This window comes from Zingiber officinale, chromosome 1B, assembly GCF_018446385.1.
Source record: "Zingiber officinale cultivar Zhangliang chromosome 1B, Zo_v1.1, whole genome shotgun sequence".
In the NCBI taxonomy this organism is placed as follows: Eukaryota; Viridiplantae; Streptophyta; class Magnoliopsida; order Zingiberales; family Zingiberaceae; genus Zingiber; species Zingiber officinale.
In genome coordinates, this window is record NC_055986.1 from 34,720,141 (window position 1) to 34,782,913 (window position 62,773).

The following is a 62,773-nucleotide window of genomic DNA, read 5'->3' on the forward strand; positions in this document are numbered from 1 at the left end:
GCACGAGTGCGATCTGGTGAAGGGCTGATCGGTCTGGGGACCGATCAGGGTGTGCCGAATTTCTGATTTTTCAGCTGTTGTCTGAAATTTCAGTTATGAAAGTGGTGTTTTTGGATTTCTAAAGGTTTGGAACTCTCAAAGACATTATTGGTGCAATGGTCAAGGGGGAGTTGACCTCTAGGGGGAGTTTTACCTAATTGTCAAGAGGAGTTGACTTTTAGGGGGAGTTTTGTACTCCTTAAGACTCTTGAGGATTAGTGATATGGGATTATCACTAAGTTGATTGTTGAGTTTAGTATCAAGGGGGGAAATTAAGAGTTTCAAATGAAAGGTATGGGACTTTCATTAGGAAGAAACTCTTGACCTTGATACCCTCCTTGTTCTTTTTGATGTGTGTCAAAAAGGGGAGAGTGTTCATTGGAGAATTATTGGAGAACCCAAGTTAGGTTATCGGGTTAACCTAAGCTAGGGAAAGAATGTCAAGGAATGTTCAAGGAAGAACATTGGAATTCTTTTTGATGTATGTCAAAAGGGGAGAAATTGGAGAACCCAAGTTAGATTATCGGTTAACCTAAGGGAGAATGTCGAGAATGTTCAAGGAAAGAACATGGACATCGAAAGATTGAAAACCCAAGTTAGGTTATCGTTAACCTAACTTGATTATGGTTTTGTCAAACATCAAAAGGGGAGATTGTTAGTGCAACTTGCACTAACGGTCGAATTCAGACCGAGTTGACCTGACTCGAGTTGTATTTGATGTTTGACGGGAAGATTAGTTGGCAACCTTAGGTCAAGGTTGACCTAGCTGTGTTGCATGTTGATGTTTGACACTCGTGAGAGAGTTCTATTCTTGATGTGGGACAAGAATAGATGTTTGGGAGATTATTGATGCAACCATAGGTCAAGGTTGACCGGTTGACCTGATTCGGGAAAAGTCCAAGTATGAAGACTTGGCACGGAAAAGTCCAAGCAGGGAGCTTGACACGCGAAAAGTCCAAGTATGGAGACTTGCAGCGAAAAGTCCAAGTATGGAGACTTGGCACGGGAAAGTCCAAACAGGGAGTTTGCACGGGGAAAAATCCTAGTGAGTGAAGCTAGGTGAAGGTGGAAGTCCCGTGAGTGAAGCCAGCATTCTGGAAAATCCCGTGAGTGAAGCGTGTGAAAATCCTAGTGAGTGAAGCTAGGTGAATGAGAAAGTCCTAACTGGATGTTAGGCGGTGTGGAAAGTCCCGGTGGGTGAAGCCAAAGGGAAAGTCCCGTGAGTGAAGCTGCAAGGAGAAAGTCCTAATCGATGTTAGGCGGTGGAAATCGTGAGTGAAGCTGTGAAAGTCCCGTGAGTGAAGCCGGGCAAGGGAAATCCAGATGGATGGGATGACCGGACTTGTGGTGAAAGTCCAAGTAGGTCAAAGGGATTGACCGGACACTTGGCGGGAGTTCTAGCATGTCAAGGGAGTGACCGGATGTTTGGGATGAAGTACCAACAGGTCAAGGTTGACCGGATATTGGTTTGGAAGTCTTGGAACTTGGTTTGGGCAAAATTGCTCGATCGGTCACCGCACCGATCCAGGATACTTTGTTTCTGATCGGCCCGGTGACCGATCGACATCGGTAAACTCTTTGCATCGATCGGCCCGGTGACCGATCGCCAGTTAACAGAGGCGAAAGAAGGCAGCCGATCGGTCCACGCATCGATCAGATGTCCTCGACGGTCCTGGGACCATCAGAGACGATGTCGCGGAAGTACGCCAGAGTTGGGATCGGCCTGTGGACCGATCCAACAGAGCCCGATCGGTCCACACACCGATCGTAGTACGCATGTATGTTTCGCACTAACCGACGGCCGGGGACCGATCAAGATAGGCCCGATCGGTCCGTAGACCGATCAGGGTTCTAGCCGTTGCGACGCAACGGCTAGTTTCTTCGCTGTCTTCTTCGCAGGTATAAAGGGGTCGAGGGCTGCTGCTGCGCGACAACTTCTTCCTCTTCTCTTCTGCTACAGAGCTGCTGTTCTGGTGCTTGAGCTTTGTTGAGCTCTTCTTCGCAAGCTTCTCGACTGGGATATCCTGCTGTTGTAGGTGTTCTGAGGAGCTGCTGCTTCAACGAATCCAGTCGGCAAGGAGGCAAGAAAACCTGTGTTTTTACATTCATTGTTCTTGTCTTCTTGTATCTCTTGTTGTATTCCTTTCTTGCTGTTGCAAGAATATTGTGGCGAGGTTTCTCCACCCACAAGGAGTATATTGTATTAGCCGATTTTCCGGGGACTCATCCACCGACGGATTGAGAGGCTTCGTCCACCTTACGGACACGCCGAGGAGTAGGAGTATCATCTCCGAACCTCGTTACATCGACGCGTTGAGGTTTGATCTTCTTGTTTTCGTTTCCTTGTTTGTTTTTCCGCTGCGCTGACAAATTGTAGGAAGAAACGCGAGAATTTGGGGTCGGCTATTCACACCCCCCCTCTCTAGCCGTACGAACGATCCTAACAACCTTGTCTTTAATCGTGACAGCGAGACGTCGCTCTCGATCCATCGACGATAGGCGAATGTTGGTTGTTCCATTAGGTGCATCGAGATTCGGAAACACGAGGATGGAGCCATCCGAAGCCAGACACGCGTCGAACACTTGGCGGGCCATAACAGATCGATGAGCCCATGGATTAGGACCAATGGGCTTTCTCAATGGCGGACCCCGCATATGTTGGATCAGCGAATGAGTGATAAGAGTAAGGAAAAAAATAAAAAGTAAATGAATTAAATACTTTAAAATTATTTAACATAAGTGCTAATGGATATTTTTTTATTTATCTAAAAAAATATACAATAAATAATATATATGATATTGAGATCGAAGTGTCTATAATATTTTCTACAAATATAAATTCAAAAACTTACATTAAGTATATAATTTGAGATGTTAAAATTTAATAAATAAATTTTTAATAATTCTTTATTAATATTTAATGGGATTAAAACTATAATAAATGTATAAAAAATCGAGGTTATTAAAATAATTTATATAAAAAATTTTATATACCTACTAGAGTCTATAATGTGGATGATGTCATTTTTATATTATATGTATTCATTTATAAATAATTCAATAATATATATATATATATATACTAAAATAATTTTTCCCGCTTTCTGATTTCTAACATTCCATGTGCTTTTTTGAGTGTGCGCAGAGCCAAAGTACCGTCGGTCTCGTTATCACTGTCCAAGAGTATCACATGGGGGCTCGTTTTTTCGGTGCAGATACGTTAGATGTGCTCAAGTCATCTCTCCGTCAACGACAACACTATCTCAGTCAACCTTCGTCTGACTCAGATTCCAGACAGGATCAATTTGGCGCCATCTGTAAGAGGCCCAACTCTGTAACTTGAGACTCCAAATCTCTTCGATGATCCATGAAGAGTATGTCTTTAGAGTTAAGCTCATTAGTCAAATGGTCCACCTCCTACTTGTGCGTGAGCTTGCATGTCTCCAGGGTCGCAGTCCGTTGAGCCAACTCGGGTAAGGCATTCTCCTTGAGGGTTAGCTCCTCTTGATACTTAGCATTAACTGATTGATGGAGGGCTTCTAACTTTTTCTTGTCATCCCTTAGCCGGTTGGCCTCTAGTAATGCCTCACTTAGGGTCTGTTCCTGGGAGGCATTCAACTTCCTTAAAGACTTCATCTCCACCTTTAGTTAGAGCAAGGCCGAAGAGGGGTCATAAAGATAAGACTCCAGGTCGGTAATATGATCATTTAAGATCTTATTTAGTTGATACAGGTACAGAGATGTCTGACTCAAGCACAATGCCTCAGCAAAAACCTAGTCATATAAATGAATAGCCAGAATCAGAAGAAAGGATCAATAAGAAAAGGCAAAGGCTTACCACGGTAGCATTTTCAGAGAACACATCCACCTAAGCGGGCAGTGTGAGGTTATCCATCTACTCTATAGACTCCGTCCAATCAGCTGCTAGTCACCCCCATAGCAGTACAGAGCCAGCCTAGAGAGAGTGGTCATAATGCAATCCCCACTCTAAAGGCATAATAGCGTGGAAATAGAAACACCAGGACCATGATGGTCCAGGAGCGTTACTACTAGGGGTCGGGTGAGTGGAAGTAGACGGTCAAGAAGAGGAAGGCCTGACCTGAGTAGCTGGTGTAGGTCGCCCCTCTGGATCAATCTCTTCCTTAATGACTGGGGTTTTCCCTCGGTCGGCCCCCGGACGGGCTTCTGGAGGAATAGTAGGGTCGCCCGGGGGTTGTGACTCTGGAACGGAGGATGGAGCTGGCATGGGTGTTTGGGTAGCACGGGAGGCCTCGACTATCGAGTATGACGCAACAGGTCTACGCCTCGGCTGGTGCGAGAGCGGCTACTCGTCTGAATCTGACCCCTCCTCTAAAGTCAAGGGGCGACGGGTAGGAGGAACAAGATGAGTTCGCCGAGCAGGCTCAAGAGCAGAACGGATAGGCGGCGCCGCTCGAGGGGCGGCGAGGCGAGAGGCAAGATCCGCGGTCGCCACAGGATCGCTCGGAATGGAATGCGAAAGGTCCTGTCGACCCAGGATTATGCGCCCTCGACGATTTATTTCCAAAGCGCTTAATGGGAGAGGCATGATCAAAGACGCTCGGGCAAGAGTGTTTGCTGCGGCAAAGTAAGGGTCAGAATAAGGAGGCAAAGGAGGTCGGGGCAAGGGTAATGCTTACCTAGAGAATGTCGTAGCTCTGAAGGGGCAAAGCTCAACCTAAATAGATATAACATATCTTCCGTCAGTAGCATGTGCAGATCGAAGTGCCAGCCATCTAGGTCTGCTAACACCTCCAGAAAAGTAGAATCTGAGTGATAGTTGTTGGAACCCCAAGGTTGTTTTGGTGTGATCAACAAGTTAAGTTAGGTCCTGTGTGTTTCTAACCTTACGTATAAGTGTGCAGGAGCTTAGGAGCACAGGTAGTCGAGCGGAAGGCGCAGCTAGCGAGAATGACAGCAGTCCGAGGGACGAGGTGCTGCGGAAGAGTACACCTGCGAACTAGAATGAAGCGTGCGGTGGTTCCGAGGGACGAAAGCCGGAGCGGAAGATTGCTCGGGGAGCAAGAGACGCAGCTAGCGAGAAGGACGGCGCGCGGTGCGTCCGAGGGACGAAGACTGCGGATGAGTACTCCAGCGGACGAGAAGAAAATACGCAGCGATTCCGAGGGACGAGAAGCCGGAGGGAAGCCCACTCGAGAAGACCGGAAGTTGAGTCGGGTGAGCCCTTTTCCGGATGGCAGAGATCACTCAAGCGAACGGATCCGGAGTTGAAGACCCGGACCGAGGCGAACTGAACCGGAGCAGTGGTCCCCGGATGAAAAAGTCAACATCAGTTGACTTTAGGCTCCGGGGCGCCTGGAGCAGCCCGGGGCGCCCAGAACCCTTCCGGGCGCCCGGACCAGGCTTGTTGACCAGATCGCGTCAACGCGATCTGAACGTTGGGGATAAAGTTTTATCCCCCCCAGGGCGCCCGGAACCCCTTCCAGGCGCCCCGACCAAGGCTATAAAGTATAAATATAGTCTTGGTCCAGAAGCTTTTCAACGAACTCCTGTAATTCATTTCTAACGCTTGTGCACTTTAGTTTAGAGTTAAACTTCTATTTTCTGCACTTCATTGCTGTACGAGGCTTCTTCGCCTGAAGGAGATTGATAGTGAGCTTTATCTTCCTTGGATTAACAACCACATCGGTTGTAACCAAGTAAATACTCGTGTCTCTTCCTTTAATGTTTTATTTATCCGTTTTGTTTATTTTACAAGTGTTAGCTTCAAGAGTTCGAGGAAGGGTTGTTTGCTTTTGATTTTGCAGGACTATCAATCAAACTCCCTTCCAGCCGACCGTAACGGTCCTACAATAGTCTCTGAGATAAGGCGTCGAAGGAAGGGATAATTGACGTTCAGCAGACCACTACATGGTAGAGGGTAAGGGAAGGAATCATGTGATCTGTAGATGAGGTAACTAGCGTCAGCCATAGGCATAGAAGCGAGGTTGGCCGTTTGATTATCTTGGAATATTGTGCGGAAGTGGTATTGTCAAAAAAAGATGGATCAAAGAACACGTGGTAAAAATGGAGTGGAAGTCTTTATGACATCGTAAACAGACAAGGCTACAGAAGGCCTCGCCTGGGCAAGCGGGATGACTTTGGAATCACTGTGCCCCGCGACCAGGCGGGTAGTTGGTATAGATACAAGGTAACCCTTCTTTCGACGATGCATGCCCGGGTGATAAATCGACCGGGCATACACGAAGGCGTCGAGCACTTAACTTATCACTTAGCCGTATAGGGGGAAATATCAAAGGGTCTTGAGCGAACCCAACAGACACTTAGGCACAACACTGCACGTGAGCAGCATGTTCATGAGCACAACATTTTTGATAACTACAAGTTCGAAGTTCAAAGGGAGGTTGGTGACATTGCATTGTTGTCCAAAATAAAGACAGTTACAAGACATCACAGACTAGTCAAAGGTAGGGAAGGCTTCGTCAGGGAGCTTGTTGAGGAGACAGGACCAGTCCAGGAAGTCTTCAGGAGGAGTTGACCGGAGCAAACCTTTCTCTTGCAGCTACAATAAAGCCCCTTCACCACCGTAACATAGCATCTAGTTGATGAGGTGGCCTACCTTAGCTCCAAAATCCTTGGAAGCTAAGAAGGAGGCCTTGTGTGCTGCAAGGCGAGAGCCCTCCTCCACTCGATAGTCCTTCAACTCTTCCCCGGCCTTGTACGCATCGTCCCATGCCTTAGTCAACTCCTGGCGAGCAGGCGCTGTCTCTGCCTTTGTTGCCAAGAGCTCTTCTTACCCAGACTTGAGAGTTACCTGAGCAGTATCCAGTTGCTCCTGAAGAGCGACCTCCCGATCAGTGCCGACAGAGCTACTGTTTTAGCTGCCAAGTTTGTCTACAAGGAGGCATGTTCCTTTTGGAGGTCCCGTAGTTGGGAGGAGAAGTTGGTAACCTCTATGTCCCTCGCCTCCTAGTCTGTCAGGATTTGAGCGTGCCTTAGGCCCTCAGACTTAAGCTTAGATGCATTGGTCTTCAGGGCGGTCTTCAGGGACTTCACTTTCTCAGACTCGGCGATTATACTAATTATCTGAGAAGTACAATGGAAAAAAGACAGATGATGAATTTACAGGAAGAAGATTCTTTTATCAAAATAAGAAAGATATCTGACACAGCAAAATTACCCATCAGAAGAACACAAGGAGCAACCGGGTATGATATTTTCTTAAATGAAGAAGTACATATTTTGCCACATCAGCAATGTTTAGCCAAAACAGGCATTAGCCTGGAATTCTCTCATGGGTATTATGCACGCATTACACCCAGATATGGTGCAGCTTACCGACTGAATTAATCAAAGCGGGTGTCATTGATTCCGACTTCCGGGGAGAGGTATGCTTGCTAATTTGCAACTTTTCTAATTTAACCCTCTCGTTGGAACATGGCAGTTGTGTGGCACAGGGATGACTTTGGAATCACTGTGCCCCGCGACCAGGCGGGTAGTTGGTATAGATACAAGGTAACCCTTCTTTCAACGATGCATGCCCGGGTGATAAACCGACCGAGCATACACGAAGGCGCCGAGCACTTAACTTATCACTTAGCCGTATAGGGGGAAATATCAATGGGTCTTGAGCGAACCCAACAGACACTTAGGCATAACACTGCACGTGAGTAGCATGTTCATGAGCACAACATTTTTGATAACTACAAGTTCGAAGTTCAAAGTTTAAAGGGAGGTTGGTGGCATTGCATTGTTGTCCAAAATAAAGACAATTACAAGACATCACAGACTAGTCAAAGGTAGGGAAGGCTTCGTCAGGGAGCTTGTTGAGGAGACAGGTCCAGTCCAGGAAGTCTTCAGGAGAAGTTAACCGAAGTAAACCTTTCTCTTGCAGCTACAATAAAGCCCCTTCACCATCGTAACATAGCATCTGGTTGATGAGGTGACCTACCTTAGCTCCAAAATCCTTGGAAGCTAAGAAGGAGGCCTTGTGTGCTGCAAGGCGAGAGCCCTCCTCCGCTCGATAGTCCTTTAACTCTTCCTCGGCCTTGTACGCATCGTCCCATGCCTTAGTCAACTCCTGGCGAGCAGCCGCTGTCTCTGCCTTTGCTATCAAGAGCTCCACTTGCCCAGACTTGAGAGTTACCTGAGCTGTATCCAGTTGCTCCTGAAGAGCGGCCTCCCGATCGGTGCTAACAGAGCTACTGTTTTAGCTGCCAGGTCTGTCTATAAGGAGACATGTTCCTTTTGGAGGTCCCGTAGTTGGGAGGAGAGGTTGGTAACCTCTGTGTCCCTCGCCTCCTAGTCTGACAGGATTTGAGCGTGCCTTAGGCCCTCAGACTTAAGCTTAGATGCACTGGTCTTCAGGGCGGCCTTCAGGGACTTCACTTTCTCAGACTCGGCATGGGCCAAGTCCCAGGCGATTTGAGTCTAGTCTTCCGCCGTCTATAAATGGGATTGAATCAGGCTCTCAATGGTTGTCAAATCAAAAGAACAACTCGCGGTCGTAGGAGACACCAATTCCTGAATTCAAGCCCTCAAAGACTCATTCTCCCGATGTAGACTGGCCACGTACTGGGACATGCTCAGTCCCATAACACAAGTCTGTAGAGCACAAGGTGAGTGAGGCCTAGAGGACATAGAAAGGAAGTAGATAAGACTTACTGATACTATTCTTTGGGAGAACTGGTCGACCAAGTCTAGTTGAGGATATTCCAAAATCTGGGCGGTGGTGCTCTTTCACAAATCAGCCAGGACACCATGAAGTTGCACCTAGCCGTAGTTGGGAGAAGTGTTGTAAGAGGGGATATTGGACCCAACACTTGAAGGGACGACAGTTGAAACAAAGAGATGAAAGCATATCATCCCTTAGATCACTCCTTGGGGCGAGAAGGGAGCGTAGGAGCCGAGGGTGATCTTTGGCTCGAAGGAGGAATAAGAGCTATGGAAGTCCCAGGTTGTCCTTCTACTTAGGAGAACATCTGCTCCTATATTGAGGTAGGGACAAGAGAGGAGGTCGCAGCTTCTGAAGAAACTAGAGTACTGTCCCGGGTGAGAGTTTTGGCCTTACCGGGCACCCGCGACAAATGCGGCCTCTAGGGGGAGGACCGGACCAAAGGAGTCACGCGTCACCTCTTGCGTTCAAGACGCAAGGGATGCTCGACCACTGGAGAAGCAATCCTCTCACCAGACGCAGTGCAAGCCGAAGGTTCTGCTATAGGACGAGATTCTTCTATAAGAATCTTGTGTCCTCCTGTTTGTTGGAAGAGGCTCCCGCTGAAGCGTTGGCCAGGGGAACTTCTTGGTCAGTCATAATCTCTCTCCCACGCTTCCTCAGGATGTCGCTGGGCATTGCGGAGGAGTCGAGGGAGAAAACTCTGAACATGATGACTTCTGCAGGTAAAAGAAAATACCTTAGTTAGTGAAGACACGCAAGGAGAGTAGCTTGATCTTACCAAAAGGTGCAGTCAAAAGCGTCTGGATAGGGCTCAACCCAAAGGTGTACATCACACTCTCCCGTAACAAGGAGGGGAGTCGAGATTGCACCCCGGCCAATTTCTCAGAAGTAATGAGGCAATCTGGTCGGTGTTGATGGTCACTTAACTCAAAAGGAGAGGGAAGACTGAGATGTCATTCAACAGGCCAGGTAACAGATTCGGGCAACTGTACATAAAAGAAACGAGACTTCCAACCTTTATTGGAATAAGGCATGCCCTCGAAAAATTTGTACCCGGTCCTAGATTGCACCATGAAGACACCTGACTCTGATCACTTGAGGGAATATAAGTGATAAAAAAGTTGGGGAGTTAACGGAATCTCATATAGATGACACAGAATTACCATTCCACACATGACACAGAAGGCATTAGGGGTGAGCTGTGATAAAGGGATATCAAAATACCAACTCAACATTGAAAATAAGGGAGGAATATGAAAGCGTAGATCGCCAAGAAGCTGGCCCTTGAAGAAGGTCACGAAGCCAACGGGGGGAGGACAAGGATGGTCGTCAGCCTAAGAAGGCAAAGCTTGTATGCTACAAAAAGCTGCAAGCTAGAGTGTACCGACTTAAGGTCACTCTTATCAAAATCAGAACGGAAATATGCATACCAAGGGACTACTGCTTCGCCGACCATTACCAAATTGAAAAGCGCAGGAAGCAAAAGATGATGAAAGAAAAGCACTTACAAAGGAGGTGCACGAGGGACAAGCAGAAACAATCAGAGAAAGAAAGGTCGAAGGAAGAGGAAGTGCCAATGAACAGTCACTTGAGGCCTTTAGGGTTTTTAAACCAAAACCCTAAGAGACATCGGGATTTGAGTTGGGCAATCGAAAGAGCATGATGCACAGTAGCCGTCAGATCAAGGGAAGAGAAGCACCATTAGGTCGCGTGCAGAAAGCGTGCATCAGGCTTCATGTCGAAGGGAGTAAGTGGGACACGCAGTTGTTTTCTATGAAAGGGCATTCATGATGGACAAGATAGGGAATCATAGTGTTGATATGGGAGCAATGGTACCATGCCTCGAGGATTAAAAATTCCATGAGATTATCACAGGAAAAGGAATAGAAGGAGGCGAGAGTCATTAATCAAAGTTTGGCGCCTTACCCCAACCTCGGAATTAGAGAAAGATTCAAATTTAGTCAAAGCTTAATGGTGAGATATTGAGATAGGAGTCATGATCACTGATTACTTCAAGGGCCGCAAAGGTTAGGTCCACAGGTTTATTTCCCTTGGTCACCAACGACCTCTCAGTCGACATTCTAGACTCTTGCTCCAGCGCGAGTTATAAGTGAGCCTGCTCTCACGACTAACGATCTGACTCTCGCCTCAACGCGAGTTATAAATGAGTATGCTCTCACGACCAGCGACCTCTTAGTCGGCGCTTTAGACTCTCATCCCAGCGCGAGTTATAAGTTAGCCTGCTCTCATGACCAACGACCTCTCGGTTAGCCCTCCATATTCTCACCCCAGTGCAAGTTATAAGTGAGTCTACTCTCACGACCAACGACCTCTCGGTGGGCGTTCCAAACTCTCACCCTAGCACGAGTTATAAGTGAGCATGCTCGTATGACCAACGATCTCTCAGTCGACATTCTAGACTCTTGTCCCAGCGCGAGTTATAAGTGAGTCTGCTCTCATGACCAGCAACCTCTCGGTCGACGTTCCAGATTCTCGCCCTAGCACAAGTTATAAGTGAGCCCGCTCTCACGACCAACAACCTCTCGGTCGGCATTCCAAACTCTCGCCCCAGCGTGAGTTATAAGTGAGCATGCTCTCACAACCAACGACCTCTCAGTCAGCATTCCAGACTCTCGCCCCAGCGCGTGTTATAAGTGAGTCTTCTCTCACGACCAACAATCTCTCGGTTGGCGTTCCAGACTCTCGCGCCCAGTGCGAGTTATAAGTGAGCATGTTCTCACGACCAACAACCTCTCGGTAGGCATTCCAGACTCTCACCCTTGCGCAAATTATAAGTGAGCATGCTCTCACGACCAACGACCTCTCGGTTGGCATTCCAGACTCTCGCCCCAGCGCGAATTATAAGTGAGCATGCTCTCACGACCAACGACCTTTCGATCAGCGTTCCAGACTCTCGCCTCAGTGCGAGTTATAATTGAGCATTCTCTCATGACCAGCGACCTCTCGGTCGACGTTCCAGACTCTCACCCCAGCGTGAGTTATAATTGAGCATGCGCTCATGACCAACAACCTCTCAGTCGGCGTTCCAGACTCTTATCACAGCGCGAGTTATAAGTAAGCATACTCTCACAACCAACGATCTCTTGGTCGACGTTCTATATTCTCACCCTAGTGAGGGTTATAAACGAGCAAGGCCTTCGCCAACTACCTCTCAGTCAGTATTTTAAACTCACCACAGCAGGAGTGATAAATGAGCAAGGTCCTTGCCATGGCTCAAAGGAGTAGTTTTTCTGGGGGCAATTAACGTCGCTACCGTCATGTAATTCGCGGATATTCAAAAAAGGCCTTTTTTTTTTGTTAAAGATGTCTACATGAAGGAAGGGAGTTCTAGTGGGAAAAAGGTAAAAAGACAGGAATAAAGACTGAAACTTGATCAGGTCTGCATTTAATTGATAAATTATAGGGGAGTGCCCCTTAAAATCTCATTCTTAAATCAGTAAGAACATAGAGGTCATATAAGTGCTTAGAATTCTCTTCCAGTGCCAACAGAGAGTTGGCACCCCGGGTAAAAGCATTATGCTTGACTTGCTTTGTCGAGATGGAGTCGAGCCTGTTCTAGCTCAGCTTGAGTCAACTGAAGAATGCGTAGTTGTTGAGCAATTGTTTCATCTTTAATCTTTGCTTCTTCCTACATTAGGGACATGGAAGAGCACTACAACAAAAATGACTTTCCTCAGCGCATCATCAATGACACGCGATTAAAGCACGCCGTTAATAATAGTTTTGACGGCGTGCCCAATTATGTGCAATGCGGATAGTATAATATTTATATAAACTATGGCTTGCCAAAATAAGTATGCTGTCAATAAATTTTTCTACGGCATATAATGTGTGCTGTTAAAATTTAATATTAACAGCGTGCAGAGCGTGCTGTTAATAGTTATTATACATATATAAATGACGACGTACAAAAAATGTATGCTGCGAATAAATATTATAAAAATTTAACCGTTAATAATCCTCCAAATTTTCTAAATATCAAGCCAAAAATTTTCACACGAAACCTCCCGCAATTATTAGCCAAACATCCTCACGCCCGCGAACTACTTCCAGGCGAAACATCCTCACGCCGAACCTCTCCTCACGACGTACAAAAACCAGCCGACAAAACCTAAAATCGCTACCTCTCCTCACGCGACCTCCTCCTCACGCGAACCCTAAACTCCTCTCCGCCAACAGCGAAGCCCTCTCTGTCGAAGCCCTCCTCCTCACGCGAACTCTCTTCGCTGAAGCCCTCTTCGCCGAAGCCCTCTCCGCCGAAGCCTCCTCACGTGAACTCCCTCCGCTGAAGCCTCCTCACGCAAACTCCCTCCGTCAAAACCTCACTGCCGCAACCCTAAACTCCCTTCGCTGAAGCCTCCTCATGCGAACTCCCTCCGTCGAAGCCTCTCTGCCGTAGCCCTAAACTCCTCTCTGTCGAACATCTCCGCCCATCCTATCTTAAACGAAGTGCTCTAAGGCGAAGCCCTCTCCGGTGAAGCTCTCTCCGCCGAAGCTCTTCTCAGGTTGAATTTTCTTTTGTTTTCTTTGTTTTTCTTGTATTATGTTTTCTTATCAAAAATCAAATGAAATAGAAGGATTTAAAGAATAGAGACACACTGATTGGTTACAAGCCAAGGTGTATGTCAGGTTTAAAGCACTAGATAGATCTGATAATTTCTGGCAGTTCAGTCTGGTTTCAAGAAGAACAAGAAGTTGGTGATGAGGACGAGGAGGTCATATTTAAGATTGGCGTTGCCGCCAATAGGTAAAATTTGATTATTTTTAGTCTTTTTTAGTCAACCTGTCTCATGGAGGCGCAAAAGGAAATTATTTCAGTAGCAATTTATTTTATTCAGAATCTAAACATGCAAAGATGATCAAAATTGTTGTTATCTCTCTACTGTTGTTGTGTTATAATAAACGTTCTATAGATACACAGAGTATCAAACTTCATCAAGTTTTGACTTCTGGTTTCTAATTGGATCTTGTTAGCCTAGTATTTAGGCCAGAGCTTTTCTCTTTTCATCTTTTATTTTTATCTATTAGGCTGATGCAATGCATTGAAAGAAAGACAAACTATTAAGTATAATTCTGTAGTTCAAATATGATACCGATGATGGATGCCATATTGGTTTTGTAACTTCCTTTTTTCTGTCTGGTTATTCAACTACGGATACGATTTGCTCTGTCTTGAAGGAATTGCTTGGGCTCTTAGAATTTTCATTGAAAAGGAAGCTAGCCCTTTGTATACAGTCACTAGTGTTTCACCCGAATCAATACTCAAAATGCATGTCAAACTTGAGGTGATTAAAATGATTGAGACAAGCTTCCTGGGTTTTCTTGTTTTATTTTTGTTCTTATATCTTTTTTCTTTATTTTTTGAGACAAGAACAAAGTTTGTAACATGATTCTCTTATTTAATAGACCTCATTGATTCGGCCTTTTGTTGTTTGTGTTGTTTTGAGGGGAATAGCCTTTGATGAAGCAAGATACAACAACTTCATTGACCTGCAAGATAAATTGCACCAAAATATATGTAGGTATGCTACATGTTTCAATTATTGCTGGTTTTCTCCATTGTTTTTGTTGGTGAATCAGTGTCAAAATTTATTCTTCTTGGAATACCAAGCGAAGAACCTTAGTTGCTATTGGGACACATGATTTGGATACAATACAGGGTCCTTTTTCCTATGAGGTAACCTATGTGCCTTGCTTTATGATAAGTAGTAATCCTTTGTGCTTTTGGACCTTATGTTACTGTTGTTAATAAGCTTGAAATCACACAGTACTATTATGGAGATAATGAACTGTGCATAACCAACACAAATCATCCAGAAGATATGGAATTCATTACTAATATAGTACATTATCGAAGTCTCTTCTTATATGATACTGTAGATGACACGATTCTGAATGCTATTATATTGAGATTCTAGGTAGTAGGTAGAAAATCCTTACATTGTTCAACATGCCATAGTTAGCAAAATGTCTATGCCTTTTTTACTCTTCACATGAAATAGCTAATGAAGCTTTTAGTGCCCCACCATTGTTCTTCTCTCATATGAGGATTTCCAATATTCTTACAATTTTTTCCTTTCCTTTTCACTTTTCAGGCTTTACCACCTCAAGAGATTAATTTTGTGCCTTTAAAGCAGGTACTTCAATATTTATGTACTGTCGTCTTTATACAGTTTGATGCTTTTAGCTACTTCACTTAATTCTAGCTACTTTTGCAAGATCCACATGTCATTCTTCATTTTTTCTATATGAAAATTTCTCCGATATGCTACATTTGAAAATTTGTTAGAAATTAATGAAGTTAAAGTACTGTTATAGATAACTTTATAGATTGGAGAGGTTTGCAATCAATAATTTAATGTCTCGTTTAGTAGTCTGTAGTCTTATTTCTAGTAAATTTTTTGTGTTAAATAATTGATCCATATAATTTTGGTTTAATTCTATTTTTCTTTGCTGCTTCGTAGGAGAAAATTTTCAGGGTTGATGAGCTGTTGGAATATTACAAAGTAAGTTTTTCTAGATTGTTTCTTCAATAAATTGATTGATTAATCACTGATGCAGAACTTCTTTCTTCTATTTAAAAGCACTTATTCTACGTTGATAGTGGATTAATGTAAATACTCCTATCTGTTTTGAAACACAGTACTTGCCTCTGTTGTCGACTTGTATATTAATAATTTATTTCTTTTGTATGCCCTGTTTTGTGAAAATACAAATTTCTAAAACCATGAAGACTATTGACTTATCACCATTCCTGTATATTGCAGTCAAATATGAAGCTTAAGAAGTTCTTGCACATAATTGAGAACTCTCCTGCGTACCCAGTGATCTATGACAGAAATAGGTAAAAATAATCATCTGGTACCCACATTATTTGGCTACAACCTGACAATCTCTTGGTTAATTTGTCAAATAATTAATTTTGATTATTCTCTAATGTACTTTATACTTATATGTTGCCCTTTAATGTACTTCTGGTATTGGGAATGATTTTGGTAGCAATAGCGATATCAATAGTGGTGGAAAAAAAAAAATGTTAGTTTTGGTCATGTTTTTAAGGTAATTATCATAAATTATGTATTTCTAAATCACAAAATTGTTATAAAAATATACATAATTGAATTAATAATTTTGTATTGTTTATTTATAATCAAATTTGAGAAATGTGAGTCATGGAGATATCTGTGCTAATACCAAATGTAAGCTACTTCATTGGTCCACCGATGAATTAGTTGTTGCAGAAGGTCGAATTGCATCCACAGATCCAAATACAAAAGTGCATCACATTATTCTTGGTGGATCATGTTGGAAAGTTTGGGTTGATAAGGTTTTGGTGGAAAAGGTGGACCTAATTCGATCAAATGATGAAATGCAGTTTCTCGATGATGTAATAGGAATCACGGTCACATGGTTATCTAAATTTATAGTATTGTGTGATTGATATATATTATACTAATTTGTGTGGATTGTAAGTTTAATTGTTGTTATGTAATTGCTAGTTTGTTAGAGATTTCATATCTTGTTTTAGATCTTTAGAGATTTCGATATAATGAAAAATTTTGGCTTTTATTAATTTTGTATAGATTTGATTTGAACTAAATTTGTTGTAAAATTTTGGTTTATTATTTTCATCAAATTATTTTTTTTAATATAGTTAAGATCATCAACAGCGTACGTTTGCACGCCGCGAAAAATATTATTTGCGCCGTGCTTTGCGTGCTGCGGAAAATATTATCTGCGGCGTGCTTTACACGCTGCTGAAAATATTATTCGCAGCGTGCAAAGCACGACACGGATAATATTTTCCGCGACGTGCTTTGCGCGCTACGGATAATATTTTCCGCAGCGTGCAAAGCACGTCGTGGATAATTTATGACTTTCAGCAACTTTTAATTGTGCAATGTGCGCTGCGAAAAGCGAATTTGTGCGCTGCGAAAAATCATTTTTGTTGTAGTGGAGGTAAGTTTTTCTTTCAAATAGATCATGAATTAAGCTTGACTCTATAGGTCTGAATAGACTTTCTGTTTCAGCGCTACCTCAGCACGTGCCCACGATTTAGCAACTAGCCAGACACTATAAGAAAACAAGGTTTCAGAGACGGATTTTTAAAATGGAATTGAAATCTGTTTTAGATTTTAGTAAATCAGAGACAGATTTGCAACAGAATTACTATTCCGTTTCACATAAATAAAATATAATATACAAATAAAAAATTGAGATACAATTCAAAATGAATTAGAAATAAATTTATAAATATAATTTTATAAACAAAAATAAAAATGAATTAAAAATCAAATCTGATACGAAATTATATTTGTCCAACAAATCTGTTTTTAAAAAATTTAAATGGATAAAATTCTATTTTTTATTTATATAAATTAGAAAGAATTTTATTAGATAATTATAAATTTATTTTATTTTAATAAATAAAAATCGTTTTCTCCTCAATCCCTAACCTTCTCTTCCTCGTTTGATACCCGCCACATCCACACGACCCTACAGCGTTACTTGTTCGTGGTCTTCCACCATAGACGATGACAGGGGTGTAGGGTGTGACCGCCTCCCTAAGATTTAACAAAAAAGGATACCACAACAATTCCTTCCATCGCGACTTTCATCAGGCGATCTTCTCTCCCGATCTCCGATCTACTCATGCGATTTTTTTCTTAGGTAGACAGGCCTCTCCCCCCCCCCCGCCCCAATCTGTCGGTAGGGCAGCTGAGGCGCGACCTCACCATGCTCGCCACTGCCTCGCAGGGAGGTCACGAGGTCGGGTGCGACCTCAACCACATGCTCTTAACCTCAACTACGTGCTCTCGACCAGGCCGCGATATTGATCTTTCAAGTTGCATTCCATTGAGTTAGGGTTTGAAGAATTTTATCAAGACAACTAGAGTTTTTTTGCTCAAAATGCAGAAATTTGATGGAGACTACTATCTTGAGGTATTGGACTTTATCCATTTTCATCATCTTTGTTATTCCTCTCTTCAATATTTTGCTTGTTAAAGTGCAGACTTTTCATGAGATGTTCATTGTCAATGTTGGTACTGGCTTTAGGCTCCTTTGGAACACCATTAAAGGTTTTCTTGACCCAAAAATAACTTCAAAGATACATGTAAGTTTTCTAATATTGAAAGTGTCTCATTTTCTGGTATTTATTGCAATACGTTTTGATTACTATATCACGAAGGTACTGGGAACAAAGTTCTAGAGTGCATTGCTTGAACTTATCAACTCTTGATAGGGTCATATCTTTCTCGTCGTGATGTTGCTAATATTTGTTCTTTTGATGGTTAAATTACATGCTCTTCAAATTTCAGCCGACTTCCAGATTTCTTGGGTGGCTTATGCACTTGCTCTAGTAAAGGTGGATGCTTGAAGTTTAACAAAGGACCATGGAATAATCCTAAAATTATGGAGGTACAATTATTCACATCTGTATCAATTCATTTCTAAGACCTTTCAGGAATATTTGTGCTTGAAAAATATATTGTTTACGGTGATACTACTCTACATGATTCATTATTTTATTCCATGTCATATTGTTTCTTTGGTGTTGAAGCAATCACTATTTTATCCTTAAAATAAGTAATGTATTTTTTTTTATTTTAGCTTGTACATAATGTTGAACCAACATTGTTAAGGCATACTAGATGAATGTTAGAAGGAGATGAAGCCTTTGTAGGGTCATATCTTTTGAAGATAAGTTTTTTTATCTAGATTTTTTTTTTCCTCATTTTTCTGGATACATTGTGTAATGTCCTTTATTGAAATTTCTTTTATCCTTCTTCATTTTTTTTGGATGAAATATCCTTTCTTCTTCATCATTAGGGAAGAAGTAGCGGTACATGGACAATTGATTATGGATCAAATATTGATGATCAAGTTCCTAAAACTATCGAGCATAGACATCTAGCTGCGGTGGGTATGCTTATTTCCCTAATAGCCCAAATCTCTCCTATTTATTTATTCCTCTTTTCTTTTGTGCTGCCTTTGCTTAACCCATTTCAAAAATTTTGTAGGAAATATGTTAGAGTGTATACTAAAAGCCTAGCTTTTTGTAAACATTTATTTTGAAATAAAGAATCATATTGGTCAAATGTATACATTTATATGCTAAGTGTAGTTGTTCAATTAATTTATATTGTAGATAACATGGTGTGTGGTGTCACACACAAAAGATCATGTTATCAGTTCCTTATAAGTTATAAATAGTAGCTCATGACTAAGATGGATAGGAACAAACCATTGGAATAGTCATAGTATAATCTGATATTAGTTTATCTTGACTATAAAATTACACTAGTATACTCTGAGTGTATTGAGCAGGACCATTTGAGGTAGTTTCTTTTTATACTGGCTATATAAAAGAACAATACCTCTGTTATTATGGAAGTGTGTACTCTTAATAATGATATAATAATAAGCACATATACTTAATACTTATTTCTTTAATTTATCAAAGGGTGTAATTTAGCTCGTTAAATCAATAGGCCCGATAAGTTGGGAAATTATATTATTTATATGGTGTATTGTTGATTATAGAATAAAACTGTGCCCTAGTAATCTAAGTTGATGATGTCCCCTTGAGGAGCTCATAAGGATTGTCATGTAAACCCTGCAGGTGGACTTAGCCTGACATGACGATAAGGTTGAGTGGTACTACTCTTGGAGCTAGATATTAATTAAGTGAGTTGTCAGTAACTCATGTAATTAGTGGGCATTCAATATCTTAAACATAGGGAGACTAACACACTCATGATAAGAAGGAGCTCATATAGTAATATGGGATTGGTACGGTAGTGCAATAATAACTCTTTAGTGGAATGAGATATTATTGATGAACTCGAGTTGGTGTTCGGGGTGAACACGAGAAGCTCAAGTTCGTCAAGAGACCTAAACCAATTCCTCCTCGCGGTCTCTGTTGTAGCCTCTTATTTATAAAGTTTTATACCCACCCAAACCCACCTTCTTACCTATCCTTAGGTGGCCGGCCAAGCCAAGCTTGGAGCCCAAGCAAGGGCCGGCCAAACCAAGCCTTGGATGGGTTAAGATGTGACCGACCTAGCTTGGAGCCCAAGCTTAGGTGGTCGGCCACATTAAAAATAAAAGGGAGTTTATTTTTAAAATCTTTCCTTATGTGGAAATCATGATTTTAAAAGAGAGTTTTAAAATTAAATATTTCCTTTTATAGTTTTTACAAAGGATTAAGAGAAAAGTTTGATATCTTTCCTTATTTATATATTGAAAGGAAGATTTTAAATTTAGAAAAAACTTTCCTTATTATAATCATCTACATGTTTTAATAGAGAGATTTTAATTTATAAAAGTTTCATTTTATAACCAACCATAAAGGGAATTTTTAAAAAAGAAATTTTTATTTTAAAAATTTTCGGAAACAAATTAGGAAGTTTTAATTTTGTGTTTAAAACTTTCCTTGTTTGGAGGAGTTGTAGGGGCCGACCACATTAAAGGGTTAAAAGGAAATTTTAATTAAATTTATTAGCCATTGGCAAGGAAAATAAGGAAGTTTTAATTATGTTTAAAATTTTCCATATTTGCCAAGACCAAGGAATATAAAAGAGAGGGTAGAGGTGTCTCACCTCACAACAACAACAACATACATCTATTATTCCTCTTCTCTCTTCCTTGGTGGTGGCCGACTCTCATCCTTCCTCTCCTCCTTTTCTTCTTCTTTGGTGGCTGGCGACATCAATCCATTGGAGCTTGGTTGGTGGCCGGATTTAGCTTGGAGAAGAAGTAGAGAAAGGAGACTTTATTTCTTAGCATCCCTTGGAGCTTGGTTGGTGGCCAAAGTTCTTCATCTCAAGAATATTGTTGGTGGTCGAAACTTGCAAGGAGAAGGAGGCTTGGGTGGATTCTCGTCTCGGTAGATCGTCGTCTACACGACGTCCGAGATAAGAAGAGGAATATGATAGAAGATCGTGAGGTCTATAAGCTACAAAGAAAGGTATAACTAGTTGTCTTGTTCCGCATCATACTAGTTTTCTTTGTACGGATTTTGAAATACTAAACACAAGAGGCTAACAATTCTAGGTTTCGAATTTGTGATTCGATTTTATGTTTCTTTTGTTTTTCGATCCTATAATTTGATTGTTCTTAATGGTTAAACCTAGGGTTACTATAAGGAGATTAAATATTGAATTTCGTTGAAAGGCTTTGTCTAGGAAGTGATGGATGATCTCATACCCAAGAAGACCTAGTGTCTCGCCATATTTAACCTGTAAGCCGATCTTTGAAATAAATATTTAATCAAATTTGTAACATGGGTGGATTTGGATTAATAATGTTAAGCATCGTTTGCGATCTAAGTCTAAACCTCTAAGAACAGATAAGTTGAATTTGGAATCAATAATGTTAAGTTCTGTTTGTGATTCCAAATTTAATTTCTAAAGAACATAATAGGTTGTTAGCAACCAACAAAATATTCATGTGCATCTTATTTATGACTCATTTTATATTAGTTTAGGTATTTAGATTTGATAAATTTTAGCATCAATTAGGATGTTTTCCTTAACAAAAATAAACAACTTGTTCATTTTATTCTTTGTGTTCCAAAACTTGATTAAACTTTTGTTACCCTTGTCATTTGTTTCATACATTACATAATGTCATGAGATATTATTTCCCATAGAAATACCAGGTTTCAATTTGATTGATTCAGTAATTTTTTTTATGTTGTTTCATGAAACATGTTGACAAAGTGTAGTGTATATGAGTAACAAGAGCATATGCAATTCTCAATCACCCAAATACGTTGACAACGTTGACACTAGTACCATATCCTATGATATTTGTTATGATTATTCCAATGTGTTTTATAGTGTGTTGATTAGACATGCTTTGTCATGCTTCAAAGTTCAAATTGAATTATAGTAATCTTTATTCTTTATCACCAATTCTTCCCTTTATTATCTTGCATTCAACTAATCCAATTATCATGATTGTTATTTTCATGTCCCCTTGGATGAGTCTAGTGGCTAGCGCATGAAGTGTTGCCACAATGAGGTCTGGGGTTCCAATCTCGACAAATCCGAGGTAAATACCTCCCTTATGTGTTAGTCATTATTCCAAAGGCTAGTAGCCGCCCGTGATTTACCTTCTCTGTGTTGACCTTGGGACGGGTTGACGGGGACGCTGGAGGTGAGCGTATTCGCCTTTTGCCACAATGATTATCATTTTCACAACTCATTCATTATGTAAAAGTTATCTTCCATTCATGTACTTGTTAAGTCATAGATTTTAACACTGATAACATCGACATGACACGAGAACTCATAATTTACATTTTCTTTTTTCAAAATTATTCAATTTACATGCATAGTCCAATTTGTATCTCAATTGTTTTATTTTATATTTACATATGTTATATATGATTGTAAAAAAAGATTTGGGACGAGAAGTTTTTGAATGAATGCATAAAAGAAAGCAAGGTACCCAATTTATTGACAACAAATTGATATTCGTAAAGAAAAACTTATCGAGGAAGGTAGGAAAATTGAAGAAAAACTCAAGAACATTGTTCGTAAGATGATTCAAGAGGTGGAATACATAATCATTCATATCCAGAAGGATCTAGTCCCCGTGAGCGTCGTGATAAATGAAATACATATTAAATTATTGTACTTGGATTTAAAAATTTATCAGTATCTTACAATTTGATTATGGTGAAATTTATTTAGATGATGTGAATATTTATTATCTCAATATTAATTGTATTATACTTTTAGATTAGAAATTAGTTATTTTAAATATTTTTAATTTATTTAAAATGTGTGAGTGTTTCTTGTAAAGGTAATATGTAAATAAGAATATATATATATATAAAAAAAATATAATATAATATAATAAAAAAATAGCTATTGATTTATAAACAGATAAAGAGATTAAAATTATATTTGATATGTTTTTTAAGACAGATTAATGACGAATTTAAAATAAAATTCAGAGATGGAATTTGTATTTGAAACTAAATTCATTTGGTTTTAAAACATATTTATAAACTGGTTTCTAATCTATTTTAAAATTAGAGACGGAATATTTCCATTTCTTAAATTAACAACGGGGCTTTCAATAACCGATTTTAGAGACAGAATATTCCGTCTCAAATTTTCTTTAGAGACAGAAAATTGATTTTCAGAGACAGATTTTTTCGTCTCTAAAGCCATGTTTTCTTGTAGTGAGAGTTCTTCAATTTCCCTATGAAGAGGAGACTGAAGATCCCTTTCCTGCGTCATCTTGACTAAAGATATATCCTTCTGGGCAAGTAGTTGGGTCATATGAGCCAGTTGCTAGCAAAGGTGTTGCAGTTCACCAAACTCGAAGTTCAACACCATGATTAGTGTACGTCAGTTAGAGGAAAAGTATGTATCTGTGGGTGGGGGTCCGCCCCTTTTTAAAGAAGGAAATGGGAAAAGTCGACTCATGTAGAGATTAAAGTGACCCTTCTCCCGAGGTGGATTGAGCAATTAAACAGGTTATAATACCGACGGTCTGGGAAAAGAAGTAGCATTTATAGTCATAAAGGCGAAGTAAATGAAACTCGAGTTTGGGTCTAGTCAATCGGACTTAAGTCTCCTTTGACTAGACTTGGAGGAGAGGCTTGTGATACGGTGTATGAAGGTAGGGCCCGATAAGGCCAAACAGTCAGAAGTCGGGGACATGACAGTCAAAGACTGTCCAAAGTCAAGGGGGTGTGGCGGTCAGAAGTCAAAGGGACGTGACAACCAATAGTTAGGAGAAAGAAGGAGTTAGACCACCTCATGTCGCCAGCAGCATAATTCCTGGTCAGGTACAGACAGAGCAGGGTCCCAGATCTGAGACATAAGATGCAGGTTGGAGTAGTGCCTGACTTGCCCTGATTGGTCAAGATTCCTCAGCTCGGGCCGCATAGCCAGGCCTGGTACTTTCAGTAAGACAACTCCCGGTCAACTCTTCAACGATTCAAGCGTGAAAGATGGGGCCCTCACCACAGCTTGTCTCCCTCATCAAGACTCAAGTTAGGTGGCACACCCGAACAGTCATCCCGAGTTGTCCGTAGTTAAACCCGGGCAGGACAGAAAGCGCTAAGCGAATATTAGGGAATCGTAACCTCCTGTCAGAGAATAACCGTCATGTGTCAGAGAATATTCTAGTGGTATACTATCGCATGTGAATGAAACCTTCCTTCCACCAATAGGAGGCCACCGTACACCCTCTCTCACCCGATAGGCCCTGACACCCGATATTAGCTGACAATATGCAGACTCTGAAGGTATGCAGCGTCATATAAAAAGGGAGGTCCTCTCCCTTATCCAAGTACGCGCACATATGCACTCGTCTTCTACAATTCTCTTTGCTTCGTACACTGTTCTTCTGGGGAAAAAATATTTAACTTGAGTGTCGGAGGACCTGTGTCGGAGACTTTTTCTCTGATTTCTGATCTCTAACGTTCCATGTACTTTTACGTGACACCGTACTCTTAAAGTTGTAGCTTTAGTGACAAGCAAATACACATCAAATATATTATTATTTAAAAAAACCGTTTGTATAAGTAATAAAAAGGCATTTTGGATATCAATTTTAAATCGATATTATTTTAATAATTTTAAAGAGTTTTTTATACATTTGAATTATATTATGGGTAATTTTGCATGCAGTCCCTATTGACAAATAAATCTTTGCATGCAGTTCCTATTCATGAAAATCTTTGTTTTCACTCCCCAGTCAAACATCTTTACCTAATTGCCCATGATATTTTTAGGTATAAAAAGTCTAAAAATCAGTATAAATCCTCTTAAATTGAGTATATTAACTTAGAATCTAATATATTTTTTATCAAATTGAGTACGATTATTTTTTCACCTCAAAATATACTCGATTTTAGTTTAATGTGTTGAATTTAATAGGAATTATACTCATTTTTAGACTATTTGTACCGAAAAATATGAGGATTAATTTCGATAGAAAATATACTCGATCTTAGTATAGAGTACTAGATTATAGTGTAAAGTGTTGAATTTAACATGAATTATACTTATTTTTAGACTTTTTATACTTAAAAAATAAGAGGGACAATTTTGATAGAAAATATACTCGATTTTTAATATAAAGTACTGACTTTAAGAATAATTATACTCATTTTTGGATTTTGTATACTCAATTTTGGAATTTTTGTACCTAAAAAATTTGAGGGGTAATTTAGGTATCAATATTTGCATGAGGGAGTTGAAACAAGTAATACTTTACATGCAGAGAGTGGAAACAAAATTTTTTAGACATGAAAATTACATACAAAATTAATATTATGATTGAAAATTTTTCTCTAATTTATCGTTATATTATCATATTTTTGGATTTTGTTTCATATTCGAATTATATTTATCAAATTGAACCGAGGTCGGATATCGCCGTCTCGTGTCTAATACCCAAACCCTCGCGTCCCCCAACTTGCATTGCCTTTCTCCCTCGCGGCGCCGGCCTGCACCGGCATCTCCAAAGCCTTGATTACCGCCTCGCGTCCGTCTGCAACTTCGAATCTCGCCGTCATCCGCTAAGTCCTGCCTGTTTCCGGCCATCTGGCTCTCCGCCTTGCCGCAGCGTCGCCGCTTTTGTAGAGGAAGCAAAGAAGTGTGGATCTAGATTCACCGTCCCTTAGACTTCTGCCTGAAGATCTTCGAGAACCACCTACCCACTTTGGTTCTGGTTCGCCATGGATTTCGAATCGAAGTATGAAATATCTAGCACCGTGGATTTTATTCGCAGAAGGAACTTTACCAGAGTTGCGTTGCAGGTCAAGATTCTGTTTTATCTTGTAATTGCATGGATTTTTTCTTTGTAAAGCTTCTTATGGTGGTCGTTGTTCTATTTTGTTATTCCCTGAAGTTTGATCTTTGATGCCAGTTTCCTGACGAGCTGCTGAAGGACTCGCCGCGTGTGGCAATGGTCCTCAGGAGTGAACTCGGGAAGGACGTGCGCTTGTATGTCATGGCGGATGCAGCCTATGGAAGCTGCTGCGTCGATGAGATTGGAGCCTCACATGTTAATGCTGAGTGCGTGGTGCACTATGGGCATGCTTGCATGAGTCCGTGAGTCCTCTAGTGCATATATATATTTTGTTGATTCCAGTCTGACTAGTTTTAGATGGCTGAGGGTTGTGTTCTATTCCTGATTAATGGCAGCTTTGATGGTGATAAGCTTTCTTTTTCGTAATGTTGTGAAAGTTAAGACCTTTGAGTAGTTTCTCATTATAGTAGTTCATTCTGCTTTTGTATTCTTCTCGCCTGTTGTTTTCGGTTGATTTTCTTGTAGCTTTTCAGTATAAATATAAACTCTTGTAGCTCTCCAACTGAAAATTTTCTTTATGGTTTGTGTAAGATGTCTAGATCTCTTTTGGACAAGTCTCTGCCAATTCATTGTATAACATGTCTTGAAATTTGATTCTCATTGAATAATGTTCTACTGTATTGTTAACATCATTTTTCTAATTCTTTTGTTTCCACAATACTGACTTTTATATGCAAGCTCTTAGGAGTACAGTTCTCAATTTAGATCTGGAGTCACCGGATGGTTGTTCATCCGAGTCTAAGACCATGTCCAAGGATATATCATTTTCATGGTTCTGCAAAATGAATTTTTTGATACTTAGACTGCCTTTGGCATTTGTTATAGCTTACAGCTTTCACTGGATCATTATGCATCTATTTAAAGTCTTTGTTGCTCTTGATCTGTGTTTCCTTATATATATCTATATATTTTTTTTCTTTCAGAACGTCAACTTTGCCAGCTATGTTTGTGTTTGGGAAGGCTTCTATCGATGTAAAAGATTGTGTCCAATCATTAATTCAATGTTTATCATCTAGCAACAAGTCGATTATGGTATTGGCCTACTTATGTCAGAAACTTTTTTAATTATATTTTTATCTGTTCTACTGTGCATGATGTTATGATGAAGATTTTTTTTTTTACATCTTCCTTCCTCAATCACTATAATAACTCATTATGTTTTGAGTAGATTTTTTTTTTTTTTTACATTTGCCTCGGCAATCACTAGAATAAAACAGAATGTTTCGAGTAAAGAACATTTTGTTGCATTTACCTCAATCACTAGAATAATATGGTAAGAAGATTTCAAGGTTCTGAGAATTCTTTGAATCTAATGGACTGCTTATGATTATGTAGCAATAGTCCTTTCTACAAAGAATAATCATATTGGTGAAAATCTGAAGTTGTGCTGGAAAGAGGAATGTGTATTTTTTTTTCCTTATTAATTGAATTTTCATTAGCTGGCATCTGAAGTATGTAATTTTACTAACTATCCTTGCTGGATAAGAAAATCAGTTTGGTTGTTTTGTGAATTTTTGAGCGGAGGGAATGCTGACAAATTCTATCAGTATCCTATGGCATGGTTGCATTAAAGACGACTTCACCTAGAAATATGATGAATGATGTTCTGTATTACCAATACTTTTTGGTTCACTTAATTATCCATTTGGCTTTGCAATATATTTGATGATTTGGAAGTTTATAATTGAAAAGTTGAACATTCATATTTTATTCGATGCTTATTCTTGAATACTGCTAGACTTGTTTGTATTGATGGTAAACTTTAAGATTTAATGAATATTTCTGTTCTTCAGTGTCTCAACAATTTTGGTTAATGATTATGATGCAAATATGTCTACTTTTGGAAGTTCTCAGTATGCATAACTCACAATTATGCATTTGCCCCTTAAAAATTAGGAGATGAAGAAAAGACATGAAAAGAAAGGGGCAAGTTTCATGGGACATGCCAATGGAAATTAGGACCCAATGCATTTATTTGATTACTATTTCTATTTTTTTTTTTGTTAATAACTTCATTTCCATTTAATTTTAGGTCATGTTTGGTCTTGAATGTGCACATGCTCTGGAGGATCTTAAAGCAAAAGTATCTGAATCATTAATTTTGGGTCAGTCTCACCCCAGTCTTAAAGTTGTTTATGCAGAGGTTGCTGGTTTAGTGATAGATCCATATGTGGATTCTACAAAAGAGATTGATCAAGTCACTTCACATTCTAATTCCATGTCTGATGCTGGTTTCAATGTTAATGAAGATGAAAGAAAGATTTTTCAATTTAGCAACAGAAATAAAACAGAATCTGGTACCAGTTATTGCCTTGGAGGTCTGACATGGAATGTTCCAGATCGCAAAATAGAGGACTATTTATTGTTCTGGATTGGTCCTGATAACGCTGCATTTAATAATGTCATGCTGACATTCAACAATTGTGAGATAAGTAAGTCATTTAGTATTCTCTGTTTTTTTTCCCGTGATACAAATCCTGAATCTTAACCATTTGAGGGACGCAAATTTTTCCAACTGCATTGTCTTCAGCGTTAGATATTTAATTGCTGGTTTGTACTCAGAGATATCATTACTAGTTAATGATGTTCCTTCGTTGTTGCAAACATATATCTCATTTGAGACATGCTGGAAATGCTGCTGCTGTCTGAAGCCAATGAGTTATTCTATCTGCAACTTTTTGTTGGAGTGACTTTTTTTTCAGTAGTTGCTTGTGAATTCAGTTGGTGGATGGCATGCGATCTTATGCAGTTGCAATTTTTTCATCTATATTTTCTATTAAATGTCACAGATAAACTTTAAACCTTTTACTTCTATTTTTTTGCAATATCACAGGAGCTAAATAGACTTGCTTCGTTAGTGCTTGTAGGTAATAGAACTTGGTTAGTTAATGCTCATATGTATTGATACTTTGATTAATAAGTTCATTACAAGGATAAATTAATTCTAACATTTCAGCGACAAAGTAAAAAACAATTTTATGCGAGGAAATATGAACTGCTAGAATGACTTGTCCTCTATACCACATTGCAATTCAGCATAGTGTAGTCTGTTGCAGAATGGTTTATTTTCCATGGTAAGATATAATTTAGTTTTTTTTTATGCTTTTGTTCTAAGTTAAGGTTTTCCTCAGTCAGGTATGATACTGATAAAAGATGCTTGCTGAAGGATTTGCCCAATCAACAACGAATTCTTAGGCGCAGGTTCTTCAGATAGATTATTCCTAGCTGATTTCTAAGCTTCTGAAGATGCGCATTTATCTAATAGATTTTACTGCTTTTGTATGGTATTGTTCTTGTAGATATTACCTTGTTGAGAAAGCAAAGGATGCAAACATTGTTGGCATATTGGTTGGCACATTAGGTGTTGGTATGCCCATTTAATTTATATGCACCTTCTATTATGTTGTTATCTTTATTTGAAGTTGAGCATCTTGAATTCCTTTTACATTGATTATGCCTTCATACATGCTTAAAAATTGGTTATGTTGACTTGACAACCATAAATTAAATTACAATTTTTACATTTTCAACTTTACTTGTATAAATTGAAAGTGAACTATGGAAAATTAACAGAAAGTAGTAATCTTTTATCAATTGTGGGATTGAATATTGCTGCAGCCTTAGTGTTTTCACAGACAACTCGTAAAGATTTGAGTAACTTTAGTGCTGCATTAGTAATTCAGGTCAGAACGGGATAAGTAGAAAAAAATAAAAAAGAGAGCTGGTGGAAGAGGTCATGGAAAATTGAGGAAACAAACATTAGAAGGATGCCATCAAGTAGCTTTTGAATACACTTTATGCATTGTAACACTGTCACTTATTTTTGGAAAAATCTATAACCACAACCTCCTAATTATAAAGATTCTGCTGCAATTGTCTGACAAGTTTGGTGGTAAACCATATCTTTCTATTGCTTGTATTTCATTGATTTCCGTCTTAGTATTATTTCCTTGAATGAAGCTTGTTTAGCCTTCATCAGAAAGATAATGTAGTCTTCCAGCGCACGGTAAATAATTCTTATTTTGATCTGGCACAACCAATGTAATAATAAGTAATTCAGTTGATTCTGAGTATTATTATGTGATATAATCTTACATATAGCTCAATGGAGAGTCATGTATCCTACTCTCAATACTTTGGACAAACATGTGTATGATGACCCCCTTGCACGGTATTTACAAATTCTCTTAAAATTGCATTATGCTTGTGATCAGCAAGGTTTCAGTTCTTTGTTTTTTTACTTGTTAAACTTCGAGATTACTTGATAGCATGTAATTTTGGATTTTCCTTGCTTTGCAAGAGCATGAAAATAGCAAAAGCCATCTAGAAAGGTTCATGCAGCGGTTTGTTATTCATGTTCTTGTTCTTGAACCCAAATTTAGCATGCCTTCTAGGATCCCTTTTGTTAATTATTCGTCTTCAATTATGACCTATGAAAATTGTGGCTCCGTTAGTTTTTCTTATAGCTTTATCTAGATTGTGAATTTTTCTTGTTGATGGATCTGCAACAGCTGGTTATCTTCACATTATTGAACAAATGAAAGAACTGATCAAGAGAGCTGGGAAAAAGTCATACACACTAGTAATGGGTCGACCAAACCCTGCCAAACTTGCAAATTTTCCTGAGGTGAATTTACTGCTGAATTATCCCTATCCCAATTTTTTTTAAGTTATTGAAGACAACTGTTTTTTTTTTGTGATAGTGTGATGTTTTTGTCTATGTATCTTGTGCCCAAACTGCACTTCTTGACTGTAAAGAATTTTTAGCTCCAGTGATCACTCCTTTTGAAGCTGTATTAGCTTTTAGCAGGTACAAGTTATTATTAGTTATTTTGTAGCATGAGTTCCTGTACCACTTTAACCTTATTTTATTTCCATTTTCAGTAGTTTCTTTGAACGAAATATATATATTTGGCTGCTTTGAATGACTGTCAAAGATGCTGACTATGATTTGGTTTATGGGTCTGTATATGAGCAGCAATCTGACCCCAAAATTTTGATTTACATGTTGTAGAGTAACATAGACTTCGAGTTGTTAATTTCTCATGCAAAGAATGTTTCCAATTTACAAGGCTAAATCAATGCTCAATTTCCTAAACTATTTCTTCTAAACGCGCAGAGTGTCTCATGAGCCAGCTTTCACTTGAAAAGTGTACACATTTTTTTTTCCTCATTGAACAACGTCATTAAACATTTGGTGCTGATATCCGCCTTTAATTGTTATATTGTAAAATTACTTTCTTTTGAATGGTGCCTTTGAATTACTATCCTTTTTTTGACAATTCAATCTAAGAATGAACTTATCTTCCGACACATAGGGGAAGGCAGTGGACAGGAGAATATGTAGTGAATTTCCAAGATCTTATAGCTTCTAATATAGTCGAAGAGGTTGAATGTGCTGAAGAAGCTCGGTTTTCCTTCATCAAAGGTGGCTATATGGAAGATAGTCATCCTCAAGGTATTCACTTAGATTTTCGCTTTCTAGTTGTTTGCATGTTTGAAGTAAGTTGCATTCTTCCCTGGTGTCACAACCTTTCCATTTAAAGTGTTGAATTATTTTCCTCTTATTAGTCTCCTGATGACAATTTTGTCATGAGAAATTGGGTTTAGCAAATCTCTTTTGTAGAAATATGTCTTGTATTTACCGTGATCCCTTTTATTTGAAGTGCACTACATAGGTGTTCATGACGGAAATCAATAGATTGTTCCACCAGTGAATATAACTATGGATACCTGCTCTTCTTATCGATATGCATCAATGGTTTCTGGCTTTGGTCATTTGTTGATTCATCAGAGCTTTCATTACTGTTTCTGCTGGCTATTATTTCATAAATTTCACACATAGTCAAAAGTTAAATGCACAGTGTACTGTCGGCAACAACACACTACTCTTCTGTGCTTATGACTAACGAATGTTACTAATTCTGTTTTTTTTTTCTCACAGAGAATGGCAAAGAGCATGACGGAAGTTCCTTAGCATTGACAACAATCACAGAGAAGGCACTAAGTCTGCAGCACCAAAATCCGGATTCTATATTGTTCAAAGGAAATGCTAGATCTGGATCAGAGTTCTTTGCTGCTCGTTCCTACCAGGGTCTCAACATGCAGTACGAGAACCCAGCTCCTCCTTCTTATGTGATGGGCAGAACAGGCAGGGCAGCCGCTTATGTGGACGAGAAAAGGCAGGCAGAAGGCTCACCTGGTGTCGTTGACTGACCTACTCGTCACAGTACCAGTGGCTGAATGGACGAATTCATGCACCGAGAAATCCTGCATCAATTCATCTGGTGCCGTTGAACAACAAACAATTCATGCAACAGCTGTCTGTGGAGCAATCTCAATCCTCCAAAGCTAAGAATCTTTTTCTTGGAGAGTAAAAGGTTGTGTCAGAGCTTTGCTTGAGGTAAGCTGAAAGCTTCCATGGGTGTGTTGTAATATTTATTGGCATGAGCTCAAAATTGATCAAGTTTTATTGGCATGAGCTACAACTGAGATCCAATTATCAACTGAGGAAAAGTTATTCGATGAGTAAGTTAGGATATTTTATAGAATTTTGTTCTGAAACTTCCACAAAGGAAACTTCCACAAAGGGAAAGACAAAGGGAGGAAAGGGTCATTGAGGAGTTATTCTCCATGAAAAAAACATTAGTATTATGAGTAGTTCATTTGCGTCATTCTCACCATACTATAAATTTGATATCTTAGAGGATTATTGGTAAACATATTTGAAAACTAGGATATGGAAACAAAGATATTTAAATTCTCCAATGTGGTTGTGTCCTTCACAACCAAAAATGTAGCATTATTATTTGGAATCCTATATAGAGGTAGACATGTCTAGATGGATCCAATGTTGTTTCTGGTACATTATTCAAAAGAATTTTTATAATGAAAGAACTAAATTGATCTAGATTAGAAAATTTATCGAGGACATATTATCTCTGTGTGGATATAAATACAGATGTTTTGTTATTTTATAAATTTTATATTTCTTTTATCTTTTTTCTTTTGCTTTTTTTTTTTACTTCTAGTATATATAAGCTACCTTTAAGGATTATAAATATTATCGATGATTTCGACAACTTAGAAAGTTATAATTAGGTTGAGATAATATATAATTATATGACTCCTCAACTCTCAATATTTAAGGATGTTTTTACATCGAAGACTCCTAGCCCTATCCTCTCACTGCTATATATGAAGGGATTTGATGGTCTACTTGCGGTAAGTTTTGATTAGTTAGTTAATTTATTTTATAAATATGTAATAGTATCTAATTGTTAAATTATGACACAGGTTTAGTTTTTTAAGTATAAATTATGACACAGGTTTAGTTTTTTAAGCATGGTCCTATTCAACATGCAAGCAACATGATAACACCGAGGATAAGTATAGATCTACTTATTCTCATAGAAAGAAAGTAAAAAAAAAAAGTTAACAGAAATTTTATTTACCCAAATAACTATTATATGAATTTCCACCTACCACCTATGCTAAATTCATGTTATATAGTTATATGTTTTTAATTAATTATGTAATGTTATTGATTTGGTAGATTATTGTTAATATTCTCCCTACCTACGAGAGAAAGTTTATTTACTTGGGACTCTTCCTTATTGAATATGAAGTTACACCATAATAAGGTCAAACATTGACTACACAATTTTATATAGACTTAGAGGAAAAAGTTGAATGTTCATATTGCATTGAAAAGTAAAAAAACAAATCCAAAAGATTACCCTCAAGAAGGAAAGTTTAGTTAAAGTTAATTAAAAATTAGTTGTCATATTAGAAATGGAAGGTTTTTTTTACCCAACTAGTCACCCTACAGAAGATCCTCATCTTGACCTTGTTTCATCTAATGTAATGAGGAGAGGATATGACAGAAGTTGCTATAACCTCAGGTCACTCCTAAAGATATACATAATTGGCTAGCATTGGCCCCCTGTAGGAAGAGGACAAAGAGAGAAAAAAAGGAAGATGAAGGAGGTAACTTGGAGATAAAGTCTAGGGTGGATGATTTTGATGAGCAAGAAGAGGATAAAACTATATTAGTCGCTGATGAGACTGATGAAGAAGAAGAGGGTCATAGAATAAAAGGAAGGGAGAAGGAAATTAACACTATGTGATTGAACACTATTAAAGTAAGTTGATATTTATGTAGTAATATTTAGGTTTGTTATTAATTGCATTTTCTTTAATTTCACTTTTCTTTTGTTAAATATGTTGAGTTTCGTTTATTCGTAGTATCCTAAAGGAAAATTCAAAGAAAAAAAAAAAAGAAAAATTGAGAAGAAGATGTTGCCTGCTTAATAATAGAATTCCTTTAAAATTTGAGATAACCTTCTTATGAATTTTTGTAAAAGGAAGGCTACTACTCATTGATAGTACATGTCTTCCTCACATGTGTATCAGGCAGCATATTTACCAATGGGGAAGTAATTGACGCTTATATTTTATTACTATTCAGGAAAGTGTCCTCATCTGGTAGGCCATATAATAAATTCATATATTACTCAACCGGATTCACGGTAAATTTTTTACTTTATATTATAAATTTATATTTTGTTTGTGATATTATTATACTAATTTACGATTATACATTGAATCTTGTAGTCATCTTACAAATATTTATGGGAAATAATTTTATATCAAATTATCAAAATCAATCCGGCTGATCGAGAAGTAAGTTATATTTTTATATCTATAAATACTGATCGTGCACATTTTCATTTAATGGTCATGGACACCGACGCAAAAATATTCTATCATTATACTTCATTGTCTTACAACTATAAATATGATCAATATTTTACAAAGTCGGTTAGTATTAATTTTTTAATATTTATATTCTAGCATTATGATAGTTATTATATATCAAGAGGTGCAAGGCAAACCATAAGGTAACCAATTCCTCTATTCAATAATAAACAATAGATAATTGTAACTTAAATTAAAATATATTGGCTCATACTAAATGAAAGTCGAGGCTTGGAGTTGGTGTTGCAATGTCGTAGTAGAGTAGCAGCGTGGTCGGAATAGTAGAAAGATCATTTGAGCTCGTACAAAAGATGATTGCTTGTGGCTGGTTGAACAAGTATTTTAAGGAGGGTTGAGGGTTCCTCCAACCTCATCTGAGGTACCTCCAACCGCAAGTCTAATAGAGTAATCTTCGGCAGCTTATCAGCTTTGATGCCTGTGATTTCTATCCACACAAGGGCGCCTTTAAGTGCTTTGAGGCACCTCCAATGCACCTTTGAGGCGCCTCTAGTGCACTCCAGGGTGCCTTCATGTTTATTTATGCAAGGGCACCTCTGCTGGGTCCAGGGTGTAGGGTTTAAGTTAGACATTCATTATCCAAAGGAGAAGGTTACCCTCTTGAAAATGGGGAGAATGAAGGAAATCCTCATTTATGTTTTGACATGAAGAAGAAGTTGGGGCTATGAGATTACCCTAACTTAAACATATTGTTAAATATCAAAAAGGAAGAGATCGTTGGTGCAATTTCCTTAGGTCAAGGTTGACCAGTTGTTAGGCAATGAGAAGTCTCAATAGGTCACGGTTGACCGAATGTTGGGAAAGTGAATCCTAGACTTAGGTTTACAAGTTAGAGTTTGGTAATCGATTACACGATGTGTTAAGCAATTAAGCATTTTGCTTAATCACTTAAGGAACTTTCTCTGAGGAAATAGAAAGTGTTGTAATCGATTAGGGCAATCGATTATAGAATGCTTAATCGATTAAGCTTGTTGTTGCGAGAAACAGAATGAAGTTGAATTGATTAGGGTAATCAATTTAGCAAGTCTTAATCAATTAGGGTGATCGATTAAGGTGTTCTGCAAAGAAACAGTAGCTTTGGTAAGCGATTAAGCAAGGATGCTTAATCGCTTATGGGACGTTCTCGCACGAACAGAAACATGCCTAATCGATTAGGCTAGTCGATTAGGCATGTATAATCAATTAGGGTAATAGATTACGTTTGAAAAACTAGCCGTTGTACACCCGATAAAAGGGTTTTGCTTCCACTGTTCATAAGATGACTCAACATCTCCTCTCCCACTCTCTTCGCCAAGCTCAGAGGTTATCACCATCGATTCTTGAAGTTTCTTAGAGACAAGTGTTGCTGCACTTCCAAGGTTAAGAGGTGTTCTCAAACAAGAAGAAGAAGTAAGCTAGGGTTTTATGATTGTAATCTTGTAAGATTTCATATTATATTAGCTTGTCTTTTTCTCTTCTTGTATTTCTTTGTGTGTGAGATTGTATGAGGCTTCTTTGCCTCCAGATTGTTTCCAAGAAGGAGTGTTTCATAGTGGAGAGTGTGCATAAGGGCCGAATCCTTGGATTAGTCACCTCTTCTTAAGGTGGATACCAAGTAAATCCATCTTGTTAGCATTAGGAAGCTTTGCGTTGAGTTTATCAGTTGCACATCATCAACGATAAAGCGTGAGAAGCTATTCACCTCCCTCTAGCTCCGAAGTATCCCAACAAGTGGTATCGGAGTGAGGTTATGTTGCTCTTCACCAAACTCATCGCCAGAAAGGGCAACGAGCTAGAGGAAAAAGAAGTTGAAGCACAAAAGTCAATAAGTCAAAGATTTTAAAAGCTCAACTTCAAGATGGAATTTCGAGATGGATTTGGATTTGATACGAGTGTGCCTCCACCATTTATAATGACAAGCTTCGATTCTTGAAAATTAAGAATTAAAAACTTCTTCATGATAGAAATAGAGTAATAGTTTGCTCTAATAGAAGGACTTGAGGCTCCGAGGGATGGCAAAAGCAAAATCATCAAAAGGAGTAAATAGAGTGAGGAACAAGTCAAAAGAAATGAGGCAAATGACAAGGTAACCAAATTATTGGTTAGCTTATTACCTAGCACTATTATGTGCAAAATTAGGGAATATCAAGACGCCAAGGAGCTATGGAGCAAGTTGGCAAAGATTCATGAAGAACCCTCCGCTACATCAAGTCAAAAAAAAATCCAAAGAGGATAACTCATTGGATCAACAAGAAGAGGAATCCGAAGTTGAGAGGTACTCAACATCGAAAGAAGAAATTTAAGAAGAGTCATCCTCGGGAGAGTGCAACATTAAAGGCAAAGAGGGAGCATACTCTTTGTTCCCTGTACGTAAGGATGAAAATGAAGAAGCCTCCACCTCTAGGATTGCGGGGAGCATTATTTAGTGACACCGGAGGAAGAAGAAGCTTCCTCGTCCTGGTCAAATGAAGAGAAAGATAGTGCCACCTCCACAAATCAAGAAAAATTATAATGAAGGATCATGTGCCACCCCTACAAGAAAAGGTATAAATATTTTAATTTATAAAAATAAAAGTCATATCATTTGTTTTAAGTGTAGGGAAAGAGGACACTACTGTTGGTGCGGTTAGCATTAATAGTCTAACCCAGGTTTTGATGAATGACAAAATAGGTTAAGTTAGTTTTGTTGTTGATCTAACACTCTGATCGAGTGTGTAGGAGAAGCCTAGACAGGTCGACGGGCTGATCGGATGTCTGACACGAAGCCCAGCTAGGTCAACGGGTCGACCGGATAGCTGACACGAAGTTCAAACGGGTCGACGGGCTGACCGGACATTTGGCACGAAGTCCAGCTGGGTCGACGGGCTGACCGGATAGCTGGCGCGAAGTCCAGACGGGTCGAAGGGCTGACCGGACGTTTGGCAGGTAAGTGAAGGTAAGTCACTGGAGGGAAGTGACTAGAGGTAAGTGGTAAGTGAAGGTAAGTGATTGTGAATGGTAAGTGAAGGTAATCACTAGAGGAGAGTGATCCAGTGAAAACAAGTCTCGGTAGTACTTTAGGCGCGGTTCAACTTTGAGTCATTTCAAATGTCTAAGTTTAGACCATGACTAGATCCTAGTATTGGAAAGATAAAATCTAATTAATAATGTTATTTTATAAATATGCTAACGTTATTTTATAGGTTATTTTTGTTATTGGGCTAACATAAACTTGCAAGGTTAAATGATAAAAATTATCCTCGGATGAACAATGTCTGAGACACCTCGGAGGTGCACGGAGGCACCTCGAAGCAGAGCTTGGAGGCGCCCTGTGTTGGGACACTTCAGAGATAGAGGGAGGGTGAATAGCTTCTTGCGCTTTATTGATGATGATGTGCAGTGGATAAATTCGACGCAAAACTTCCCAATGCTAATAAGATGGATTTACTTGGTTTCCACCTTAAGAAGAGGTGGTTAATCTAAGGATTCGACTCTCATGCACACTCTGCATCCTTCTCGAAAACAATCCGAAGGTGGAAAAGCCTCGTACAAGCTCACACACAAAGAAATACAAGAAGAGGAAAATACAAGCTAATACAAAATGAAATCTTACAAGATTACAATTATGAAATCCTATCTTGCTTCTTCTTCTTCTTTGAGAACACCTCTTTGTTAGGATCCTACGTACTCGGCTAGAGAGGGGGGTGTGAATAGCCGCCCCAAATCGCTCGTTTCTTCCTACAATTCGTTAGCGCAGCGGAAAAATAAACTAGAAACGAAAGGAAGAATATCAAACCTTAACACAGCGATGTACGAGGTTCGGAGATGATGCTCCTATTCCTCGGCGTGTCCGTAAGGTGGACGAACCCAATCAATCCGTCGGTGGATGAGTCCCCGGAAACCCGGCTAATAGATACTCCTTGTGGGTGGAGAAACCTCACCACAATCTTTGCAACAGCAATAGGAGTACAAATAGGAACAAGAAAACAAGAACAGAAATGTAAACAACACTTGCTTGCCTTCTTGAAGTCAGCAGGAACCCTGGTGAAGCAGCAGCTTCTCGGATCCAAGCCTAGCTAGAAAACCAGCAACAGGAAGAAGCTCACGCGAAGCTTTAGCACCCAACGAGCTCAACAAAGCTCAGCAGGAAGAAGAAGCAGAAGCTTCAGGCAGGAGAGAACTTCCAAAAGGAAGAAGAAGTAGCTGAAGGAGAGATTTTCATCGAAGTCCTGTAGCCCTTTTTATACCGCGAAGAAGAAGAGTGAGAACTAGCCGCAACGGCTAGATTCCTGATCGGTCCATGGACCGATCGTGGAACCTCCGATCGGTCCACGCACCGATCAAGCTTCGTCCCGCGATCGGGCGCTCTCGATCGGTCCATAGACCACAGAGCTTCTTCCGCCATCGATGCTACGCCGATCGGTCCGCCATCGATCAAATAGGTGGATCGGCCAGACCGATCCACGCTTTCTTCTCGCGAGGTTGCGTTGCCTCGATCGGTCTCCGCATCGATCGATTCAATCGCTGAGCCATCGATCTGATTCGATCGGTCACTGCACGATCGTGGCAAACGCAGATCATCCGGATCGATCACCGGACCGATCCAAACTTCTCGACCCTAAACCTAAGGCTTCCACACCAACATCCGGTCAACCTTGACTGTTGGTACATCATCCTAGTCACTCCCTTGACCTGCTAGCACTCCTCGCTAAGTGTCCGTCAATCTTTGGCCCACTTAGACTTTTCCACACCGGATGTCCGATCATCCCCGATCCATCGATTTTCCTCTTCGTGTCAAGTATCCGATCACCCTTGACCTACTTGGACTTTCCAACACCAAGTCCGATCATCCCCGATCCATCTGGATTTTCCTTGCCCGGCTTCACTCACTGGGACTTTCACCCAGCTTCACTCACTAGGGTTTTCACCGGCTTCACTCACCAGATTTCACAACTTCCACTCACCAGGACTTTCCAACCGCCTAACATCCCGCTTAGGACTTTCTCATTCACCTAGCTTCACTCACTAGATTTTCACCGGCTTCACTCACCAGATTTTCCAATGTCCGGCTTCACTCACTGTGACTTTCACCTTCACCTAGCTTCACTCACTAGGATTTTCACCTGGATTCACTCACCAGGATTTCCAACCGCCTAACATCCCAGTTAGGACTTTCCGTGCCAAGTCTCCATACTTGGACTTTTCCAGTGCCAAGTCTCCATACTTGACTTTTCCCGTGCCAAGTCTCCATACTTGACTTTTCGCGTGCCCTGCTTGGACTTTTCCAATGCCAAGTCTCCATACTTGGACTTTTCCAGTGCCAAGCTCCCCGGACTTTTCCGTGCCAAGTCTCCATACTTGGACTTTTCGCGTGCCAAGCTCTTGGACTTTTTCATGCCAAGTCTCCATACTTGGACTTTTTCCCGAATCAGTCAACCAGTCACCATCAACCTTGCACCAATAATCTCCCAAACATCTATTCTTGTCCCATATCAAGAATACAACTCTTCCACGAGTGTCAAACATCAAAATACAACTCAACTAGGTCAACCTTGACCTAAGGTTGCACCAACAATCTTCCTAAGTCAAACATCAAAATACAACTCGAGTCAGGTCAACTCGAGTCAGGTCAACCAGGTCAACCTTGACCTAAGGTTGCACCAACAATCACCCCCTTTTTGATGTTTGACAAAACCCATAATCAAGTTAGGTTAACCTGACAACCTAACTTTGGTTTTCCAACCATCTTCTAATGTCCAATGTTCTTTCCTTGAACATTCTCTGGACATTCTCCCCTTAGGTTAACCCGATAACCTAACTTGGGTTCTCCAATAATTCTCCCCCTTTTTGACACACATCAAAAAGAATTCCAATATTCTTCCTTGAACATTCCTTGACATTCTTCCCCTAGCTTAGGTTAATCCGATAACCTAACTTGGGTTTCTCCAATAATTCTCCAATGAACACTATCCCCTTTTTGACATACATCAAAACGAAAAATGAGGGTATCAAGGTCAAGAGTTTCTTCCTAATGAAAGTCTCATACCTTTCATTGAAACTCTTAATTTCCCCCTTGATACTACACTCAACAATCAACTTAGTGATAATCCCATATCACTAATCCTCAAAAGTCTTAAGGAGTAAAAACTCCCCCTAAAAGTCAACTCCCCCTTGACAATTAGGTAAAACTCCCCCTAAATGTCAACTCCCCCTTGACCATTGCACCAACAATGTCTTTGTGAGTTCCAAACCTTTAGAAATCCAAAAACATCATTTCCATAACTGAAATTTCAGACAACAGCTGAAAAATCAGAAATTCGGCACGCCCTGATCGGTCCCCAGACCGATCATCCACTGGAACTCACTGGATCGGTCTGCAGACCGATCCACAATACTCTGGATCGGTCCGCAGACCGATCAGATCTTCCCTGGATCGGTCCCCGGACCGATCCAGCCACTGAAATCAGAACTTCTAATTTTCTCCCCGGGAGAAGTTCAGAAACTCACAGAAAATTACAGAAAATTCGAAAAATTGTGAAATTTTGAGGATACATTCCTCATATCATACACTATCAAGGAAAAATAGTTTTCTATGAAAATAATTTCTATTTTTTAATTTTGATACAAAGTTCAAAAACTTTGAAATAGTTCAAGTTTAACTCAACTTTGTATCACAATGTTCAATGATGAATGCTATCACTAGGAAAGCTTCATCAAGGTTTTTCAAATCAATTTTAAAATGCTTTTAAAACCATTTGAATTTAGGACCATAATCTTAAGGCCAGATGTACATGACTTGTACACAAGCTTTCCCTATGATCCTTAATTTCTTGAATTAGGGTCATCTAGGTACAAGGACAATGCACCTTGATCCTAACTCATGATCCTAATATCTCACACACATCTAAGGTGTATCAAACCACATTCAAGTCAATTTGATGTGAGATATGGGTTAAGGTCAACTTAGGCTAAGTTCTCATGCATTTACTAAACACCAATTTGATCTCAATATCAAATTATATGTTTGTTCTCAAATCAATTTCATTGATTATAATGCAAGAGATGATGACATGGCATATAATGATATCATAAGTAAAAACATGTGCCAATGTCATGATGTCATGGCATAAAGTTTGAAAACTTAAATAAGGCATGACATATAAACTAGCCTAAGCATTATCATGACATTTCAAATGATAATAAAATGAATATGATGTCATGGCATGGCATATGGCAACCAATCATGGCAAGTTAGCACAAATAAAATACCTAAATTCCCTATCTAAGTATCCTTAGCCTTAGCTAACTTAAAATCTAACCCTAGATTGCCCATATATCCCTAAGAGAAAACCAAAATCTCAATTATGGTATTTCTCTAGGTTTTATTAAATTGTGCCAAATAAGATTAAAATCGATATTTTTCAAATATGGCACAATTTACTCCTCAAGGAGTAAATAATAATTCTTTTTCATTTTCAAAGGTTATCAAAACCTTGAAAATGCTCCTTGGGTGTCAATTTCCCCAAAGTTGGGTTAACTACCCTTCTAATTGGAGTTGACACTCTCTAACCCATTTATGGGGTAGAGAAGATGCTCCTAGGAACCCAATACCTATGTGAGCTCATTGGGTTCACTAAATATTCACTAGGGATGACTTCCCTAGCAACCCTCCTAATGACCCTCTTAGGCTTTGAAGCCTTGGTCATTTGGGTCTCATCAAGATCAACTCTAGGGGTGACTCCCCTTGTAACCTTGGTGTTGGTCTCCCTAGCCCTAGGTCTTGTTCCATAATCGAATGGAACATTATGATAGGTGGGCTTGACCATTTGGGACTTAGGTTTGTGACCCAAACCTTTCTTGTCCTTGGACTTGGGTTTTTGACTCTTAAACCCTAGAGATGACTTCTCCATGTTTTTAAGAGCCTTTTCTAAATTATCAAGTCTTGACTTCAAGACTTGATTTTCCCTCTCTAATACCTCAAGTTTTAATTTGTCATTTTCTCTTGAGATATTCCTAGGCATGTGTCTAGTCTTCTTGGGATTTCTACCTAGGTTTTCCTTAACTTTAGAAGCGTTAATTCTAGGGTTAACATTTCTAGAATTGTCCTTATCTAGGCTAACATGTTTAGCACCTAAGCATGTGTATCGATTTCTAATGTTATCATGCTTATCATTCTTGACAATAGCAATAAGGCTACTAGCATGCATCCTACTAGAATTGCAAGAATGTGCCTTAGAGATTACCTTAGGGTTTGCCCTAGCTCCCCCTATACATGTGCTCGATCTCTTGTCCTTGTGAGATTGCCTCCCCCTCGGACATTGACTCCTATAGTGTCCCCTTCGCTTGCATTGGAAACACACCACGTGCTCCTTGCCCTTGCGTATCGGGACTCCGACTTCCTTGATCTTTGGCGCCGGTGGAGTCTTCCTAACCCTCTTTGGACACTTACTCTTGTAATGTCCAAATTCCCTACACTCAAAGCATAATATATGCAATTTATTTGAAATTGAAATGCTTGAGTTACCTAGGTTTGAGGGTGGATGAGAGCTCTCTTCTTCATCCCTTCCGAAGGTAGACGCTTCTTCTTCTTGTTCCGAACTTGAAGAAGAACTCTTCTCCTCTTCTTCTTTAGATGTTGAGTAGCCCTCAACTTCTAAATCCATTCCTCCATGAAATGAGCTCCTTGGCTCACTTGACTCCTCTTCATGACTTGAAGTGGAGTTCTCCTCATGGAGCTTTGCCAAGTTATTCCACAACTCCTTGGCATCGTTATATCCACCTATCCTACACAAAACATCATTAGGTAAAGAAAATTCAATGATTTTCGTTACCTCATCGTTGATGGTTGATTGGTGGATTTGCTCCTTCGTCCACCTCTTCTTCTTGAGAGGTTTTCCTTCTTCATCCTCCGGAGGAGTGAAACCTACTTGCACACACCTCCAATTCTCAAGATTAGTCATAAGAAAATATTTCATTCTTACCTTCCAAAACGCGAAGTCGTCGCGATCGTAGAAGAGTGGAATCGTGATGTCCTCTCCGAGTTGATCCATTTCTAGCTTGTGCTCCCTCGGGTGTTAATCCGGCGAAGAGCGACCTCGCTCTGATACCACTTGTTAGGATCCTACGTACTCGGCTAGAGAGGGGGGTGTGAATAGCCGCCCCAAATCGCTCGTTTCTTCCTACAATTCGTTAGCGCAGCGGAAAAATAAACTAGAAACGAAAGGAAGAATATCAAACCTTAACACAGCGATGTACGAGGTTCGGAGATGATGCTCCTACTCCTCGGCGTGTCCGTAAGGTGGACGAACCCAATCAATCCGTTGGTGTCCCCGGAAACCCGGCTAATAGATACTCCTTGTGGTGGAGAAACCTCACCACAATCTTTGCAAAAGCAATAAGGAAAAAGGAAACAAGAACAGAAATGTAAACAATACTTGCTTGCCTTCTTGAAGTCAGCGGGAACCCTGAAGCAACAGCTTCTCGGATCCAAGCCTAGCTAGAAAACCAAGAACAGGAAGCTCACGCGAAGCTTTAGCACCCAACGAGCTCAACAAAGCTCAAGAAGAAAAAGCTTCAGCAGTCAGTAGGAAGAAGAAGAAGCTGAGAGATCTTTCAACAAGTCCCTCTTTTATACAGAAGCAAGGGGAGGAAATTACCGCTGATACCGGACTTCTGATCGGTCCATGGACCGGTCCACTGACCCTGACATGGGGAAGAACCCTCTCGATCGGTTGACTGACCGATCCATGATTCACTAGAGTTCTGTACGCACCTGATCGGTCTGCCGACCGATCCAGGACCTCACTGATCGGTCGGACGGACCGATCAGCGAGCCTCCGTGCGTCTGCTGCGTTGGGCGCAGCTCGATCGGTCTACCGACCGATCCAGGAGATTCTGATCGGTCACCAGACCGATCAGGGCAAACGCAGTATCACTGGATCGATCACCAGACCGATCCAAACTTCTCAGCCCTAAACCTAAGGCTTCCACACCAACATCCGGTCAACCTTGACCTGTTGGTACATCATCCCTAGCATCTGGTCACTCCCTTGACCTGCTAGCACTCCCCGCTAAGTGTCCGGTCAATCCCTTTGGCCCACTTAGACTTTTCCACACCAGATGTCTGATCATCCCTGATCCATCTGGATTTTCCTCTTCGTGTCAAGTATCCGATCACTCCCTTGACCTACTTGGACTTTCCAACACCAGAAGTCCGATCATCCCTGATCCATCTGGATTTTCCCTTGCCTGGCTTCACTCACCAGGACTTTCACCTAGCTTCACTCACTAGGGTTTTCACCTGGCTTCACTCACCAGGATTTCCACAACTGCCTGGCTTCACTCACCAGGACTTTCCAACTGCCTAACATCCCAGTTAGGACTTTCTCATTCACCTAGCTTCACTCACTAGGATTTTCACCTGGCTTCACTCACCAGGATTTTCCCGAATGTCTGGCTTCACTCACCAGGACTTTCACCTTCACCTAGCTTCACTCACTAGGATTTTCACCTGGATTCACTCACCAGGATTTCCAACTGCCTAACATCCCAGTTAGGACTTTCCCGTGCCAAGTCTCCATACTTGGACTTTTCCAGTGCCAAGTCTCCATACTTGGACTTTTCCCGTGCCAAGTCTCCATACTTGGACTTTTCGCGTGCCAAGCTCCCTGCTTGGACTTTTCCAATGCCAAGTCTCCATACTTGGACTTTTCCAGTGCCAAGCTCCCTGCTTGGACTTTTCCGTTGCCAAGTCTCCATACTTGGACTTTTCGCGTGCCAAGCTCCCTGCTTGGACTTTTCCAGTGCCAAGTCTCCATACTTGGACTTTTTCCCGAATCAGGTCAACCAGGTCAACCTTGACCTACGGTTGCACCAATAATCTCCCAAACATCTATTCTTGTCCCATATCAAGAATACAACTCTTCCACGAGTGTCAAACATCAAAATACAACTCAACTAGGTCAACCTTGACCTAAGGTTGCACCAACAATCTTCCTAAGTCAAACATCAAAATACAACTCGAGTCAGGTCAACTCGAGTCAGGTCAACCAGGTCAACCTTGACCTAAGGTTGCACCAACACTCTTGACCTTGAAAGTGCAACAACACTTGTCTCCAAGAAGCTTCAAGAATCAGCAGTGATGACCTCTGAGCTTGGTGAAGAGAGTGGGAGAGGAGATGTCGAGTCATCTCATGAACAGTGCACACGAAACCCTTTTATTAAGCTAGTTTTTCAAACGTAATCGATTATCCTAATTGATTACTCATGCCTAATCGACTAGCCTAATCGATTAGGCATGTTTCTGTTTGTGTGAGAATGACTCGTAAGTGATCAAGCAACCTTACTTAATCGCTTACCAAAGCTACTATTTCTTCACAGAACACCTTAATCGATCACCCTAATCGATTAAGGCTTGCTGAATCGATTACCCTAATCGATTCAGCTTCATTCTATTTCTTGCAACAACAAGCTTAATTGATTACCTTAATTGATTAAACATTTTGTAATCGATTGCCCTAATCGATTATGGCACTTTATATTTCCTCATAGAAAGTTCCTTAAGCGATTAAGCAAAATGCTTAATCGCTTAACACTCTGTGCAATCAATTAACCTAATCGATTACCAAACCCTAACTTCCAAACCTAAGTCTAGGGTTTACTTTCCCAACATCCGATCAACCGTGAGCTATTATGACTTTTCACTGCCTAGTATCTGGTCAATCTTGACCTACTGAGACTTTTCAACAAGGACTTTTTCTCCTTGTGCCAAGTATCCGATCAATCCTTTGACCTACTTGGACTTCCAATCACCAGGTGTCCGATCAACCTTGACCCACCTAGATTTTCACTACTTGGCTCCACTCATCAAGACTTTTCTCACTGTCTAACTTCACTCACTAGGACTTTATAACTACCTAGCTTCACTGACTAGGGCTTTTCACTTTGCTTCATTCACCAGGATTTCCTTCTGCCTAGCTTCACTCACTAAGGCTTTCACTTAGCTTCACTCACCAGGATCTCCTTCTGCCTTGCTTCACTCACTAGAGCTTTCACTTAGCTTCACTCACTAGAATTTTCACCTGCCTTCACTCACCAGGATTTGTCAACTACCTACCTTTACTCACTAGGACTTTCCACACCAAGTGTCAGATCAACACCGATCCACTTGGATTTTCTTCTTCTGCCAACCTTTCCGTTGGGCTTTCCCTTACTTAACCTCCAGTTGGACTTCCTAGTCAAGTATCTGGACAACCTTGACCTACTTAACTCTTCTTCACATCGAACTGGTCAATCTTGACCAATTTTTCCAAAAGGATAATTACATATGTAATCTCTATATACTATCAAACATCAAAACTTAAATATCATGACTTAATCTTGAGTTAACTCAAGCTTAGTCAAACTGGTCAACCTTGACCTAAGGAAATTACACTAACAATCTCTCTTTTTTTGATGTTTGACAATATGTTTAAGTTAAGCTAATCCTATAGCCCCAACTTCTTCTTCATGTCAAAGCATGAATGAGGGTTTCGTTCATTCTCCCCCTTTCCAAGAGGGTAGCCTTCCCCTTTGGGTAATGAAGGTCTAACTTAAACCCTACATTTTTTCCCTTTGGCACACATCAAAAACTCTTTCCCTGAAGAGTTTCCTACATGTCGTTCACAACCTCACTTGTTGTTCACAACATCACAATGAAGATCTCATGCCCTTCATTGTGCCCAAATGCTCATCCTAAAGCATATATAACAATGAAGGTTTAAATCTTCCCTTAGAAAAAAATCATATCTTTAAGGAGTAGCTCCTCCTCAAAACATGCTCTAAACTTCTGTCATTATACCAATAATGACTTCGAGTTCCTAAACCTTTAGGAAATCCAAAGTTTGAAGTTTTGAAGTTCAATAAATAAATTGAATGCAAACCTCATCCTAAACTTCAACTTAGTTTTCCTTAACCATTCCGATCTAGTTTTCATCATGAAAACTACTTTTCAATGTTCATAAATGAATTTCTTAGGATAAGGGATGGTTAACACGACTAAACATGGCTTATTCAACTTAAATAAACTTATTTAAGCTGAAAGCAAGATCTTAAGCGCTTAAACCAAGCCCTAAGTCACTTAGGGCCAACAGTAATCGATTAAAGTTGGGATTTAATCAATTTTCGAGTGTTAATCTATTGTTGTAATCGATTAAAACCTTTAATCAATTGCTATAATCGATTCTATGAGCTATTGTGCTCACGAGAATTCACCTAATTGATTGACATGATCAACTAGGATGTGGTAATTGACTAGCCTAGTCGATTACTGATATGGATATAGCTTACAGGGACCTAGGAGGATTTAGAGAGAAAGAGGAGGGCAGTTTAGTCATTAGACTGTTTAGGGCTTATAAGGTGGCATTGTTCATCCGAGAGGGGAGGGGGGTTGGCTACGTGCGTCCACCACGACCACAGCCAGGAGGCGCCGCCATCGCCACCTGTTCCCTCATCGTCGACAAGTGTAACTATGATTTTATTATATTATTTTGGTTCATACATGCATGATTTGATGTTATGTTCATAGATAAAACCTAGATTTGCATCATATTTCATGCATTGTCTTTATTTTTGGACTTAATTATAAATTATCTTATTTTTGGTGTTATTTGATGTTAATATTTGATACTTATTTTGTAGGCATCAAAGGATCTTGGATTTGGATCTATTCGAACCGAATTTGTGCTCGAATCGGAGTTTAAACGAGAAGATCAAGCTGCGAAGCATTATGGACCGTTCATCGAAGATTGGATAGATCTGAACCATCCAGTGAAGATCTGGTCGATCCGACCTAAGGGAGAGTAGATCCAGACCCTTGATCAAGATCAGAACCTTCAGATTGGATTTTAAGCGACTTTCCACCATTGATCAGCTCCAAATCAATTACAGTCGTCCGTTCAGATCTGGATCAGATTCAAAAGATAAGCTACAGTAGCTTCGTGGCTTTGTCGATCTCTTCACATTGTTCGCATCCCGCGGGCGTCTCCGACGAGATTCCGACCCCGATTCCTTCTCCGATCAATCTCTCGAGCTTCGACATCAGTGAAGATCTTCACGGCAGTTGGATTCTGATCATCTGGAGCCATCGGAGGGCGTTCCCTCCGGTGGAATTTTGCTCTTGGCAGTCCCCTGTTTCTCACAGATTTGGCGGTGTTCCTCCAATCTGTGAGACCATCTTCCATCAGCAACATCTGGCGGTGTTCCTCCGGTGTTGTTGAGCTTCATTCGACCACAATCCGCAATCCACAGCTTCCATTCATATTTCGAGATTTAGATTCCAGATTTCCAGATTTTGGGCCGGTTTTTTTGGTTTTAGGGTTGTTCTAGCTCGCTGGGGGCGTTCCATCGACGATGTTGAGCATTCTTGGAGCTGATTTTCCGCTGAGATTCTTCTAGCATGACCAGATTTGGGCGTTCTCATCTCCGACCTCTCGTGTGACGGCAAGAGTGTGTTGCTTGTATAGATTGGTTGTGAGTTGGTTCGGTTAGGGTTTATTTCACTTTGTTATTGTTCTCACAGCTAGATTATATTTATTTTAATGATTGTTATGTTCTTATCTCTGCAATTTATCATTTAGTTATTTTGTTGAAGTTTCATTCGTGTTTAGTGGCTAGAATTTCATTGATGCAAGTTAGTTTAAGTTTTGTTAGAGCTTGTTTAATTGTTAAGCTGTTAAGTTTTTAATTAGGGTTTAAATTCTGCTTTAGAATAGATTTTATTTGAGTCGTGTTATTTCATTTGCGGTTTAATTGTGTTGAAGATGAAATCCATTACGTAGTGTGACAATGCATATTGGACTAATCATTGGCACCTAGTTAGGTTTCACTACTGCTTTAGATTAATTTCTTTATTGCTGTGCTTTACTTTTGTTAGATTTAAATTTAAGTTAAAACCCCCATTTTCACATTAAAACCCCTAAAAATAGAAATAAAATACAATCCTAGATTACATCCTACCGTCGGTTCCTCGAGATCGATCCTAGGCTCGTTATTACAACACCATTGTTTAGATAAGAGGTTCATGGAATATACATTGTTAATTTGATTTGCGAGTGTGATAGATTTGTTATCAAATTTTGGCGTCGTTGCTGGGAAGATAAACGAACCCCCCTCTCCCTGTTGTCCGCGTGATAAAAGGTAAGGGAATGGGTCGGATTCGGATTTTGAGTTATTGGGTTCATTAAAATTGGATTCGAATTTTATAAGAGAAGTGAAATTGGGTTCGAATTGGAATTGGGCTTAAAAAGTGGGCTTTTGGATTGGGTTCGAATTAGCATTGGGAAGTTTTGCGTCGAATTTATCCGCTGCACATCATCATCAATAAAGCGCAAGAAGCTATTCACCCTCCCTCTAGCTCTGAAGTGTCCCAACACAGGGCGTCTTCAAGCTCTGCTTTGAGGTGTCTCCGTGCACCTCCGAGGTGTCTCAGACATTGTTCATCCGAGGATAATTGTCATCATTTAACCTTGCAAGTTTATGTTAGCCCAATAACAAAAATAACCTATAAAATAACGTTAGCATATTTATAAAATAACATTATTAATTAGATTTTATCTTTCCAATACTAGGATCTAGTCATGGTCTAAGCTTAGACATTTGAAATGACTCAAAGTTGAACTGCGCCTAAAGTACTACCGAGACTTGTTTTCACTGGATCACTCTCCTCTAGTGATTACCTTCACTTACCATTCACAATCACTTGACTTCCCTCTTGACCCATCAAGTCTTTCTGCTAGTTGTTAGGTCCGCAAACTTCGGCCAGTTTTCAGGTCCCACAAACTCAGCTAGATTTCCTACCAGATATCAGGTCACACATTTACCTATCTGGACTTTGTGTCAGTTATCAGGTCCTTAGACTTAATTGGACTTCAATCTGTTGTTATGCCCTTTAGACCCGTCAATTCCTACACACTGGTAACAAGGTTGGACAAACATAACGCCTAACTTTAATTATTTTGTCATTCATCAAAAACTGAGTTTAACCACTGGTGCTAACTGCATCAATAATCTCCTCCTTTTTGATGTAATGATAACCTGCGTTAAAGTTAAAAAAAAAACTTACAAGAACAAAAACAATACTTGCATGTATGATAAAATAATTTCAATTATTGTTTTATTCTCTTAACATTATTTTAGGTTATGATATTTTTTATCTTAAACCCTTACCCTCTCATTTTTGACATTCATAAAAAATAAACATGCAAATAAGTTTCACTAAAAGTATAAGATAAGCAAATAAATTAAGCAAGATGTCAAATAATGATTTTCAAGTCTATTTCAGGGAGAGTTTCAAAAGCTAATAATGGAATAAAGAAATATTCCAAACATTTTTTCAAATGTTTTCAAAGTAAAAAAACTTTCAAAGTGAAATTTCAAACTTTTTTAGAAATATTTTCAAGAAAATTTCAAAGCAAAAGCACTTTAAAAAATATCTTCAAACCTTGTTATCTAAAAAAAATAATTTCAAAAAGATTTTAAAGAGTATTTTTAAAATATTTTCAAGGTTTTGCCAAGAATATTTGTTCAAATAATTTTCAAAAAACATTTTCCAAATTTTTTCAAACATTTTGCAAGCATAAAAAATATTTTTCAAGTATATAAAAAATTTCATAAGTATTTTTCAAAATGTTTTTCAAACATAAAAAATTTGTAAGTATTTTTTTAAAAACATTTTTCAAAGAAAATTTGTAAATATTTTTCAAAGTAATTTTTAAAGTATTTTTTAAAACATTTAAAAGCAATTTTCAAAGTAATTTCCTAACTATTTTTAACAATATTTTTCAAAGTATTTCAATGCTTTGTTTTCAAAAATACTTGTTTATTTTCAAACTATTTTCAAAATATTTCAACTTTTCCTCCCCTTAACCTAACACCGGCTAGTTACCCTTATTAACTATAAGGATCTTTATCTAAGTGTCTAGGGGAATTAGTATTGAAAATACTTATTTTTAGAAAATATATTACTTGAAAACTATAGGTTTTGTACTTAATCAATCATTAATTAATTTAGTCTAAGATCATTTTTGGATTAAGTTGATTAAGTTTAAGTTAATTTAAGATAAGATTTTAGTAAGGTTTAATTAATAAGTAGGTTAATATTTAACGTTTGATTAAAATTTAAATTAAGATTTTAACTAAGTTAAGTTAAATCTTCAGTCAAATTAAAGTTTTAAAGTTAAGTTTCAGGTTAGTTTTTAATTAAATTTTAAAGTAAAGTCAAGTTTAGTTTAAAATACCTTAGAGTAAAGTTAATGTTTAATTAAGATTACAGTTAAACTTTGATTAGATTATAAGTTATGTTAATTGATAAAGCAATTTGATTGAGTTAATTTAAATTAGATTATATTAAAGTTTTTAATTAGGTTAAATTAAATTAAATTAAATTAAGGTATTAATTAAAGTTAAATTAAAATTTTAATTAATGTTAACCTAAATTCTTAATTAAGGTTAGATTATTAATTAAAGTTAAATTTATGTTAAATTTTAATTCAATTGAGTTGAATTTAGTTTAATTATTTAATAAAGTTTTAAGTTTAAATTAATTAAGTTTTATTCAAGTTTAATTAAGATTTAATTTTAAATTAATTAATTTTTAATTATGTTTAATTAAGATTCAAGTTTAAATTAATTAATTTTTCATTGAGTTTAATTAAGATTTGAGTTAACATTTGATTAAATTTTAATTTTCTGTTATTTTTTTATTTTTTTTAAAAAAATAATTTTTAAAGTAATTTTTAAAAGTTTTAATCTTAATCATAATTTTAAATTTTTAATCATCATCGGGGTCTAATTTTTCAACCAAGTTATTTTTATAGTTTTGTGAAATGCATTATGTTACAATTTTAATTTGAAAACAATTTGACCTTATGTTAGATTCAGGTTTAACTATTAGTTAATTAAATATAGACTTAAAAAATCACCTTATAGGTTGTGGCGAGACACATGAGTCTTCTTGGGTATTAGAGCAACGATCACTTTTAGACAAAGTCTTTTTAAGAAATTGGACATTTAATTTTCCTATTGATAAACCTTAGTCAAACTAGTCTAGGATGTGGTGAGATAGCTTCAATTAGAAATTTTAAATTTTTAAATTCAAATTTATCTTAGTGTTTGAGTTGGTTAAATTATTAATTATTTTTGAATTTTTAGAAATTAAATTTGAATTTGGTAAATTAATTAAATCTTTTTTTATTTAATTTTAGATTTTATGAAATAATTAATTTGTAAATTGATTTGGTTAATGTGTTGATCCCATGGGCGGCCGACTAGAAGGGAGTGAATAGCCCTGCAAAGAAAAATGAACCTTCCACCTCGAACTTTACAGCTTAATAAGAATCAACACTTGCATAAATAAAAATAAGAGATTAAAAAAGAAGAGGCACGAAGGGTTTACTTGGTTACAATTAGGGAGGTTGTTAGTCCAAGGAAGATGAAAGCGCACTAAATTCTCCTTCAGGCGAAGAAGCTTCTTTACAACAATTAAAACACTCAATTACATAATCAGACCGAAAAGAAACCTATCACAAGTGTTCTGTTTTAGCTTCTGGGACCATGGTTGTATTTATAGCCTTGGTCAGGGCGCCTGAATGAGTTCCAGGCGCCTTGGAGGGGATAAACTTTCATCCCCATTGCAACAAAATGCCCACGTCACGTTCCAGATAAAAGCTTGCTCCGGGCGCTCGGACCCAAGTTAACATCATGTTAACTGTTTGGTCCGGGTTCATCTACTCTGCCTCCGTTTGCTTGTGTCCAGGTCTTCCGCTCCGGTTCCAGCTCCGTTTGGATGATCTCGACCATCCAAAATAAGACTCACCCGAACCCAACTTTCTGCCTTCGAGCAAACTTTTGCTCCGGCTTCTCATCCCTCAGAAACGTCGCGCGCCTCCTTCTCGTCTGCTGATATACTCTTCCATAGCACCTCGTACCTCGGATGCACCGAGCCCGTTGGCTCTCTCCTGTGTCGTCCTTCTTGCTAGCTGCGTATTTCGTTTAATTTCCTGTGCTCCTAAGTTCTTGTACACTTAGACACAGGGGTTAAATACCAACATAACCTAATTTTTCTTGGTTGATCACATCAAAATTATCACAGAGTACTTACAATCTCCGTCTTTTTGATGTGAACAAACCCCAAGTTAAGTTAGGGTAAACCATAAATTTAACAGTTATAAAATAACAGTTCAAATTTTTTAAAGTAAAAAAATTTAAAAAGTGTACTACCTTCCCCCTAAACTTAATCTTTACTACTCCCTCATTTGATCACATAAAAAATAGGATATTAAAGACGTTACTTGTAAGGTCTAACACAAAAGTCTAAGGGAAAAATTAAAGTTTAAGTTTAAATTTATCAATGTAAATTTAAAAAAAATAACATATATAAGTCAGATAATATAAAGTTGAAGTTATCAAAAAAAATAACATTTAGAAAAATTTAATATTTTTACAAATAAAGTTATTTTTTTCGAAAAATTAATTTCTAATTAATTTCTAATTTTTTTTAAAAAAGATATTTTTATAACAACTAATTGCTTACCAGTTAGTCAATTAAATACTTATTTCAATAATTGACTTCCAGACTGTGGCGAGAAACTAAGTCTTCTTGGATATTGGAGCAACAATCACTTTCTAGACAAAGCCTTTTAAAGAAATTAAATATTTAACTTTTTATCTGAAAGTCAAAAAATAATTAATCTAAGTATGATTTTGGAACCCAAAATAAGTTCCTTCCTACATGGTTAATAAAATTTTTTTTTGTAATATATTTCTGGGATATTTTCTTAATTTGACCCTTTATGGTATTTGAAATATCAGTTAAGTCCTGAATAATTTCTAAAATTAGATAGAATAAAAGTTAAGCATGCATGACTTTTTAAATTTTCTATTTCCTTTTTAAATTTTTCATTTTCAATTTTTACTTTATTGAAATCTTCTAATAGACAAGATATAATGAAGATTGATTTTAACTCCTTCTTTTCTTTTTCTAACTTACAGTAGTTTTTTGATAATATTTTTATGAATTGAAATAACTTGTCAGGAGGAAGAGTTCGTACCTGACTTACATTGTCAATTCTGTAATCTGAAGCTCACCCTGAAGTACTGCTTTCTTCCAATGCCGCTCCCCCTTCATCGATGCTCATTTCGGACGAGCTTGCTTTATCTTCGTCTTCTTGGTGACTTGCTACTAGCATAAGTCCAGTGAGAGCTTCTATCTTCAATTCGGATGACGTGTCATCCCAAATCACCTTTAGATTATACTTGGGTGGGGCTTCTTGTTCTTTTACTTGTCCTTTTCCTTGCTCTTCAATTTTGAACAATTATCTTTGGCATGCCCTTCTTCATTGCAGTGGTAGCATCTTACTTTCCTTTTTCTTTTTGTACTATAAAATATGGTAACAAATAATAATTAAATAATAAGGTTTAATAGGTAAATAGCGTTAACGAAATTTTTAGAAATTTTTAAAAATTTTCTGAGAATTTTTCAGAGCTTGTATAGCGTAGGTTAAGGGGATAAATTATTGGGTCAGGATAAAGCCTGTTTAAGCTACCTGATTTAAACGAGGAAATGTTTAATTTCCTTAAATGTTTTCTTTTTCCTTTTTCTTTAAAAACCCTCCCGTGCCCTAACCTTAATCGCCAAAATCATCCTTTGCCTCTCGCGACGCTGAGCAACGCCAAAGCCTCCTTCTCCTCCCCAACAGATGCCTCGAGCCGTTTTCCTTCTCCTCCGCTTGCCGAAGTTTAATCCATCGCCGCCCGGGAGTCACAGCTTTTCATCTTCCGTTTGCCCTAATGTTGGCGGCCTGTTTTTCTTCAACCTACATTGCCTGTCGCCCAAGGACTCCACGCCGCCCGTGAACAGAAACATGAAGAAATTCATGTTGGATTGTTGGCCGTGAACAACGTTGCTGATTGGAATGTGAAGCCATCTCAAGAAGCTAATTCATGTACTTCAACGTTGCTGATCATGTTTTTGACCAAGCTTCGACACGTTCAAGAACAAATGAACAATGGTTGCTCCTCCAACATGCATGGTTTCTGATTGGGTGGCTTCTCCAAGCATCAACACATTGAAGAGCAAAGGTTGGTCCTCCAACTTGAACGTTGCTGATTGGGTGATTTTTCCAAGCAACCCAGCTATGGTTCCGACCAAGTTTCCTTACCGCCCAAGCTGCGATTCTGTTCTGGCCAAAAGAGGGATGTGCCACTCCTACTTCTCCGCCTAAACCAAAGCTGTAACGCCGGCTCAAACTATTCAGTCGTTGCGAACCTGATGTCCTATTTTGGACAGCAAGGTTCTGGCCTCCGCACAACAGCCGCCGATCTCGCTCCCTCACAGAAGCACCACAGCGGCCACAACATCTGACCCTGTCGCCTCCAATTGCGGGCTGACCTTTAGCCAAGAGGGGGAAGCCCCAACCCTAGCTTTGATACCTCGTCGCAATCCCTACGGGTTTCAACCGGAGAGGAAGTTGTGGACACTGAGATCGAGACTTTGGCTCGAGATGAGTACTGCAACGCGGGAATGGTTTATCTCGATCTACACATAAGGTGGGTACTTCTCGCTTTGTTTCTTTTAATTCTTTGACTTTGGTGCATAAACTATTTTTAGATAAGGATTGTTTTACCTTGACTCCACTCTTATTTTTCCTACGCTTGATACTTCCACATGATCTTTGAGATATTCATTCCATATCTTTACAGTCTCTTGTTATTATCCATGATAAGTATCAGATATTAGATACCATGTTTGTATGTTTTGACTGTTGTTTATTTATGTACAATATTGAGCATGTTGACTTCATGTAGTAATTTCTGCTTATATTTGTATGATGACTGTTGCATTTAGCACATCATATCATGACATGCATGTCAACGACCAATTCTCCCTTGCGGTCAAGAGAGTCGTTGAGCAGGGCCACATCCTCGGCCATTCTAGAGAGTGGTAGCTGGAGGTGATGTCGCTTGTCCTGTCGTGCTCCCACTCGGTCACTCATAGGTAGTGATAGCTGGAGTTGCAAGCAGCAGGGACCCCTGTCGCAGATGTAGCTAGTTAGCTACTATGCAACTGTCCCCTCAGCCACTCGAGAGAGTGGTAGCTGGAGTGGTGTACAGTCTGTCACTGACCCGACCTCTCGATCATACAGGGGTCATGGTGTAGAGGGGTGGGCGGGAGTGATCATCCATGCATACGCTGTTATTATACTTGCTTTGGCTACTGCTGTTTACATATGTTGTTATTGCTTTCTGCTGTTGCTCACTTATGTTGCTATGCTTGCTTATGTTGAGATATACCCTCGTTGTAGGTGTTTAGTCCTTGATTTACTTATTGGAAGTTTGTATATACCTTACATATTTTCTCTGTAGTTATGAGCAGTATTGTAGCAAATTAGTACTACTTCTAACCTTCTATTACTAGCCTAGGATATGGTTTCAGTTATGAGCATTTATTATGATTTTGTTTTAGTATCTGCTATTCCTCTTATGAGATTGTATACCCTTGGCTCATTTTCTACTTGGATATTATGTTCATGCACTATCTTTCCTTACCCGCTGAGTTCGAATACTCACCACCTCGCAAATTGGTTTTCTTTCTCCAGGTAATAGGTAGATGAGTTATGGATGCTTGGAGAGTCCCGGCTGCCAGTCCTACATCACACTCGAGGATAGTCTTCTTTTTGGTTTTGTTACTGATTAGGTGGTATGTTGATTTTGCGTATTTTATTTTCCAATAAGTCAATGTGGATTTTGGAGTTTAGTCTGGTGGTTGTAGGTATTTTAGTTAGTGACTTTGTTAGTTTTACATTCGTATTATTTTATGGTTTTCCGCTGTGTTTACTTTCAGCCGTGTGGGCTGTTATTATACTGCGTGGTTGTGTGTTTACTTTAAACTATGTGGGTTGTTATTATACTACGTGGTTGTGTATTTACTTTTAGCCATGTGGGCTTATTATACTGCGTGGTTGTGTTTATATCCAGCCGTGTGGGCTGTTGAATATGTTATTATGTTATTTGTGTATGTATATTGCTTCATATTGTCACCGGTACAGGGGAGATGCTGCCGAAATTTTATCGGTAGAGACTCCTCTGGGGGCGTGACAATTTACCCTGCACTTGATTAAATTTATTAGATTTAAATAATTTTTTAAATTTTCTTACTATTGACGTTGTTTTGTCATCATCAAGTGATGTCTCAGAATTTGGTTCATCCGTTTTAGCTTTTAAGACAATGTTTTGCCTTGATTCCTTCTTTAGACCTGCATATCTTGACTCATGAATTTCAAAAGTTGAAAAAGTTCTTCTAAAGTGCTTACCTCTAAATCCTTAGAGATGAAATATATATCTACTAAGTTCGACCATTCCAGAGTCCTGGGAAATGCGTTAAGTGCGTACCTTAGTGAATTTCGGTTAGTTACCATTTCTCTGAGATTCATGAGTCCGGTGATGAACTCCTTGATTCTTGAGTGGAGGTGTGCGATGATTTCACCTTCTTCTAACTAGAGGTTGCTGATATAGTTCCAGAGCAGGTCCTGTCTCGCTAGTTTTGCCTCCAAGATCCCTTCGTGTAGTTCTAAGGATTTCTCTCAAAGATCCTTGGCTGACTAGTAGGCTCTGATTCGGTTGATTTCTTGTGGCGGTAAGATGCTCAGCAGATGAAACTCTACTTTACCATTTGCCACGAAGTCAGCTTGCTCATTCTTCGTCCATTAATATTCTTCTTTTCTTTCAGAGCTACAAAATCATATTTCATAATTATTAATAATTCAAAATATGTTTTAAAAAATACCTCCATCTTTTTCTTCTAGTTTGCAAATTCCCTCTCAAACTTTGGTGGATTGATGCTCGGTCCGATTATCTCGTGTGCTTCATTCGACGGTTAATCCTCCTGAAGTGAACCCGCTCTGATACCACTTGTTGATCCCTTGGACGACCGGCTAGAGGAGGGTGAATAGCCATGCAAAGAAAAACGAACCTTCTTCCTCGAACTATATAGGTTAATAAGAATCAACACTTGCATAAACAAAAATAAGAAATTAAAAAAAGAAGAGACATGAAGGATTTACTTGGTTATAACAAAGGAAGTTGTTAATTTAAGGAAGATGAAAGCGCACTAAATTCTCCTTCAGACGGAGAAACCTCTTTATAATAATTAAAGCACTCAATAATAAAATCATATTGAAAAGAAATCTATCACAAGTGTTTTGTTTTAGCTTCTGGGACCAGGTCTGCATTTATAACCCTAGTCGGGGTGCCTGGAAGAGTTCCAGGCGCCTGGAAGAGTTCCAGGCGCCTGGGAGAGGATAGACTTTTATCCTCGTCGCAACGGAATGCGACATGTTGCATTTTGGATAAAAGCTTGCTCCGGGCACTCAGACCATTCGGGCGCCTAGACTCAATCCAGGTGCCCGGACCCAAGTTAACATCATGTTAACTATTTGGTCTGGGTTTTTCTGCTCCAGCTCCGCTTGCTTAGGTCCGGGTCTTCAGCTCTGACTCAGGCTCCACTTGGGTGATCTCGACCATCCGGAATAGGGCTCACCCGAACCCAACTTCCGACCTTCGAGCAAACTTCCGCTTCGGCTTCTTGTCCCTTGAAAACTCCGCGCGCCTCCTTCTCGTCCGCCCACGTACTCTTCTGCAGCATCTCGTACCTCGGACGCACCGAACCTGTCAGCTCTCTCCCGTGCCGTCCTTCTCGCTAGCTGCTTCTTTCGCTCGATTTCCTGCGCTCCTAAGTTCCTGCACGCTTAGACACAAGGGTTAAATACCAACATGACCTAACTTTACTAGGTTGATTACATCAAAACTACTACGGGGTACTTACACAATGTTCTATTTGATCAAGTCAAGGTTGTTGCCGATCTGATCAAAGTCTTGATTGACTTGATTAAAATCTAGATTATTTTTTAATTTTGAATTTTAAATTGGCGTTGAATATTTCAAATCTATTAAATCATGCAACCCTAAATTACTATGTAGATACTATCACACACATTATTTAAATCGCTACTGACAAGGATATTTTGGTAAATTGTACTAAGCTCAAGTGCAACCCCTAATTTTGTCTACTTTTCCGTTGATTTGAACTTGTGTCTTGGTTCGATTCTAGCTTGATCCTCCAGCTTCAACGACTTCTCGTAAAGCTTGATCAACTGGGTCCAAAGCTAGTACGCATTCTCAAACTTTTGTAATCTGCATAATATATATTGTTAGGTAAAATACTACAAATTAACTCAATTACCTTTTTGTTCATTTTTGAGTCTTGAGAGGGCTTTTTCAATATCAACAAATTGTCAAAATTGTCGCTTCCCAAGGACCATTCCATTCATCGCATCCAGAAGTTAAAATCTTAGCTTCTTGATCGTATGGTAGAGGTTCGTGGATGCTTTGTCATTCTTGATGAGACATCGATATACTTGCAAAAAATATAGACAAAAAGTCATTTCCAAAACTTTGTCTTGGGGTAAGCAGTGTGAGAGAAATATAATGTGAGAAAATTGAATTAGCTCGAGTGGTGTTACATCAATTTTGAGAAATTTCAAAAAGATAATGAGAAATTTGTTAGAAGATGTGATTACATTAATTCTGACTCAAGGAAAAAAATTTAAAATATAAAATCTAAAAAAACATAAGAATATTTTTTACTCAAATAAAATATATTTTTTACAAAAAAAAAATTGAAAAGAAATTAGGCAAAAAAAATCCCTGCTTGATTGGTGGTTTCACTAATTCAGAGTGAACAATGCTCTAATACTAGTTGCAGGACCGATGTACATGAGAGGGGGGGGGGGGGGGCATGAATCATGTGATTTTAAAAACTTGTTCTTTTTCGTTTTTGAAACGAGTGCACAACAGAATGAAAGAAAAATAAAACACGAGAAAAAACACAAGGTCGGTTACTTGGTTCGGAGCCTTCAATGACTTCTACTCTAAAACTCATGTCCCTCAGACTTATCGATGGGCAATTGACTAAATTCTCTTTTGGAACCGTTGGAAGAGTAATACGAATGCAAATGATCGAAGGAAGTGTTACAATCCTACACTTCCTCTATTCAATAATAAACAATAGATAATTTAAACTTAAATTAAAATATACTGACTCATAGTAAATGGAAGTCAAGGCTTGGAGTCGGTGTCGCAACGTCGTAGCAGAGCAGTAATGCTTTCAAAATAGTAGAAGGATCATTTGAGTTCCTATAAAAGATGATTACTTGTGGTTGGTCGAACAAGCCTTTAAGGAGGGTTGAGAGTGCCTCCAACCTCATCTGAGGCACCTCCAACCTCAAATCTAATAGTGTAATTTTCAACCTCTTATCAGCTTTGATGCCTACAATTTCTATCCACGTGAGGGAACCTCCAAGCGCTTTGAGGTACCTCTAATGTACCTCTAATGCAGTTCGGAGGGGCCTCCAGTGCACTCCAAGGCACCTTCGTATTTATTTACGTGCAGGCGCCTCCAAGCGCTGCACGTTTAGGGTTTATTCGAGGTTAATTTTTATCATTTAACCTTGCAAGTTTATGTTAGACTAATAATAAAAAATAACCTCTGAGGCACCTTAGATATTGTTCATTCGAGGTTAATTTTTATCATTTAACCTTGCAAGTTTATGTTAGACTAATAATAAAAAATAACCTATAAAATAGTGTTAACACATTTATAAAATAATATTATTAATTATATTATGTCTTCTTAAGACCAGAATCTAGTCATGATCTCAACTTAGACATCTAAAATGACTCTAATCTGAATCACGCCTAAAGTCCCACCTGGACTCGTCCTCACTAGATTACTCTCCTCTAGTGACTTACTGATAAGCGAATCTGTCACCTCCGCTAATCAAATTAACAAATGTATATTCACTGAACCCCTTAATTTTGCAATAACGTTGTAGTAACGAGCCCAGGATCGCTCTCGAGGAATCAACAGTATGATGTAATCTAGGATTATCTTTTTATTCCTATTTTTGGGGTTTTCGATATAAAAATGGAGTTGGGGGTTTTAAAACTTTGAATATAAATCTACAAAGAAAAACACAGCAGTAAAGAAATTAATCTAAAGCATAACTAAAACCTACCTATGTGCTAACAATCAAACCTTAACGCATTGTCACTCCTACATTGAGATTAAATCATTGACACCCTCTTAAACTAAGGAATGAAATACAAGATGCAAATAAATCTGATCTACAACACCAATTAGAACCCTAACTTAAAACTACCCAACTAAACAATTAATCAAGCACAAATTAAACACAATTAAACTTCAACTATGAAATGAAATGCTAGATTACTTTCTAAACCATAACAAACATAAAGGAATATGTTCTAAGCTGTAAAAAAATAATAACAAAATGAAATAAACTCTAACCAATCCAACTCACAACCAATCTTACCAAACTTCACACTCAAGCCGTCACACAAGAGTGCCAAAGTCGAGACCACCCAATTTCGGACCTCAGTGGAGCATCTAAGCTGCGTCTCAATTCAAGGAGTGCTCAACAACGCCGACGGACCACCCCCGGCGAGCTAAGAACATCCCGGAACCCATAAATGCCGAAAATCTGGAAATCTGGTCTCTGGATCTGATGGAAAGCTGTGGAACGCGGATGAACGTCGGATGGAGTTCAGCAACGCCGGAGGACCACCGCCGAACGCTTCTGATGAGAATCGGAGCTCGGATTTGGAGGACTACCTCCAAATCTGAGGTGAAACAGGGAGATGCCGCGAGCCAAATTCCACCGGAGAGAACACCCTCCAATGGCTCCAGAAGATCGGGATGATACCGGCGAGAAGCTCTCCACCGAGATTGAAGCTCGGGAGATTGAAAGGAGAAGGAAAGGGGCCGAAATCTAGAAGAAGACGCGCGCCGGGACAAAGAACAGCGCTGTGGAGGATCGACACTGGAAAACACTGTAGCTTCTGTGTTTTGAATCTGTTCCAGATCTGAACCGACGGCTGGGATCAATTTGGAGCTAAATCAACGGTGAAAGTTCGCCTAAAATCTGATCTGAAGGTACTGATCTTGATCTAGGGTCTGGATCTACTCTCCCTTAGGTTGGATCGACCAGATCATTACTGGATCGCCCAGATCTGCTCTGTCTTCAATGAACGGTCCAGATTAATTCGGGCTGGATCAATGGCTAGATGAACTCAGATCTGGATCAAAACTTCTGGATCTTCATCAATGACTCAGATCTTCTCCCCATTAGGTTGGATCGGCTAGATCTTCAACGGATGGTTCAGATCTCTCCTATCTTGATAAACGGCCCATAATGCTTCAAAGCTTGATCTTCTCGTTTGAACTCCGATTCGAGCCTAATTTCAGTCAAAATAGATCCAAATCCAAGATCCTTTGATGCCTACAAAATAAGAATCAAATATTAGCATCAAATAACACAAAAATATAATAATTTGCAATTAGGTCCAAAATAGATACAATGCACA

The 62,773-nt window shown here is 39.0% G+C and overlaps 2 protein-coding genes across 2 annotated transcripts; both read left to right on the top strand.

Moving 5' to 3' along the window:
- The first annotated feature begins 12,357 nt into the window (after positions 1-12,357).
- LOC122037571 (phenylalanine--tRNA ligase beta subunit, cytoplasmic-like) lies at positions 12,358-15,602 on the top strand. Its single transcript, XM_042597129.1, has 7 exons — positions 12,358-12,473; positions 13,383-13,463; positions 14,164-14,238; positions 14,333-14,393; positions 14,812-14,853; positions 15,181-15,222; positions 15,484-15,602. Exons 1-7 carry the CDS (start codon positions 12,358-12,360, stop codon positions 15,562-15,564), a joined length of 498 nt encoding a protein of 165 aa, XP_042453063.1. The 3' UTR covers positions 15,565-15,602.
- Positions 15,603-25,127: 9,525 nt separating this feature from the next.
- LOC122054731 (2-(3-amino-3-carboxypropyl)histidine synthase subunit 2-like) lies at positions 25,128-32,125 on the top strand. The gene is made up of 10 exons (XM_042616171.1): positions 25,128-25,508; positions 25,619-25,803; positions 26,485-26,593; positions 27,594-27,993; positions 28,693-28,762; positions 28,861-28,928; positions 30,073-30,188; positions 30,265-30,371; positions 30,880-31,019; positions 31,506-32,125. Exons 1-10 carry the CDS (start codon positions 25,428-25,430, stop codon positions 31,775-31,777), a joined length of 1,548 nt encoding a protein of 515 aa, XP_042472105.1. The 5' UTR covers positions 25,128-25,427; the 3' UTR covers positions 31,778-32,125.
- Positions 32,126-62,773: the final 30,648 nt, after the last annotated feature.

What these genes read in the sequence shown, in the direction of transcription:
- LOC122054731 (XM_042616171.1), top strand. Translation starts at nt 25,428, where the DNA reads ATGGATTTCGAATCGAAGTATGAAATATCTAGCACCGTGGATTTTATT. An exon ending in CTAGCAACAAGTCGATTATG is followed by an intron (nt 26,594 to 27,593) that starts GTATTGGCCTAC and finishes ATTTAATTTTAG; the next exon opens with GTCATGTTTGGTCTTGAATG. An exon ending in CAACGAATTCTTAGGCGCAG is followed by an intron (nt 28,763 to 28,860) that starts GTTCTTCAGATA and finishes TTGTTCTTGTAG; the next exon opens with ATATTACCTTGTTGAGAAAG.
- LOC122037571 (XM_042597129.1), top strand. Translation starts at nt 12,358, where the DNA reads ATGGAAGAGCACTACAACAAAAATGACTTTCCTCAGCGCATCATCAAT. An exon ending in AATTATGTGCAATGCGGATA is followed by an intron (nt 12,474 to 13,382) that starts GTATAATATTTA and finishes AATTTCTGGCAG; the next exon opens with TTCAGTCTGGTTTCAAGAAG. An exon ending in TTGCACCAAAATATATGTAG is followed by an intron (nt 14,239 to 14,332) that starts GTATGCTACATG and finishes TACCAAGCGAAG; the next exon opens with AACCTTAGTTGCTATTGGGA.